The sequence below is a fragment of the Nicotiana tomentosiformis genome, chromosome 1, assembly GCF_000390325.3.
Source record: "Nicotiana tomentosiformis chromosome 1, ASM39032v3, whole genome shotgun sequence".
NCBI classification, from domain to species: domain Eukaryota; kingdom Viridiplantae; phylum Streptophyta; class Magnoliopsida; order Solanales; family Solanaceae; genus Nicotiana; species Nicotiana tomentosiformis.
This window is the reverse complement of record NC_090812.1, coordinates 124,496,564-124,568,652: the sequence shown is the minus strand read 5'-3', so window position 1 is coordinate 124,568,652 and position 72,089 is coordinate 124,496,564. Positions and strand designations below refer to the sequence as shown.

The following is a 72,089-nucleotide window of genomic DNA, read 5'->3' as shown; positions in this document are numbered from 1 at the left end:
AAACCCAAATAATAATCATATATATAGGTTAGAATTTCTTACTCCAATAATGTAGATGAAATCTCCTTCAAAAATCTGTGTCTTGTAGCTCCTAAAATAATAAAATAAAGTCCATGTACGAGCCTCTGTGGCCTAGTATTGATTTGCTTGTTTTTCTCTTCCAAAACCATCCTGAATACCTTGAAACTCAACCGAGCTCCCCGAGACCTTGTCAAATCATTCCAACTAGTCCATATACCATATACGAACTTGTCCAAGGGCTCAAAATATATAGAAACATCACAAATAAGAATCAAAGTCCACACCAAACTATGAACTCTCTTAAGTTCTTCAAGTTTCAATTTTCACAAGATACGTTTGAATCACATCACACCTGAGCTCCTTGGATTCTGAACCGGAGAGTGGTTTGGAAGTGAAAAAAATTGCATAAAATGCATTACATGTGAGTTTCTTATCCACATTCTATTGCAGGCCAGAAGGAGGAGCGGATTGGGGACGCTTCGCTTCTGAGAGGGCATCCGACAATTGAAGCTGAAATTTCAGCTTTTTTGCTACGAAATCCCATTTTGTACTTGGACTTTATTATATCATTTTACGAGCTAGGGATCTCGAATTGAGGTGATTTTCACCTAAGACAATGAGGTAAGTGATTCTCACTCAAATATATGATTATAATATAAATCTATCACTAACTTTGGCTCTAAATCAATGAATCTTAAATAAGAAAGAGGGTTTTGGCTTGAAAGATACGAGGTGTATTTTCGAATTTTGAACACCAATTTGGATTCAAATTTGAAAACTAATCATATATTTGGACCCGTGGGGTTATGGGTCGATGGGATCCAACCTTGGATTAGAGTTTTGACCATGTGGGCCCTGTTGACTTTTGTTGACTTTTTGGGATTTATTCACAAATCAAAACTTTATTTATTGGGATTATTTCCTTTAGCATTGTTTGACTTTTGTGAATGATATTTCTCTAGGGTTTTGAAACTTTACGGTCAAGAAAAAGGAAAAGGCGTGATTTGGGGTTGAAGACTACCATGAAGAAGGTAAGTATCTTGTGTAACTTCGACTTGTGGAAATATTTTCTAAAATGTACTTACGTGCCACATGCAATATGTTTGAGGGAAACATATATGCTAGGTGACGAGCGTATATATGGGCACCAAGGTTATATCATGCTCAGGGGTAGAATTTATGCTTCATTATGTCTTACTTTGGTACATGACCTACTTGTGATATGCTTCAATCATTTATGTGACTACTTGAACTTTATTATTCATGTTGGAGATCATGTATAGGATTTCGATGCTTTACTTGGACATGATGGCTATTTTTATGATGGATTACATGTTGGAGCTATAGTCATAAGTTCATATATACATACATCATGTATAGAGATCATCTCATGTACACATGCATACATCCCTGCATGGTTATGTTTTTGTCCACGTGCATCATACATACTTATCTCTTATTTATATGCATGCATCCCTGCATATGATTCTCTTATATAGACAGAGATTATAACATGTGTATTTTTCGTGCAGTTGATATGATTATGGCACATTTGGACATTATGAGCAGATTGATATTGTTATTGCACAAAGTTTATATCATTCGATTATTGTTGTGGAATGAGGTTTATGCCATGTGGTTATTGTTAAGGTACGAGGTTTTTATTGTGCAATGTGGAGATACAATCTATCCCCCTAGAATCGTCCTCCCATGTTTCCCTCTTGGTAGCGTACACGTAGAGTTTATGAGACATTGACGAGTCTCAGGTTATGATGGAAGTGGTTGATGAGTTGGGCATAAAGGTGGAAGATTTAATTACTTAAGTGAATAATTTATGTCATATCATGAATTCTATATTCTTTTTGTGCATATGTTCAAACTTTGATGCCTATGTTACATACATATGACATATGCACGTTCATGCATTTTACATATGCATGAGACTTGTTAGTGGATTGTTGAACACTTGGAGGGTGTCGGATTGATGTATATATTGAGTTTGGATAATGCATAAATATTTTAGACTCATGTAGGATCATTTGTATAAATTCTATTTGGCAATTCATGTGAAATTGGGTCTCTATCGTGCATAGACACTCTACATTCATGTAGAAATGTTCAAGTTAAAGCTACATGGTGCAAATATCCTTTGTATGTAGATTTGGTGAAATTGTACATGCTTTGAGCTGATTATTTGGAAAAGCATTCTTATTACCTTCTTTCTTCGGTATTATTGATGTATGTTGTTTCTTGGCTATCTCTTAGTTATTTCTCTGTTATTGTATATGATTATGAGTTGTACAAGTTGTATAAAGTGAGTATCTTTTGACTAAATCTTGTTACTACTTTGTTAGGGTTAGTCTAGATACTTACCGAGTACATGAAATCTGTGGTACTCGGACTATACTTCTATATCTCGTGTGTAGATTTGGGAGCTGTCACGACCTAATATGACACCAAAGGTAGTGATGGCACCTGACCTACTTGCTAGGCAAGCCAACACTCAACAACAATAATAAAAACCGATTATTAAGTCATTAATAGAGTTATGATATAAATAATAAAGTGAAACAAATCTCGAACAACAACAAACCCAGTGTAATCCCATAAATGGGGTCTGTTAAACAAGACTCAAACCAATATCATAAATACATAAATCAAAGACAGGGTCTATATACGTCCACAACTATCTTACAATCCCCCAAAATACATTTTTACATCATCAATAGAATCTAGCAAGAGTAAATTGTCTCAACTAAACAGTAGCATCTGTCTGGAAAGAAGTAAATTGACATCGATGAAAAATAAGGAAGGAGGACATCATGTGTTGCGGATCAAAGCAAGTAAATCAGCTCACCACAAAGTAACCAAATGTACTCCTACTCTGCTCGATGAGTAGCACTAGTAACTGTCTTAGGATCTACACAAATATATATATATATATATAAGTACAAAACCATGGTACTCAGTAAGTATCAAGTCTAGCCTCGAAGAAGTAGTGACGAGCGGTTGACACTGACACCTACTTATAGTCCAAATATCAAGTGTGAGCATAAATAAGATATGAAATAAGGTACGTCATCTCCAAATTGATACAAAAGATTAGGAAAGCGGTAAATATGGAATTTAGACTAGCCAGATAAAGAGATCAAATTGTAACGACCTGATAGGCCATTTTGCGTTCTTCCTTTCCGTTTCACGATCTGAGACTATGAATAGATTTTCTTGATGAAATATGACTTGTGTGCATGATTCGTTTTGATTTTCGAAAAATACTTATTGTAAGGCCCCGTGAAATTTCACAAAGGAAAAATAATGCTTCGTGGTACCGAATTGGTTTTTACATATTTAAGGATTTTAGAAATTCTTCGCTCGCCGCGGCTCGGACCTTTTGGGTTGAACAATGCACCGAAAACTAAAGGAAAAATTTTGGCAGCGAAATGCATTTATGCGGTCCATTATGCGACCGCAGAATCACTTTGCGGGCCGCATAATGGCCGCAGAAGTGAGGCAGGAGAGGGTCATTTGGATGCCATTCTGTGGTCGACTATGCGACCGCAGAACTGTTCTGCGGTTCATTATGCGACCGTAGAACAGGTCTGCGGGCCGCATAGTGACCGCAGACACAAACAGATTTTTGCCGGTTATGGACACCAATTATGCGACCGATATGCGGTCCACATATTGATTATGCGATCGCAGACCTTGTTCCGGAGCTCCATTTTGGGTTTTTAAAACCCGGCCCTACTTCGTTAAATACACATTTTGGGCCATTTTTGAGCAATAATCTGACATTTTAGAGTGAGAGAGAGTGCCCTAGAGTGAGAAAGTGTTCCTCAATAATTGTTCTTCAATTCTTGCTCAAATTTTGGATGAATAAGAAGGAAAAACTCACTAGGTCTTCATCCTAAAGATAAGATTCTACACCCTAACCCTCAATTTTGAATTTTGTCTAGAAATGGGTAATTAGCAAGATAATGTTTGGGCATGAGAGTTGTTTATTTTACATGCATGTGTTATCAAAGGATGTAGTAAGATTGTTGAGCATAAAAATTGGGTTGTGGGACGATGGAATCCTCCATAAAAGGACCTTGAAACCTTAATTCACACCTAGCATTTGATAAAATGCTCAAATAAGCTAGAACCATGAGCATCTTCCTAATTTTGGTTCGATTTGTTATATTTCTTCAATAGATTGAAGTTGCTAAGAATTCCGGAATATTTTAGAGTTTAAGGAAGCTCGATTGAGGTATGTTGGCTAAACTCTTCTCTTAGAATTGAATCCCACGATATTCATGTAAATTATGTAAGTCCCGAGTAGTTCATTATAAAATTGGCTATTCCGAGTAAGATTGAGTTGAAAGATATATGTTCAACAAGTATCCCTAATGCTTTATTTATGTTATGTTATCAATTGAGGATGTGTTAAAATATGGGTTGTGCATTAATAATGTTTCGACTTCAAGTCAAGTTCAAACGAAGGCTATTATGCCAAATCTTTTGAAGAATCTCTAGGTGCCATAGATCCTTAATTGCTCACATATGTACTACATGCCTTGATTTGAAATGTTATTGTTGTTGTTGATGATGTTGATGTTATCAAGTGAAAAGGTGAGCATTAAACACTAAATACGGCCAACGTGCCAAGAATGATAATATAATTATGGCCATTAGTGCCAATAAAATGTAAATATGTGAAAGAAGTATGAAATGCGATGATTGATATAAAAAAGTTGATGTCTCGAATAAGACAGCCTAGCCGATCGGGTCGTGATCGACACCATGCCGCACACATGGTGGTGATTGTGCTGGAAAGTGTAATTGAAATGGTAATTATGGTCGATGTCCCTAATCGATAGCCTAGCCGATCGGGTCGTGATCGGACTCCGTGTTAAAGACGGTGGTATTGACATTGAAAGTAATTGTGGTTGATGTCTCTAATGAGATAGCCTAGCCGATCGGATCGTGATCGAACTCCGTGCTGAGAGTACGGTGGTATTGGTATTATGAATAATGGTATTGTGAACAATTGGTATATCGATACTAAAAATCTCCCAATGTGAGATATGGAAATTAATTTGAACACTGTCTTGATTCTAAATTGAGGTTTGATATTGATTAAGGCTTCCATTGACATTATGATAATCTTGTTTGTATTATTTGTCATTATATTGAGAGGGTGTTTAGTTATACATACTAGTGCTATTCGACAGTACTAACGTCCCTTTTGCTGGGGGCGCTACATCTTTAAATGGATGCAGGTGGTTCCACAGAAGGAGATATTGATCAGTGATAGCAGTACACCTTCTTCGCGGCTGACTTGGTGAGCCCCACTTCATCCCGAGATCATGAATCTTTTGTAATTTGTGTATTCTATTTGAGGTATAGCCGGGGCCTTGTTGCCGGCATTATCATTGTACTCTTCTTTATCTATAGAGGCTCCGTAGACATAGTGTGGGTTTTATATTGGTGCTGGGAAAGTCAAACTCGTTATGTTGTGTTTGAATTACAATTTCCACTTCAGATTATGAAAAATGTGTGTGAAATTGAGACTTTAAATGAAGTAACTAATGGTAAGAAATTGGTATTGCAGACGTGACCAACTTATTATTTGATTAACAAAGATATATATATATTCTCTTTATTCATGAATGAGTTTGGGTAGAAAGAAATCTAATAGGCTTACTCGGCCGGGTTCACTCGGTTGAGCGCCGGTCGCACTCCTCGATTTTGGGGTGTGACACTTATCAATACCCAAAATCCCACCAAAGGCCATGATGGCACCTAACCTTCTTGCTAGGCAAACCAACACTTAACAACAATAGTAGAAACCAACTATTAAGCCTTAAACAGAGTTATGATAATAATATGAAATCAGAAATAGTCTCAAAACCCATAGAATAAAAACAAATGTCTAAGACAAGGTCTAAACACAACCACAACTGTCCAGCAATGCCGAAAACTCGATGTCACAATATCACAAGTATATAAGAAAGAGTAAATTGTATCAACCAATCTACAACATCTGTCTGGAAAGAGTAAATGGACAGAGATAGATAAACAAGGGAGGGGGACTCCATATGATGCGGATCAAACAAATAGGGTAGCTCATCACGAAGTCTCAGCTCCAAGCTCCTTGTGAATGGATGGCTATAACTAGTACCAGCTTCTAAATCTGCACAAAAATATGAAGAAGTGTAGTGTGAGTACAAAATCACGATACTCAGTAAGTATCAAGTCTATCCTCGAAGAAGTGGTAACGAGGGGTCGACACCTACTTATAGACCAATAAACAGTGAATGCATAAGTAGAACAAGAAATAAGGTATGGTATCATCAAACAAGCACAAAGGGATAAGGGCATAGTAGAACTAGAATTTAAGCATGCTTTCAGGAAAAAGAGATAAATCACAAAGTCAAATACCTCAATTCTTTTCATAGTCATGATATGAGACAACCAACGCTTATATAAAAGCTATTGCATGCTCATAATCCACTCTCAATACCTCACAGCACAAATCCATATGTCTGACACTGGCCAATTATCCAAACTAAGCACCAATCTGGGTGCCTGCGCTCATAGGGCCCAAAGTAACATGGGTAATCACCTGACTCCGAAGGAACGAATCCATATCCAAGCGTTGTTGCAGCATGCAACCCGATCCAGTCATAATCAATAATATAATCCATAATCCATATCCATATCAGCTCAAAATGTCTGTAGTGCCAAAATCCTTAACTTTCCTCAATAACCAACTCTCCAACTTATGTATGTGCATATGAGATGATGTGATAAAGATGTACCCGGACATAATAATGAAATACAAATGAATAATAACATGGATAATATATGGTTATGGTTAATCATGTAATTCAACTTTTCATAATAGTTCAATATGTTCATTTAATATTCTTAGGTCCGATCATGATATCAAACATGAGAAACAACAACCAATAATCACCAAATCGCAAGTCCGGTAAGGCTAGATCACGAATATGACCAAATCAACAAGCCAAACACTAAGCACGATTTCTATTCCTAGATAAGTTTCATCAAAAAATTATAAAATCAATGAAACATAAATAAACAATTCATAAAGAACAAATAAGGCAAATCATAAGCCTAACTCTGTCCCGCTAAAGTCATAACTCAGATACGCATATATTGTCTCGACCCAAATTTTAACTAGTTGTCACGCCCCAAAACCGAGGAGCGCGATCGGCGCTCAACCGAGTGAACCAGACCGAGCAAGCCTGTTAGATTTCCTTCTACCCAAACTCATCCACGAATGGAGATAATACATATATTCATTAATTAGACAAAAGGTGTTCACGTCTACAATACCAATTCATTTCCAATAGTTTCATCATTTTTAAAGTCTCAAATGGACAAGTAATACAACCACAACATAATATATTTTGACTTTTCTAGCACCAATACACAACCCACACTATGTCTACGGAGCCTCTATAGATAAAAAAGAGTACAATGATAATGCCGGCAATAAGGCACCGGCTATACCTCAAACAGTATACACAAAGTACAAAAGATTCATGACCCCAGAATGAAGTGGGGCTCACCAAGTTAGTTGGGAAGAAGGTGTACTGCTATCACTGATCAATATCTCCTGCAGTAGAACCACCTGAATCCATTGAAAAATGCAGCGCCCCCGGCAAAAGGGACGTTAGTACTGTCGAATAGCACTAGTATGTATAACTAAACACCCTCTCAATAGAATGACAAAAAATATAAACAAGATTATCATAATATCAATGAAATCCTTAATCAACATCAAACCTCAATTTAGGATCAAGACGGTGTTCAAATTAATTTCCATATCTCACATTGGGATATTTTTAGTATCGATATACCATTGCCCACAATACCATTATTCACAATATCAGTACCACTGTATTCTCAGTACAGAGTCCGATCACGACCCGATCGGCTAGGCTATCTCATTGGGGACATCAACCACAATTACTCTCAATATCAATACCATCGTCTTTAACACGGAGCCCGATCATGACCCGATCGGCTAGGCTATCCATTAGGGACATGGACCACGATCATAATTTCAATTATAATTTCCAGCACAATCATCACCATGTTTGCGGCATGGTGTCCGATCACCACCCGACCGGCTAGGCTGTCTTATTTGAGACATCGATCTTTTTATATCAATCATCGCATTTCATATTACTTTCACATCTTTTCATTTCATTGGCACTAGTGGCCATAATTATAAGATCATTCTTGGCACGTTGGCCATATTCAGTATTTCATGCTCACCTTATCAATTTCAAATATCATCCTCATCATTAACAACAAATACAATTCAAATCAAGGTGTGTAGTACACATGTGAGCATTTTAGAGTCTAATGCACATAGAGATATTTCACAAAATTTGGCATAATAGCCTTCATTTGAACTTGACTTAAAGTCGAAACATTATTAATGCACAACCCATATTTTAACGCATCCTCAATTGGTAACATATCATGAATAGAGAATTTGGGATGCTTGTTGAACATATATCTTTCAACCCAATCTTACTCGGAATAGCCAATTTCATAATGAAACACTCGGGACTTACATAATTTACATGAATATCGTGGGATTTAATTCTAAGAGAAGAGTTTAGCCAACATACCTCACTTGAGCTTCCTCACACTCTAAATATTCCGGAATTCTTAGCAACTTCAATCTATTTTTGAAATATAACAAATTGCACCAAAATTAGGAAGATGATCATGGTTCTAGCTCACTTGAGCATTTTATCAAACACTTGGTGTGCATAAGGTTTCAAGGTCCTTTTTATGAAGGATTCCATCATCCCACAACCCAATCTTTACCATTGTTAGCTCTACAATCTTCCTACACCCTTTGATAACACATGCATGTAAAATAAACAACCCTCATGCCCAAAAATTATCTTGCTAATTATCCATTCTTACACAAAATTTGAAATTGAGGGTTAGGGTGTAGAATCTTACCTCTAGGATGAAGACCTAGTGTGTTTCCCTCCTTAATTTTCCAAAACTTGAGCAAGAATTGAAGAACAATTATTGAAGAACACCTTCTCACTCTAGGGCACTCTCTCTCACTCTAAAGTGTCAGATTATTGATAAAAAATGGCCCAAAAATTGTATTTAACGAAATAGAGTCGGGTTTTAAAAACCCAAAAATGGAGCTCCGGAACGGTTCTGCGGTCGCATATGCGACCGCATAATGGATATGCAGACCGTATATCGGTAGCATAATTGCTAAAAAAATGATCAAAAATATGTCTATGTATGCGGTCCGCATAACTGTTATGCGGTCGCATAATGCACCGCATAACAGTTATGCGGTCGCCTAGTCGACCGCATAGCTGCTTCCAGAATGGCCCTCCTGCTCACTTCTGCGGCCATTATGCGGCCCGCAGAGTGATTATGCGGTCGCATAATGGACTGCATAAACATGATTTTCTGCCAAAAATTTTCCTTTACTTTTTGGTGCATTGTTCAACCCAAAAAGTCACGTAAGCCTAGTCCGGCACCATGAAATATTATTTTCTTTGCAAAATTTACCGGGCTTAAAACTTAAGTAATTCGAAATATTTCGAGGTGTTACATTCTCCCCCGCTTAGGATCATTCATCCTCGAATGAGGGTAAAAATCCGTTATTAGCATCTTATGTAACTAAGTTTGTTTTATACCACAAACTAGCAGCCCCAAATTTGACTAACTCCCTAAATTTTCAAAACTTTTGCCAGAGTTTCCTTTGTAATTAGGCCTATCCACCTGTCAGAGAGCCCCATAAACACATCCTAACAACATATACATATTCCAACGACGTAACATAATACAAAACAACACCAAATGTGGCCTCATAAGCAATATATTTCCAGAAAGGAACACGCTTAACGCCAATTGTTCAAATGATACAAAAATTCATAAAAAAGTAAGTCTTATAATTTTCCTAAATCACGCTTTATAAATACATGGTCATTCAAACAAATAAGGATACATTTTCTTCATTTCTTCCTCGGCCTCCCAAGTAGCCTCTTCAACCTGTTGGTTTCGCCACAACACTTTCATGGAGGAAATTTCATTATTTCTCAATTTTCGGACATGGCGATCAATAATAGAAACCAGAATCTCTTCGTAAGTCAATTTCTCATTTACCTTAATAGACTCAACCGGAATAATGAGTGTCGGGTCTCCAACTACTTTCTTCAACGTAGACACATGAAACACCGGGTGTACTAATGATATCTTCGGTAGTAGCTCAAGCTTGTATGCTACCTCACCGATCCTCTGAATGATTTTGTACGGTCCGACATACCACGGACTCAATTTCCCTTTCTTACCAAATCTTATTACACCCTTCATGGGAGAAACTTTCAAGAACACCCAATTATCTTCTTTGAACTACAAATCCCAATGACGAACATCCAAATAGGATTTCTGATGACTCTGAGTAGTCTTCAACCACTCGTTAATGATTTTAACTTTTTCCATAGCCTGATGCACGAGGTCTGGCCCTATCAACTCTGCTTCCCCAATTTCGAACCACCCAATGAGAGATCTATATCTCCTACCATATAAAGCATCAAACGGTGCCATTTGAATGCTAGCATGATAGCTATTGTTGTATGCAAATTCTATGAGTGGTAAATTATCATCCCAGCTACCTTTGAAGTCCAGAACACAAGCACGCAACATATCCTCAAGCGTCTGAATAGTCTGCTCTGCCTGCCCGTCAGTCTGTGAGTGAAAGGCTGTACTAAGATTCACCTAAATACCCAAACCTTGCTGAAATTTCTTCCAAAGGTTAGCAGTGAATTGTGCTCCCCAATCAAAAATGATGGAAACTGGGGCGCCATGCAACCTGACTATTTCTTTGATATACAACTGTGCATACTGCTCCACTGTGTCGGTAGACTTAACCGACAAAAAGTGTGCTGATTTCGTGAGTCTATCCACAATCACCCAAATTGAGTCAAACCTATGTGGGGTGTGTGGTAATCCAACCACAAAATCCATATTAATCATTTTTCACTTCCACATTGGAATTTCTATGTTCTGTGCCAACCCATCGGGCCTTTGGTGTTCTGCCTTCACTTGCTGACAATTCGGACATCTTGCCACAAAGTCCATCACATTCCACTTCATATTATTCCACTGATAGACTTCCTTAAGATCATGATACATTTTTGTAGAACCTGGGTGCACAGAATATCTAGAAGTGTGAGCTTCAGTCGAAATTCTTTCATAGAGACCATCCACATTTGGAACACATAGTCGCCCTTGGTACCTTAGTGTACCATAATCCATGCCATGAGAAAAGGCCATGGTTTTATGTTTATGAATTCCCTCTTTCAATTGCACCAACAATGGATCGTTGTATTGCTTCTCTTTGACTTCCACAACAAGCGATGATTCAGCCCTATTCTGCACAATTACCCCTCCTTCACTAGAGTCCGTAAGACGAACTCCCAAACTAGCCAATCGATGAACTTCCTTAGACAATGGCCTTTGGTATGCCTCCAAGTGTTCTAAACTACCTATAGATTTTTGGCTAAGAGCATCTGCCACAACATTAGCTTTCCCCGGATGGTATAAAATATCAATGTCATAATCCTTGAGTAATTCAAGCCATCTTCTCTGCCTCAGATTCAATTCCTTCTATTTGAAAATATATTGAAGGCTCTTATGGTCCGTGAATATATCCACATGGACCCCATATAAATAATGATGCCAAATTTTCAATGCAAATACAACTACTGCAAGTTCTAAATCATGTGTTGGATAGTTCTTTTCATGATTCTTGAGTTGCCTAGAAGCATAAGCTATCACCTTCCCAGGTTGCATTAATACACACCCAAGCCCGATTCTTGAAGCATCACAATATACCACAAATCCATCTATACCCTCTGGTAGAGTCAACACCGGTGTCGTAGTCAATCTTGCTTTCAATTCCTGGAAACTCTTTTCACAAGCATCTGACCATTGGAACTTAATTGCTTTCTGCGTCAATTTAGTCAATGGAGAGGAAACAGTAGAAAACCCCTCCACGAACTTTCTGTAATATCCAGCTAAGCCTAAGAAACTGCGAATCTCTGTTGGAGTTATAGGCCTCGGCCAATTCTTCACAGCTGCAATTTTCTGAGGATCAACCTTAATTCCTTCATTAGAGACAACATGACCCAAGAATATGACCGAATCGAGCCAAAATTCACATTTTGAAAACTTTGCATATAATTTGTGCTGATGCAGGGTTTGCAGAACTACCCTGAGATGGTCAGCATGGTCCTCCTAACTTCGTGAATATACAAGAATATCGTCAATGAACACTATCACAAAGGAGTCGAGGAATGGCTTAAAAACGCGATTCATAAGATCCATGAAGGTTGTTGGGGCATTTGTTAGCCCAAAAGACATCACCAAAAATTCAAAATGCCCATACCGGGTCCTAAAAGTTGTTTTCAAAATATCTCGCTCCCTGATCTTCAATTGGTGATACTCGGATCTTAAATCAATTTTGGAGAAGTACCTAGCACCTTGCAATTGGTCAAACAAGTCATCTATCATTGGCAGTGGGTACTTATTTTTGACTGTTACCTTATTAAGCTGCCAATAGTCAATACACATTCTCAGTGACCTATCTTTCTTTCTTACAAAAAGGACCGGTGCCCCCTAAGGTGACACACTCGGCCGGATGAAACTCTTTTCTAACAAATCTCTTAATTGTTCCTTTAGCTCCTTCAATTCTGCCGGTGCCATTCTGTAGGGTGGAATAGATATAGGATGTGTTGTCTGGCATCACATGAATCCCAAAATCAATCTCCCTGTCTGGTGGGATCCTAGGGAGTTCATCCGGAAAGACTCCCGGAAATTCATTCACAACAGGCACGAACTCAAGTGTAGGTGCCTCAGCATCGGTGTCCGTAACCCGGACCAAATGGTAAATACATCCCTTGTTGATCATCTTTGTGGCCTTAAGGTAAGAAATAAACCTACCCTTCGGCACTACATCATCACCCTTCCACTCAATAATTGGCTAATTTGGAAATTCGAACCTTATAGTTCTGGTTCGGCAATCAAGCTTGGCAAAACATGAATAAAGCCAATCCATCTCCATTATCACATCAAAATCGACCATTCTCAATTCAATAAGATCGGCCACGGTGTTCCGACCACGCAACGTGACAACACAATCCCTATAAACCCGCGTGGCCAAAATAGACTCACCAACCGGAGTAGATACAGAGAACGGATCATAAAGTTGTTCTGGTTCTATCCCAAATTCCATAGCAACATAAGGTGTGACATATGACAAAGTGGAACTAGGATCAATAAGAGCATATACATCATGAGATTGGACAGTCAATATACATGTGACAACATCTGGAGAAGCCTCTGAATTCTGGCGACCCCTCATAGCATTGAAACGGCCGGATCCTCCCGAACTCTGTGCTCCACCCCTAGCTGCACCATGCCCTATGGGTGTTGGAGTGCCTCGAGCTGGAGGAGGTGTTGCGGATGTAGTAGCTACAGAATTGGCTGGTTGTGCTATGCCCCTGCCCGCACCCTGGCGGGATGAACGATAATCCCTCTAAATGGGACCCCTCAATCCGCATCCGTAGCATATGGGTAAGTCTATGTAGCATATTCCTAGGTTCATTTTTTCACAACGAGGACATGGGGGCCTTCTCTGCTCCTGGAATCTACCACCATGACGACCCTGCTGATATGAGTCTCTGTTGCCTTGACTGGGCCTGAAATGGCTCCACTGCTGCTGCTGACTAGGCCCTGATGGCAGTGCACTAGCCGAAGATTAAGCAAAGGACTGTGATGGCCCTGACGACCCTCCTCTGAATGTTGACTTGCCACCACCCGAAGAACCACCAAAGTTGCCCATAGACTAGGCTTTATTACTACTCTCTCGCTCCATTCTGCTCCTTAATTTGCGGGTCTATGTAGCTTGAGCGAATGCCACCATCTTTCCATAGTTCATATTAGAATTCAAGGCAGTTGTAGCAGCCTTATTAATTACCAAGGGACTAAGGCCCTGTACAAATCGGTGCACTCTAGCCTCCATAGTGAGCAGCATGTAAATATCATACTTAGACAGGTACGCGAATCTCATATGGTAATCCCACACACTTAGGCTACCTTGCCTCAAGTTCTCAAACTCAGCAGGCATGGGCTGCCTTAATCTCAGCAGGCAAGAAATGATCAGTGAAGGCATCGGCAAACTCACCCCACCTCGCCGGAGGGCTCCCTTCTTCACGGGACTCCTCCCATAGTTCAAACCAAGAATATGCCACCTCTTTCAGGTGGTAGGAGGCCAATTCCACTGCCTCTGTTTCAGTAGCATGCATAACTCTAAGAGTCTTGTGCATCTCATTAATGAAATCCTGGGGATCTTCCTTTGGGTTAGTACCTGTGAACACTGGAGGATCCAACTGGAGAAACCTGTTCACCCTGGAACCAGTAAAATCCCCTGGCTGACTGGAAGAAGTGGGTGCAACATTTGACCTCTGGGTCTAGGAAGCTACTATTTGAGCCAACATCTGTATGGGTCACCTAAGATAAACATCAGAAACACCAGAATCGGAAGCTGGATCTGGAGGTGGAACTGGTATATTAGTTGGAGGAATTGTTTCACCTTCAGTAGGTGTAGGGACAGGTGCGGTCTGATCAGTTGTAGTAGAGTCAAGCAGTGTAGTGACTGGAGGAATATCCTTACTCCTTGGGTGCTCACCCGCATCATCAATTATACGATCAACTGTCACTCCTGGGGTGACATTGGCTCCTTGGCCAGTTCTTGCCTTCTTCTTAGGTGCCATGTACTGAAAATTAGAGCAACTCAGAAGTTAAAAGAGGAACAATCTTACAACCAGCTCTATCGCACGATCAAGAACATGAAAGAAGGGTATTATTCCTAAATGCCCATGTAGCATCCTAATTATAGATGTGGTCGACAACACACCGATAATAAGGACTCTACTAGACACGGCTCCGAGACATCCTAGGACACATTAAAACCTTAGGCTCTGATACCAAGTTTGTCATGCCCCAAAACCGAGGAGCGCGACCGGTGCTCAACCGAGTGAACCCGACCGATCAAGCCTGTTAGATTTCCTTCTACCCAAACTCATCCACGAATGGAGATAATACATATTTTCATTAATTAGACAAAAGGTGTTCATGTCTACAATACCAATTCATTTCCAATAGTTTCATCATTTTTAAAGTCTCAAATGGACAAGTAATACAACCACAACATAATATATTTTGACTTTTCCAGCACCAATACACAACCCACACTATGTCTATGGAGCCTCTACAGATAAAAAAGAGTACAATGATAATGCCGGCAACAAGGCCCCGTCTATACCTCAAACAGAATACACAAAGTACAAAAGATTTATGACCCCGGAATAAAGTGGGGCTCACCAAGTTTGTTGGGAAGAAGGTGTACTGCTATCACTGATCAATATCTCCTGCAGTGGAACCACCTGCATCCATTGAAAGATGCACCGCCCCCGGCAAAAGGGACGTTAGTACCGTCGAATAGCACTAGTATGTATAACTAAACACCCTCTTAATAGAATGACAAAAAATATAAACAATATTATCATAATATCAATTAAAGCCATAATCAACATCAAACCTCAATTTAGGATCAAGACAGTGTTCAAATTAATTTCCATATCTCAAATTGGGATATTTTTAGTATCGATATACCATTGCCCACAATACCATTAATCACCATACCAGTAGCACCGTATTCTCAGTACAGAGTCCGATCACGACCCGATCGGCTAGGCTATCTCATTAGAGACATCAACCACAATTACTCTAAATATCAATACCACCGTCTTTAACACGGAGTCCGATCACAACCCGATCGGCTAGGCTATCCATTAGGGACATCGACCACGATCACAATTTCAATTATAATTTTTGGCACAATCACCACCATGTGTGCGACATGGTGTCCGATCACGACCCGACTAGCTAGGCTGTCTTATTTGAGACATCAACTTTTTTATATCAATCAATGCATTTCATATTACTTTCATATCTTTACATTTCATTGGCACTAGTGGCCATAATTATAAGATCATTCTTGGCACGTTGGCCATATACAGTATTTCATGCTCACCTTATCAATTTCAAATATCATCCTCATTATCAACAACAAATACAATTCAAATCAAGGTGTGTAGTACACATGTGAGCAATTTAGAGTCTAATGCACAGAGATATTTCACAAAATTTGGCATAATAGCCTTCATTTGAACTTGACTTAAATTCAAAACATTATTAATGCACAACCCATATTTTAATACATCCTCAATTGGTAACATATCATGAATAGAGCATTTGGGATGCTTGTTGAACATATATCTTTCAACCCAATCTTACTCGGAATAGCCAATTTCATAATGAATCACTCGAGACTTACATAATTTACATGAATATCGTGGGATTTAATTCTAAGAGAAGAGTTTAGCCAATATACCTCACTTGAGCTTTCTCACACTCTAAATGTTTCGGAATTCTTAACAACTTCAATCTATTTTAGAAATATAACAAATTACACCAAAATTAGGCAGATGATCATGGTTCTATCTCACTTGAGCATTTTATCAAATACTAGATGTGCATAAGGTTTCAAGGTCCTTTTTATGAAGGATTCCATCATCCCACAACCCAATCATTACCATTGTTAGCTCAACAATATTCCTACACCCTTTGATAGCACATGCATGTAAAATAAACAACCCTCATGCCCAAAAATTATCTTGCTAATTATCCATTCTTACACAAAATTCAAAATTGTGGGTTAGATTGTAGAATCTTACTTCTAAGATGAAGACCTAGTGAGTTTCCCTCCTTAATCTTCCAAAACTTGAGCAAGAATTGAAGAACAATTATTAAAGAATACCTTCTCACTCTAGGGAACTCTCTCTCACTCTAAAGTGTCAGATTATTGCTCAAAATGGCCCAAAAAGTGTATTTAACAAAATAGGGTCGGGTTTTAAAAACCCAAAAATGGAGCTCCGGAACAGTTCTGCGGTCGCATATGTGGACCGCATATCGGTCGCATAGTTGCTGACAAAAATGATCAAAAATTTTTCTGTGTATACGATCACTATGCGGTCGCATAGTCGACCGCATAGCTGCTTCCAGAATGGCCCTCTCCTGCTCACTTCTGCGGCCATTATGCGGCTCGCAGAGTGATTATGCGGTCGCATAATGGACAGCATAAACGCGCTTTTCTGCCAAAAATTTTCCTTTACTTTGCGGTGCATTGTTCAACCCAAACATGTAAGCCTAGTCCGGCACCATGAAATATTATTTTCTTTGTAAAATTTACCGGGCTTTATACTTAAGTACTTTGAAATTTTTCGAGGTGTTACACTAGTCATGATGGCACCTGACCCAACCCGCTAGGTAAGCCAACTAACAGTCAACACAACTCAAATGAGAACAATAAAAATTAATAAATGAAATAACTGAATTTCTATACAACAACCCAAGAATTAAGCAATGAGCCACTAAGACTTAGATTTACAAAGCTGGTATAAAATAGTTACAATATCTGTTTGGAATATACATGAACATATTATAAATCTAAAACTACCAAGAACAAGTGGTAGTTAAATTCGGAAGTCATGTACATCTTCAAAGCCAGCTCCCGTCATCTACAGAATCTTAGCTCCAAGATTTGCACACAAGGTGCAGATGTTTAGTATAAGTACAACCGACCCCATGTACTTAATAAGTAACAAACCTAACCTCAGGTTGAAAGCAATGACAAACTCGGAAGAAGGTCAATGTCCGACATCGATAATCAATAACAACATGAGATATGATAATGCCGGCAACAGTAAATAACTCAAAAAATATCATGATCAGCTTGTTCACAAGTATGGAAAATTAGACATGTTTTTCAAGTATAACAAATAAAGTCCAAATCTCACACCGAAATCATTAAAATATGAGTTTATCAGAGAATTGTGATTTTTCCCAACTTTCAACTACAGATAAGATTTTTTATTTACCAGTTAGCATGAGGAAAATACATCTTTATGCCTACATGTCAAGTATACATGTCAATTCAATAACACCATACTGCCATCTAGTATGAGGAAATTACATCATTATGACTACATGTCAAGTATACAAATAAATTCAATAACACCATACGACCATCTAGCATGAGGAAAATAATTAAATAATTTCACAGTGATATCATCAAGTACACTCACTCTCAGCACACTCAGGGTGCCTGGCTCAAATGCCTACTTCATCACACACACAACCACTCAGCATTGTACGGGAGCCTGGCATCCATGCCCCTCGCCAAAGCACGTTTATATATATATATCACCATGCTTACGCTCACTGTAAATATCAAACTCCGAAGGGGCGGATCCTGGCCTAAGCACTAATCAATATGACATAGCCCAATTGTGGGGCTTGGTGCACGTGTAGCATAACCTCAAAATTAGTACTGCTTAGCCTAATATGGGGTCTGGCGTACACGTTACCTCAATACCAATATAATTATTGTGATGTTTAACCCGATCCAACATAACTCACAACACGGCTCTACGGCCCACATTAGTCATCAATCCGCTCAGGTCCCCATATGTCAGCATCTCACAAAAACATAATCCAATTATATAACACTGAATATCACAATGTGCCTCAAATACAACTCAAACTCGTGCCACATACACGGACACTAACAACATGTGAGACAACATATCGAAAGTGAAGAGACAGGGATATAACATGCGGATGTAACTATCATGACTATACAATATGATGATGGATAAGGCAAATAGATCAACATGGCAAAAATAGCCCTATCATATCTCAAACAATTAAGCAAGTGGGCTAGACATGATTTCTAGCATGAATAATATCTCATGTAGTCATATTAACGGAGAAAACATGATATTAAAGAAGCATGATAGCAAAACAAGGCACATAATAGCCTAAGAACTACCTGGTTCATGAATACCTCGGTGAACGCATACACGCCAGTCACCAAGCACGTGCGTCACCCCCAAACCATCTCAAATATCATAGTTCTCAAGGATATTTACCCTCAAATCCAAGTTTAGATATGTTACTTACCTTGAACAAGCCAAACCAATGCCGAGCAAGCCAAAATAATATTTTAGAAATTCCATCCTACGCGAATCGACCTTCGAACGGCTCGAAACTAGCCAAAAGCAACTCAAAAACATCAAATAATGCCATAGGAAATAAACCCAAACGATAAAGGTCAAATCTTTCATCAAATACTCAAAGTCAACCAAAAATTCAACTTGTGCCTGCACCTCAGAACCTGATAAAACTCACAAATTCCGACAACACATTCGAATACGAGTCCAACCATATTAATTTCACTCAAATCCGACTCCAAATAGATGTTCAAATCTCAAATATTCACCAATCAATTGCCAAAATTCACCAATCAATTGCCAAAAACGAAGATGGAATTACATAATATAATAAAATCCTAGTCAAAAATACTTACCCCAATCCACGTGGTAAAATTTTTCTCCAAAATCGCCCAAGACCGAACTCCAAATCTCCAAATGTGATCAAATGAACAAACCCTCAAACTAAATAGAATCTGCTAGTGAATCGGCTTTTGTGGTCACTCAGTAGCATCTGCGACAACTTCTTCAGCGGTCCCATTCTCACATTTGCGAACCAGTTGAAATTGAGCACTTCTCGCATTTGCGGCTATGCAAGTGTGCCCAAACCACGCGGAAGCTCGCCCGCATCAGCGCCAAAATCTCCGCAAAAGCAGAACTCCCCTGGGCACCTCCCCTTCACAGAAGTGAGTCTCCCCTAGCATAAGTAGGAACGCACCTGCGCAGGTGCAAAAAACCAGAACCAGAACTGCCATCAAGACAAAAATAATTTGAAACTCATTCGAACTCATCCGAGCCCCTCGAGACCCCGTCTGAATATACCGATAAGTCCCAAAAGATAATACGGACCTACTCGAGGCTTCAAATAACACATAACAACATCAAAATCATGCATTGTACCTCAAATCAAGCTTAAAGAACAGTTTCAAATTTCCAAATTCCAAACTTACGCCGAACGCGTGTAAACAACTTGAATCACCTCAAATTTTACACACAAGTTCCATATGACATAAAAAACATATTCCAACTCCCGGAATAATAATCTGAACCCAATAATATCGAAGTCAACTTCCGGTCAAACCTATGAACTTTCCAAACATTCAAATTTCCAACTTTCGCCAATTAGAGCCAAAAGCTTCTAGAAATATCCAAATGCAAATCCGGGCATACGCCCAAGTCCAAAATCACAAGCCGAACCTAACGAAAGCATCAAAACTCAGATCTGAGGTCAAATATACAAAAGTCAAACTTGGTCAACTCTTCCAGTTTAAAACTTCCAAATTGAGAATTATTCTTCCAAATCGATCCCGAACCACTCAAAAATAAAAAACCGATGATACACACAAGTCATAATATATCATATGAAGCTACTCGTGACCTCAAACCACCGAACTGAGTACAAATGCACAAAATAACTGGTCGGGTCGTTACATTCTCCCTATTTAAACATATGTTCATCCTCGAACGTGACAAGAGTCATTCCTAAGCCATCAGATAATTTTATATACTCATCATGCACATACCCATGGGTAATACCATGACGAGCGTAAAACACACTTAAGTGATGCTCGCTAATCAAATATAGTATAGTATAATATCGTATCCACAGGGATTTGATTTAAAAAGTATTCTCGTAGTTTATAGCTTGGTTGTTATCCAAGATGATCAACAATTGAGATTTATAAGATGTCTAACTAAAATTAACTAACAATCTAAAGTTATTGACTAATGACAATCAAAACAAGGAATAAGCAAAGAAGGTTATCAATGGGAGAAGAAAGGGTTTTGATAGGATAGGTGCAAGATAATTTTTCGGGATCTAACTCTTGATAATTCACTTCTAATGTTCAAATGAGTCTCTCGAATTCACTCAATTATTAGTTCAAACGTTCCGCAGAAACTCCTCTCTCGATTAAGTCTTAACCTCACAAGATGAACCAATTTAAGCACGTGAAGATATGCAAGAATGCATAATGGATTGGTCTTTAGGAAAACCTTATTCGATTATTCTCCTAACTAGGTTTAATCAATGATTCAATGAGCCTCTTTACATTAATTAGAAGAATCTATAAATTCAAGCAACAATACAATGCAAAGATATCACATGTTATGCCTATCTCGATTACCTGAACTAGTGAATATAGATGTAACAATTAAATCATCCAAAAATGCTTCAATACATAAAACTAGAGTTATAATTCACAAACAACCATCAATACGCCAAAATCCATCAAACCCTAAGGAGAACTACTCCATAGATATGGACCAATTCATCACAAATATAATTAAAGTATAGGAAAACATAAATTCAATCCAAACTCGGGTCTTGAGTGAGGAAAGAATGATGAAATCCTTGTGCTTGTGTTCTTCCAACTCCTCCTTAGCCTCCTTAGGTCCAAAGTATGTCAAAAGTCCAGAAAAATAACGTTTTTCCATGTATTTATACCAAGTAGGGTCGAGCACATACGAAACCACCTTCTCCTAGCCGAAATAGGACATTGGATCTATAAAAATTACACAGGCGCACCGCATGAGGCGACGCGCCATGCGGGGCATTAGTGGGGAAATCCAGAGAGCTCAACAATTGACAGGCAACAGGATTTGATCAGCTGCAGTTCACCACGCGTCGCCCCACGCACCGTGGTTGTGGAGTTTTTTCAGAGTATGAATTTTTGCTTGATTTTTGACGTCCAGACTTGGTCCTCGACCTCCTAACATGATCCCGGCTTAATACCTTGGGCCATTACTCGGACTTCAAAGCTCCAAATAGCTCGAATTAGCTCCACAATATCTACATAGCTCGGAATCACTCCTACAAGGCATAAAATACACAATAAGTGCAAAACACTACCAATTAAAGCTCAAACACAAATAAAGTGCAGTGAATTAGAGTACAATAAGCAAATAAAACACGAGATTATAGCCTACCATCAACAACCCACACTTAAACCATTGCTCGTCCTCGAGTAATCAAACTACACTTCATATAAACACAACTTTTTTTAACAACTCTCATAACTCATCACACCAAGAATATTTGTAACAGATTAAGTACAATATCGTAACATCCTCACCTCAAGATTTGACTCAAAATCACCACGCATTTTTTACAACTCGCTCACTTACTCTAACATAGAGGTCAACGACATTACGTTACCTTCATGAATCAAGTGCCCTCACACAACAATAGAGATTAGTTCCACACACAATAAAATTTAAGAACAATTAGGAACTCACAATAAAAAGAATTCACTCACTCTCAGAAGTAACCTTCATATGCCACAAAAGACATACCATAGGCTTTCCCGTAGTGTACTACTCTACTAATTGAGCTCATTCAGTCAAGGATCAAGTAGGACTTTAATTGGTTGTAATGTAGGCTGCAGGATGGGTAGTATACATTTAGATATAAGAGTGACTACACCTCACTAAGCACTTTAATACATACAATTAACCATTCAAAACCCCACACTTATGTCAAACCATAACTCCACCTTCACATCAATATACATTAACTCCCTACTTCTTTAAGCACAAATACATCAAGAGTCACCACTATCAAGGAATATATTTTTCACAATCATATACTTATTTTCTTTTTCCTTTCGTTTTCAATTCAAGTGGCTCTTACTTTTTCAAAACAGTGCACCTTTCTCCTTAGTTCAATAGTTCCACTCAAAAGCCAAACCAACCACCCCACACTTCAACTTTTACAAAGTTCATAACAAATTCAAGTGCTCATGAGAGGAACAAGGTTCAAATAGATGGTCCATTCAAACAAATGGGTAGGGCTTGTAATATGGTTGCCAAATAAATAGGATTACAGGCTCAAAGGGGTTAATAAGATACATAACAATTATGTGGGTAAAAGCATATATCTGGCTCAACAAAGAAATTCCTATATCACTTCCAAGACTGAATAAAACTACTATTTTGCTTTGCAAACACACGGGGAAAGTTGTAGACATCAAATGTAATGCACAGAATAACACAAGACCTCACACACACATGGCACATAACTTACTCAGGATCGGACTATCAAGACACTCTAGTCAAAGCAGCTAAGCAAAGTTAAGATCATACACTTTAAGGTACTTATACAAGAGTCAAACACTGAGCTGAAGCATCACAACTAAAGCACTCACTATTCTCAAGGTATAATAAATTCAAGAGATATTGCTTTCAATTCAAATCATAGGAAAGGTTTTCTGCTCCTAAAAAAAGCTAACTACACCCCGGTTTAAACAAAATCCTTGGAAAAGAACCGCGGCACAAAGAAAAACCAAGGGGGAATTATTACACTACCTAACAAAAGAAAATCTTTTTGTCTTTTTCCTTTAGACTTTAATCCCTCAAGAAACATGTCGATGATATCCATCGTCAGGAAAAATCGAAAATTTTAAAAAATTTATCATTTTGTTTTCAACAAAAGTTTTTCTATCTCTACTAACTACAACTAACAAAAAGAAAACTACTATACATACAAACAAATATCCCCCACCCCACACTTTAAATTGTGGCATGTCCCCATGAGACACAATTAAAAGCATAAGGTAAAGGAAACTTTCCTGAACATCTAGTCAGGGTCTGAGTCAAAGTTGGGCTCCATTCCTCGCGCCCGAACTAATGCACATATCCATACAGACAGCTTCTTCTCAACCTTTTTTGGGTACACCCTACACTTATCTTTCTCGCTCACTGCAGCCTTCTCATTCGAGCCCTTCACTTTCCACTCAAGACTTGCAGCTGATTTTCCTTTTTGCACCTCCTTTTCTACATCTATCTTGAAAGTCACAGTCTCCTCACCCACTCTAAGCATGAGTTTTCTCTCGTGTATATCTAGTATATCTCTTCCCGTTGCTAAGAATAGTCTTCCTAGGATGAGGGGGACCTCCTTATTTTCTTCCATATTCACCACTATAAAATCCATAGGAAATACGAACTTATCCACCCGAACTAACACATCTTCCACTATCCCCTCGGGTATTAAAGTCGTTTGGTCTGCCAACTGCAATGATAATAGTGTAGACCTTATCTCTCCAATCTCTTTCTCCAATTTCCTGTAAATAGATAGAGGCATTAAATTAATTGAGGCACCAGAATCACTAAAGACTTATAAAAATTAATAGTTCCTAAAGAGCAAGGTATAGTAAAACTCCCTAGATCTTCACACTTTTGTGGGAGTTTATTTTGCAATATCGCGTTGCAATGCTCTATGAGCTTGACCACTGAGGTCTCTTCTATTTTCCTCTACTTAGTAAGGATCTCTTTCAAGAATTTAGCATAAGCAAGTATTTGTGAGAGCACTTCTATAAATGGTAAGTTTACATGAACATGTTTCAGCATATCCAGAAATCTCTCAAACTGCTTGTCCAGCTTTTCTCTATATAGCTTTTGAGGGAAAGGTAGCGCAGGCATATGCTTGCTCTCATCATGTTCCTCCCTTCTCAAAGTTTCTCCCTTCTTCTTTTTCTCAGCTTTTATTGGGCCTTTCTTTTTCTTGTCCTCATCACTCTTTAGCTGCTTCTCACTTTCTTTTTCAAGTATCACATCTTTTTGGATCGAGGTAGGTTCTTTCAACACTTGCCCACTTCTCAAGGTTACAACATTCACTGTTTCTTTGGGATTTCTTTCAGTATCCGCAGGGAGAGTGCATGAACCCTCTCCGATAATATTGTTGCAATTTGTCCCACTTGCTTCTCTAAATTTTGAATTGCTGCCCCTTGTACTTCAAATCTTTCATTAGTTTTCACAATGAAGGCCTTCATGAGATCTTCTAGACCGGGCTGATTGGGCTGTTAAGACTAAAATTGTTGCCTCAGCTGATTCATAAAACCAGGAGCTCCTTCTCCTTAAAATCTGGGGTTGTTTTGTTGCCATGCATTAGCGGTACCATCAGGTGAACTCCATGAAAAAACGGGGTGTTTCTGACCCATTGCATTAAAATTATAATTTCCCATGGCATTCACTTCCTTAGTTGAGGCTTGACACTCATGAGTAGGGTGTTATCTTCCACATATATCACAAGCTGCATGAAACTCACTTTGTATTGTAGCCAAGGTCAGATTCCTTATTTCTTTAGCCATAGCATCAAGTTGTACCTACACAGATGTATTAGCATCAACTTGGTAAACATCAACTGATCTTCTTCTTTCAGCACTCTTAGAGGGCCACTGATTAGCATATTCAGATAACTCATCAAGAATTGTAACTATCTCCTCTAGAGTCTTCTTCATCAAGGGCCACCAACTATATTGCTCAATGTTCTACGCGAGGCCAGTGTCAATCCATCCCAAAAGTCCTGGAGTTGCATTCAGAGTTCAATTCCACTTTGTTGACACTTTCTAACTATCTCCTTAAACCTCTCACATGCTTTTAAAACAGTCTCGGTCTCTTTCTCGCAGAAGTTATGGATTTCTCTTCTAAACTTACCTGTCTTAGCTGATGAGAAATATTTATCAAGAAATTTCCCGATCACCTTATCCCATGTTCTAATCGATCTTGTGGGCAAGCCTCGAAGCCAATGCTTTGCGTCATCTTTTAGTGTGAAGGGGTATGCCCTTAAGTACACTGCATCTAGTGACACACCATTTTATTGTAAGGTGTTCATAATCTCCTCCAAATCCATTAGATATGTGTTTGGATCTTCATTCATCTTGCCTCTGAAGATATAGTAATTATGAAGGGTTTGAAGCAACCCTTGATTCAATTCGTAATTGTTAGCTACAATCGGAAGTGATCTCACACTTGATAATCCTTGGTTGTAGACTGATATAGAATAATCGCCCAGTGATCTCCCAGGCATGGGAGCTATATTTCTGAACTGGTCTGCACCCAATGGTTGATTTTGAGCAATTCTACGACCCCTCTCTTCATCGTAGATAATCTGTGCATCTCTAATAGCTGCTTCCTCAGCATCCCATGCAGCTTATTCTCTTTGTTGGGCTGCTTCTCTCGCAGCCAAATCTACATTATCCTCACCGTTTCCAGCCATAGTTTCTTTGGTTGAGGATTGCCCAACCTTTTCTAATGTCTCAGTGAGATTTCTTTCCTTCCTCAGATGTCGCAGTTGTTTTTCTATCTCGGGCTCGTATGGTAGCACTTCTTTTGCAGAAGCTCGAGTCATGCACCAACCTCAACCTGTAACCTGCGCACAGTCAAAGAACACCAAACGTAAAAAGAAAAAAATAAAATTAAATAAAAAGAAAATATCCTGAATTAACATTACAAACTATTTCAAACACTATTGATTGCCAATCCTTGGCAATGGCGCTAAAATTTGACTAGCTCGAAACACACACTTAAATTATGCTCGCTAATCAAATATAGTATAATATAATATCGTATCCACATGGATTGGATTTAAACAGTATTCTCATAGTTTCTAGCTTGATCTCTATTCAAGAGAATCAACAATTGAGGTTTATATGATTTTTAACTAAAATTAACTAAGAATCTAAAGCTATTGACTAATGACTATTGAAACAAGAAATAAGCAAGGAAGTTATCAGTGGGAGAAAATAGGGGTTGATAGGATATGTGCAAGATAATCATTTGGGATCTAACTCTAGATAATTCACTTCTAATGTTCAAGTGAGTCTCTCGAATTCACTCAATTATTAGTTCAAACATTCAGCAAAAACTCCTCTATCGATTAAGTCTTAACCTCACAAGATGAACCAATTTAAGTACGTGAAGATATGCAAGAATGCGTAATGGATTGGTCTTTAGGAAAACCTCTTTCAATTATTCTCCTAACTAGGTTTAGTCAATGATTCAACTAGCCTCTTTTGATTACTTAGAAGAATCTATAAACTCAAGCAATAACATAATGCAAAGATATCACAAGTTATGCCTCTCTCGATTACATGAACTAGTGAATATTGATGCAATAATTAAATCATCCAAAAATGCTTCAATACATAAAACTAGAGTTATAATCCACAAACAATCATCAATACATCAGATCGATCAAACCCTTAAGAGAACTACTCCATAGATATGGAGCAATTCATCACAAATATAATTAAAGTATAGGAAAACATAAATTCAATCCAAACTCAGGTCAGAGTGAGGAAAGAATGATGAAATCCGTGTTCTTGTGTTCTTCCAACTCCTCCTCATAGCGCCTCCTTAGGGCCAAAGTATGTCAAAAGTCCCGAAAAATAACATGTTTCCATGTATTTATACCAAGTAGGGTCGGGCCCAGACGAAACCACCTTCTCCTAGCCGAAATAGGACATTGGCTCTGTAAAAATTACACATGCGCATCGCATGGGGCGACGCGCTATGCGAGGCATTAGTGGGGAAATCCATAGAGCTCAACAATTGATAGGCAACAGGATTTGGGCAGCCTCGGCGCCACACGCACCGCGGTTCTGGAGTTTTCTCATAGTACGGATTTTTGCTTGATTTTTGACGTCCAGACTTGGTCCTCGACCCCCGAACACGATCCCGGCATAATCCCTTGGGCCTTTACTCATACTTCTAATCTCCAAATAGCTCGAATTAGCTCCATAACATCTACATAGCTCGGAATCACTCCTACAAGACATAAAACACACAATAAGTGCAAAACACTACCAATTAAAGCTCAAACACAAATAAAGTGCAGTGAATTAGAGTGCAATAAGCGACTGAAATGCGAGATTATAGCCTATCATCATACCACGTCACCCCAATCTATATAAGCATAACAACACAGCCTAACTGAAGATCCTATCTTCGACCTTAGTCCATAAACCTTAGAACCCAATCCCCAACATCCAGAATTCATCATAAGACCTGAATCTGAATCTCACACCTATACATTGTATTAGTCTGAACAAGTTGTATCAAGCCATAACCATAACCCAATATATAATCACATAATATACCGCATAACTCAGATACCCATAACAATAACTTCTGACCACAATATCTGCCCAATAACACACTCGGTACAGGTAACAAACCTCATATCAAATATAACCTTATTCTAAACCTTTGTGCACTTCCAATGATGAAAGAAACACGCAAAAACTTATAACCACCCATCAGATCAACAAGTCGTGGGCTCTCACGCCCGACAAGAACCATAACCAAATTCTGAGATGACTAATAACGTTATTCATCCAAACATACCTTAATCAATTCTGATAGCACTCATTTCAGGTCCAATAATCTCATCTTATCCAGTACAAGTTGCTCGACCAGCATGCCACACTAGCACCACCTCGAGCCACATCTCGTGTAATTCGTGCACCAAACGTGCAACAACTCGAATGTAACCCATGATGAAAGAAGAACCAAATGGGAAAACTTTTCCGCAAGCTCAACGATACCATCACAAAGCATAAAGCTATGAACCCATCTCACGGAGGAGAAACAAAACACACGAAATAAGCACGAAGGATCATATCCCAATATAACTCTAATGCAATGTGTGACCCAATCCAATCACTGGCCCAGATAGAATACCTCGAGCCATGATGCTCATAATCATCAACCCTATACATATAAACAACAAACACGTGAAGTGCTTGACCATAACGATGGAGAAACGAATATCACCTGCAAAGCCTCACCACACTAAGAGAACCAAAAGAACCGATCATATCCATTACTATGTTGATCCAACCTACTACCAAGCTGTCCTATTTCTTGAATTCTCCTAGACCGTACACTACGATCCTTAACTCAAAGCTCACCACAAGAGATCTTAACATGAAACCACGTCATCTTAAGGCCCATAAGCCAATGTATTCCCTCCTAAGCATCCAATAGTACCATAACCAAAATGCCCACTCAGAAGAGACATTCTATGAATCTGAAGTTGTTTTCCTAACCTCTCTGATACTAAAATGTAGAATCCATAATGATACCGAAATATCGCGAGTCTTAATATCTTCCAATGCAAATTTCAGATCTTAGCCACATACAAATCCAGAAAATCCTCAATACCACATATGAAGCTTGAACTCATTAGAACCTTCTCGAAAGTCATCCACTCTGTTCTAATCTCCAATACACCACCCAAATGAGCCGAACGACATGTGCTCCATCAGCACACCAACACCTAAGAAGTAACCCCCACCTTAACGCAACCGAATGAATCCCTTCCCTTAGCACCCTACATCCACAATGAATAACAGGCCTTAATCATTCCAAGATTTTCATATATCCATAAGGTGTAATACATTATGCATCCAGAAATTTTCTTACCCGAGTGACACTGCAAATCAACCACTTCAAGTCACAATCGATCCACAAGTATGCCTCAGACCCAAACTAACATAACACATGACCATGCAATCTCATCGTCGACAGCAAACTCCCCCCCCACTTGGCTCAAAGCCACAAAACCTAACATCCGATAACCCTCAATACCCTTACTCCATAACTGACATGATCTCGTACTGTAATTTAGCTGATTCCTTTACAACTCATGTAGCACAAATCATAAAATACCTCAAATCATCTGCTAAGCACATATCCATCCCTATGATACTCATACGAACTTCCTCAAATGACCCGAACTCAAATTGTGGCACATACACATCCCACTAGTAGAAAAACCCTCTTCACAAAAACATCATAGGGATTACACAATCCAAGAACATCCCGCAGGAGATAACCCACATGTTAGCCTCAATATGGCATCTCACTACGCCCTATCATGTACAACCACCATGCAATCTCTAAATCATCCTGAGTCTAAAATCATCAACAAGACATAAGAATCTACTCTATTCCACAAATGGAAAACATGAAAGACCCCTCAATATGCTCATAACTCAAGGCTGCATAACACATCAAGACCGAAATCCAACATCCATAGTTCCTTTACGCCCCAAGCAGACCCTTCTCATCACATCCAAACCATCTAAGCACATCTCGTAGTCACATCATACACATCATATAACTATCCAACCACTCATTGAGCCATTAATCCACTCCTAGGGACACTAGCGGACATATAAGTCCAAAAACACATACTCACACAACTGAAACCATCGAGCCCAAGTTGTGGTCTGAACCTGGCCTCATGTCCTCCAGACTGGCCTAACTCCATAACACAGAGAACATATCTCGCACCCATCCATGACATCATAAGTCATGGATACATAGTTGAAACTGAATGCTCAACATCAGGTATGAATGAGTGGAAGGAATTCAAAGAGATACGTTTCAAGTTGAATAAATGTCGCACGATAAGGAAAGAAACATGGGAAGTTTATTCTAGATGCCATGTAGCCTCTCGAAGATAGATATAGATGTCATCATATCAATCTGCAAGACTCTACTAGGCACTTGCTCATGACTCGTAAAACCTATGAACTTAGAACTCTGATACCAACTTGTCACGGACCCAAAATCTGACTAGTCATGATGGTAACCTAACCCAACCTGCTAGGTAAGACAACTAACAATCAACACAACTCAAATGAGAACAATAAGAATTAATAAATAAAATAACTGAATTTCTATACAACAACCCAAGGATTTGGTAGTACAAGTCATGAGCCACTAAGATTTAGATTTACAAAGCCGGTATAAAATAGTTACAACATCTGTTTGGAATATACATGCATAGACTAAAAATCTAAAACTACCAAGAACAAGTGGTAGCTAAATATGAAAGGCAAGTACATCTTCAGAGCTAGCTCCCGCCATCCACAACATCTCAACTCCAAGATATGCTCACAAGGTGCAGAAGTGTAGTATGAGTACAACCGACCCCATCTACTCAATAAGTAACAAACCTAACCTCAGGTTGAAAGCAGTGACGAGCTCGGAAGAAGGTCAGTGTCCAACATCAATAATAAATAACAACATGAGATACGATAATGCCGGCAACAGTAAATAACTCAAAAAATATCATGATCACCTCAATCACAAGTACGGAAAATTAGACATGATATTCAAGTATAACAGATAAAGTGCAAATCTCACACCGAAATCATTAAAATATAAATTTATCAGAGAACTGTGATTTTTCCCAACTTTCAACAACAGGTAAGATTTTTCATTTACCAATTAGCATGAGGAAAATACATCATGCTTACATGTCAAGTATACATATCAATCCAATAACACCATATTTCCATCTAGCATGACATAAGTATATTTCTATGCCTACATGTCAAGTATATATGTCAAGTCAATAACACCATATGGCCATCTAGCATGAGAAAAATACATATCTATACATACATGTCAAATGTACATGTCAAGTAAATAATTTCACAGTGATATCATCAAGTACACTCACTCTCAGTACACTCAAGGTGCCTGGCCCAAATGCCCACTTCATCACACACATAATCACTCACCACTGTACGAGTTCCTGACATCAATTTCCCTCACCAAAGTACGCGTATATATATATATATATATATATATATCAGACTCCGGAGGGGCGAATCCCTTAGCCCAAACAATAATCAATATCACATAGTCCAATCGTGAGGCCTTGTGCACGCGTAGCCTCAAAATAAGTACTACTTAGACCAATGTGAGGCCTGGCATACGCGTCACCTCAATACCAATATAATTATTGCGGTGTGCAACCCCATCCAACATAACTCACTATACGGCTCTACGGCCCACATCTGTTATCAGTCTGGTCAATTATCCATATGCCAACATCTCACAGAAACATAATCCAATTATATAACATGGAATATCACAATGTGCTTTAATACAGCTCAAACTCGTGCCACGTACAAGGACACTAATAACATGCGAGAGAACATATTGAAAGTGCACGGAGATAGGGATATAACATGCGTATGTAAATATCATGACTGTACAATATGACTACGGCTAAGGCAAATAGCTCAACATGGCAAAAATAGCCCTATCATATCTCAAACAATTAATCAAGTGGTCTAGACATGATTTCTAGTATGAATAATATCTCACATGGTCATATAAATGGAGAAAACATGATATCAAAGAAGCATGATAGCAAATCAAGGCATATAATAGCCTAAGAACTACTCGGGTCATGAATACCTCGGTGCATGCACACACGCCCGTCATCTAGCATATGCGTCACCCCCAACATATCTCAAATATCATAGTTCTCAGGGATATTTACCCTCAAATCCAAGTTTAGATATGTTACTTACTTTGAACAAGCCAAACTAATACCGAGAAAGCAAAAATAATACTCTAGAAATGTCATCTCGCGTGAATCAACCTCCGAACGGCTCGAAACTAGCTAAAAGCAACTCAAAAATATCAAATAATGCCATATGAAACAAACCCAAATAATAAAGGTCGAATCTTTAATTAAATACTCCAAGTCAACCAAAAGGTCAACTTGGGCTCGCACCTCGGAACTTGGCAAAATTCACAAATGCTGACAACTCATTCGAATACGAGTCCAATGATACTAATTTCACTTAAGTCTGACTCTAAATCGATGTTCAAATCCTAAATATTCACATAAGAAACGTTTAGATAAAAACCCTCAGTTTCTCTTCTAATTCACCAATCAATTGCCGAAAACGAAGATGGAATTACATAATATAATCAAATCCGAGTCAAAAATATTTACCCCAATCCATATGGTGAAAAAATCCCCTCCAAAATCGCCTAAAATCGAGCTCCAAATCTCCAAATGTGATCAAATGAACAAACCCTCGAGCTAGATACAATCTATCGATGAATCCGCTTTTGTGGTCACTTGGTCGCATCTGCGACAGCCGCTTCTGTGGTCTCATTCTCGCATTTGCAAACTAGCTGAAACTGAGCACTTCTTGCATCAGCAGATCCAAAATCGTATTTGCGGCTACGCAGGTGCGCTCCAAACCATGCAGAAGCGCACCCGCATCTGCGCCAAAATCTGCACAAAAGAGGAACTCCCATGAGCACCTCCTCTTCGTAGAAGCGATATCTCCCCTCGCATAAGAGGACTCGCACATGCGACCACACCTACACAGGTGCGATAAACCACAACCAGAACTGCCATCAAGACCAAAATAAACTGAAACTCATTTGAAACTCACTTGAGCCCTTCGACACCCCGTCGGAACATACCAACGAGTCCCAAAACATAACATGAACCTACTCGAGGCTTCAAATCACACAAAACAACATCAATACTATGAATCGTACCTCAAATCAAGCTTAAAGAACTATTTCAAAATTCCAAATTCAAAACTTATGTCGAACGCGTCTAAACAACTCGGAATCACCTAAATATTTGCTCACAAGTTCCATATTACATAACGAGCCTATTAAAACTCCCGGAACAACAATACGAACCCGATAACATCGAAGTCAATTCCCAGTCAAACCTATAAACTTTCAAAACCTTCAAATTGCCAACATTTTTCAAATAGAGCCAAAAGCTTATACCGAAGGATGTCTGTGGAGAGGAAAACAAAATTTGTACATCGCCATCACGTGGCTTATTGGTCGCGATCGGGATGAAGAAAATGATGCTAGAACATTTGTTAACAGCGAACGCGTGGCTAGTGACTACGATCACGAAGAAGGAGGCACGGCAGGGTAATTAAACATCCAATTTTGGGATTTTGAATTTATTTCCTCACTTTTATGTTCTTGAAGCGCAAATAAAGCGATTTGACATGTTTCTTGAAGAGCAGTTTCTCCATTTATCATAAGGTAAGTTATTCCAACTTGTTGTGAGACAAATACATGGATTCTATATGGAATTTAACATGAAAATCGGTAGAATTGTGAAATTTGGAAAAAACCCTAGAAATAGTATTTTTAAGTTTTGACCACGAAATTGGACATGGAATTATTAATAAATTATATATTTGAGTTCGTGGTGCTATGGGTAGTATTTATCTTCAAGAATTTTCGAAATCCGGGTGCGCGGGCCTGGGTTAAGTTTGTTGAATTTTTGTTTGGAGTTGAGAATTATTTATGACAGTTAAATTACGCATTTTTAAGTATGTGTTTGATTGGTTTGTAAGATCTTTGACTAGTTTCGAATCGTTTGGCATTGATTTGAGGTATTAGAGAGGCGTGGAGCCGATTATCGGATTTTGTAGTAAGGTAAGTCTCCTGTCTAATCTTGTAAGAGGAAATTTACCCTGTAGGTGCTATGTTGCTACGTGCTACATATTATGCGGGCTACGTATGTATGAGGTGACGAGCGTCCGTGCATATGCTAAATTCTTGATTTTTTCGGGTAGACTTAGACTCACACCATGTTGTAATTATACTAGTTGAGTTATTCTTGCCTGTTTAAATGCTTTATATTATGTTTTAGCCTGAGACTAGACTTGCGTAGAGTATCGAACTTTGCTATTCTAGAAACTTGACGCGCTACTTGATTAGCTGCAGAATTTATACTTTCTCGTACCATTATTGGATCGGGTCGTTCGCCTCGGCATTATTATGAAATGTATCTATACATCGAGTCGTATGACCTCAGCAAAATAATGTAACATACTCTCATAGGAGCGGGTCGTTCGCCTCTGTAGGAGTATGAGATACATTTATGGAATTGAGTCGTTCGCCTCGGCGGTTTTATGAAACACAATTCTTATAAGATCGGGTCGTTCGCCTTGGCAGACTTGTCTGTAGCATTCGATAGGGAGTCAGAGTACATATGAGTTTTCCTGACTTGAGATTTGACATTGTATTTGATATTGGTTATCTTTGTTTCCTTCGAGGCAGCTTATGGTATTTGATGATTACGTAATTACTATTATCTTAAGAATCATGATATGCATATTTACCTATTTCGTTGCTTTTATTTTCTATGCTCCATACATGTCTACTATTATAATACCTTGATTATTGGACCACTAGTAAGTGTCGATGTCAAACCATCGCCACTACTTCTTCGAGGTTAGACTAGATACGTATTGGGTACGTGTTGCTTTACGTACTCATAGTAGACTTTTGCACTAATTGTGCAGGTACTGAGACAGGTATATTTGGCGGTCACACATGCATGTATGCGCAACTACTGAGGAGACTTTGTGGTGAGCTGCTCTCTATGTTATGATCTACAGCACACGGAGTCTCATTCCTATTTATTTACTATATTCTGTCTATTTTTATTCCACACATTTTTTGTAGTACCAATGTATATTCTAGTGGATGCTTATGCACTTGTGATACCGGGTTTTGGGAATTTTGATTTTGTTCATAGTTGCATTTGGTATGATATTCGGATCTATATTTTGACCAAGTTTGAACATTTAAGATAATATCAATACTTTTCTATAAAAACGGAGAAATTATGCTTATTTATTTCATTACTTGTACTAAAATATGTGATGGACTATCGATCGGCGTGTTGATTAATTGTTGGCTTACCTAACAGTTGCGTTGGGCGCCATCACGACCTATGATAGAAATTGGGCCGTGACAACTTTATATCAGAGAACTAGGTTCACTTAGGTCTCATGAGTTAGGAGAAAGTCTAGTAGATTCTTATGGATCAGTACGGAGACGTTTGTACTTGTCTTCGAGAGGCTGCAAGACTGTTAGGAAAACCTCCCTTTTATTGATTCCCTGTCATGCGACTAGATTTCAGTTGAAGCTTATGTCTTTAGTTCTTTCCTACTCATTCGTACCCGGTGTTGAGCACTAGATATTAGTCGAGCACCGACGAGTCGTGGTGATGCTACAGATATGGTGTAGGATGTTTTTCCCTATGTTATTATGGCGGACTACTATCAACGCCTTGTGGAGGGGTGTTCAGTCATTTCAGCCCAATGTGGTGTTGCCCATAGGTTCAGGGTTATACACATTGTATTGTGATATTTCACGCGTTGTTATCACACAGTATTGGTGTAAATGGTAGGGTATTTTTTATATGTCACGGTATTGAATGCTTCGGGAGAGGATTATTCGGTTCATGATTGGGAGTTTGGTATTTTTTCTAGTTCAAGAGAGGCATTTGGGCTATGGATGTCCGAACTGTGGGCGACGAAGTTGCGAGATTTGGGATATTTCCTAACTAGGTAGAGTTTTTGCTTGTGTTGTTGTGAAGCCGTCCTTGTTTGAGTGTACTAAATCTTGTCGGCATGATGGTCTTCATTTGCTTGTATTTGGGGGCACGATGTTGCAAAGGGGCACTTAAGAAGCGGTTATCAGAGACGACAACGTGTTGCAACTTCAGGGTTGAACTTGTGTTCCAGTGTTGATGGTTCCGAGAGATTATTCTCGAGAAGGCTCAGAGGTTGTGGCATATTATTCGCCCGGGTGCTATGGAGATGGATCATGATTTGAGGCGGTATACTGGAGTAGAAGTGGGAGCGTATCATTATGGATTTTGTGGAAGGGTAGCCACAGGTTTGAAGAAGCTTGGTGTGGTTTGGGTTATTGTGGGAAAATGACCAAGTAGGAGTATTTCATTTGAGATGGTGGTTTCTATACTTAGAAAGTTCGAATGTGATGAAGTTGTTTGGAATGCAGAGGGAATGTGAATGTGTGATTATCATTTTGGGATGCAATATAGCTTCGAGTTTTGAACGTGTGGTTAGACCTTCACTTGATGCCGATGGAATGAACAGATTCTTACAACTGGTGGACGGGTGTGGACTCGGGAGGATTAACATATTTCTTGATGGATATACCTATGGCGAGGTCGTTAGAGGATGTCGATATGAGGTTACACAGGCGGTCTATCTCCTATGTGAAGGTTAGGGGTTATGTGATTTCTTATGAGGTTCCTATGAAGAGTTTGACCTTCTATCCAATAGAAGGCATGTACTACGAAGTGGGTCTGGATCGCTTGAAGAAGATGGCGTGATTGTCATAAGATTGAGTGTGCATTTGGGGCTAATAATTCGGGATGTGTTATGATTAGTGCAACAAGAACATATGAGAAATTTAGATGAGTAACAGTGCAAGATCATGGTAACAAAGGAGGAGAAGTCTTTGTGGGTTTTTGGGCTATGTGATTGTGGCTTAAAGCCAAGTAAGGGAGCCCGTCGTCGATGATTGGGTCACATGGTCATGTGTTTTTATAGTTTCTGGATTTCGATACGTTGGCAAATTAGTTATGACTTAAGTAGAAAGACATCTGGGATAACTCAAGCAAGGAATTTAATGGATGTGTGTTACATTTCACCATATCGATTTATGGAGGTTGTAGGATGACTCAGATATAATATTCCTTTGTGGATGTGATGTTCAAGGTAAAGGATTCATTTGATTACTTGTTTTGGAGTATTCATGTGCTAACAGAGCACTAGTCATTTTGGCTTGTTTGGCTATGTATTTGGGACTAGTTCAGAGTGGGCGAATCTCAAGGATGGTTTTGGTGGGTTCAAGATTTAAGGTGTGATGCATAAGGATTTTCATCTTTGTTGTGTGGCTAAGGATTGAGTTTTGTAGCGGATTATTAAAAAGAATTGGATTATTTCTATATCATTATCGGGTCTGCATGTAGTGTTAGAGAGATGGAAGAAACAACTTCGGATTCATAGAAGGTCTCTTCAGAATGTGTGTATCAGTTGGAGGTACTATTGAGTGCATAAGAGGGTATAAAATGGCTTATGGGTATTGAGACGACGTGGTCTTGTGATTTGGGATCACTCGGGAAGAGTGTTGATTAAGATCCATTGTTTGCTGGTAAAGAGAGGTGCTATTTTGAAGGCAAGTCAAGAGGAAATCTGAAGAAGTAGGGTCAGTTTAGCAGTGGCTTGGATCAACATAGTATGGGAAATGATCGGTTCCTTTGGTATGACAAGACCATACAGGTGTTTCATCGCAATACGTGCGGGCTTGGCAGTTTGTGTAATTTGGTTAATGTAGAGGAGTCAGTTTTGATGGCTCGATTATGTGCAAACGGGTCTCGAAGAGTTTATGACAGTTTCGACCATGGCTTGAGATTTGTGTATTCTTCGGTTATGGGAAGTTGGTTGCGTGTTGAGATTTTTCTTCTGGGATGAGTTAAGTGAAAGGTTTCTAACCGATAGAGTGCTTATATTACTGTGATTAAAAGTATATGATGAAATTCTTGTACTCTCATGTAACAGCATGATAGATGCAGTGAGATATGTGGGATTGGGATTGAAGGGTCAAGGTTTTGGTTTAGTTTGGACAGGAATGTCATGAGTTCGAGGTAGCGAGGGAGATTTCAGATGTTCATAGTATGTTGGCACTATTTTAGTGTTGCTTGGAATGGTGTGTTTTGTGAAGAGGCATTGTGTATTGATTTGCGGATGCTTGACTAGCACTATAGAAATAGCATGGTTTGTAGCTATCGATGTTCAAATTTTGTTACTTGGTACGGAAGGTTATGGGAGTATCTCCCATGAGATAATTGCGTAGGTGAAATGTGTCAGTCATTTAAGTGGGAGAGATTGAGATCAGATATGGATGGAGATTCTGGTACTGTCGCAAATTAGAGAGTTTATTTCTGAGAGGCGGACTATTTCTCTAGTTGCGGACTATGGAAGTTTGTTTAGAATTTGACAGTTGATTGTATGTGTAATGGACAGGGTCACTATGGACTTTTGGGAGGTTATTGGCCTATTTTTGTATGTTCAGAATCGGTTTGGAGGCCCATTAGTAGGCCTAAGGTGATGGTGTATTCTACTATAGCTCGAATCTATTCAGTCAACGTCATTTTTCAATGGAGGAGTCATCAGGTATAATGGATGTTATTCATTCCATCATCTATTTCATGTGTTAATATTTTATGCTATGTGGGTTGTGAGGCGACTTGATTATTCTCATGCGTGTTGTGGTCCTATGTAGGCTTTGTGGTGTTATATGAGCGAGGTGGCTCTCAAGATGCTGATTTGCTTATTGCACCTTAGTCATGCTTGGCCTTTTTCCATAACACTTTATGCAAACTGTCTCCCTAGGTCTATGTGTATTTACTTGACATACTTGTTGTTGATGTACGTGTATCTAGTGAGTATGAGAATTTTTTGCTCAGTGGGTACGATGTTCGAATCAAGTTACACGCCGTAACGGTACTATGTGTGGATCAGATTGCACGCCGAAATGGTAAGATTTTGGGTATGATTCCTTATACTTATTTTTGTGTTTTGCTCCTCTGTGGGATAGGTTCATAGCATTTGTTTGGTTGTTTTCTTCGTTACATGGGCCGGATAGTTCTGTACTTGGGCTCCATTTCCTTATTGGTCATATTAGAGTTGTTGCTTGTTTGGCATACGGATCACGTCGTATGAGAATTTAGATGATGTTTGATGTGGCTTGTTGTCTGAACAACCTGTATTGGGTGGGACGAGGTTGTTGGACCTGGAATTAGCACAATCGGATTGGTATAATGTATGTTTGGAGGAGAAATGTCACTAATCAGTTTAGAACACGACAATGGTTCTTGTTGAGCAGAAGAACTCCATGATTTATTGATTTGACGAGTGGTTATGGGTTTCTACACATCTCTTTCGTCGTTGTAGTATTGCGAGGTTTGGAACTGGATTTTTATATATCATGAGGTATATTGCCAATAATGGGTTTGATAATGAACATTTATTGCGATCGAAAGATATTACCATGGCATATGAGTTATATGGTATATCGTGCGGTTACAACTCGAGTGTATAATTACGCTTTGGCACAACTTGTTGAGATTGATACAGTGTACATATATAAGAATCGGATCTTTGGGGGGCTCCAGAAGTTAGAATTTGGTTCTAAAGATTTCAAGCTAAGGTTGAAGGAAGAATTCTCAATCAGGATTGTGTCGATGGGATCATATAGATGGAGGTAACGTGCGATCACCCATGGATATGTGTGTGTTAAGTTATTCAGTGTTTTTGGCAACTTTGGAAGGATTTCTGGCACGTACGAGGACGAACGTATGTTTAAATAGGCGAGAATGTAATGACCCGACCAGTTATTTTGAGCTTTAGCATGTTGTCCGGCGGTTTGAGACCTTGAGTAGCCTCACTTTAGGCCTTATGACTTGCATCTGTAGTTGGTTTAGGTTTTCGTGAAGTTCGGAGTTGATTTGCAAGAATAATTCTCAATTGAGAAGCTTTAAGTTGGAAGAGTTGACCAAGGTTTGACTTTTGAGTAAACGACCTCGGAATCGAGATTTGAAGGTTCCTATAGGTTCGTAGGGTGATTCCGAACTTGGAGGTATGTTCGGGTTGAATATCGGGTGGTCCGGGAGCGATTCCGTGCTTATTGTGGGAAGTTTGCATTTTGAAGGTTTTTGGATTTGCTAAGTTTAACTTGGAGTGGAGTTTGGTATTATCGTACTCCGGGTGGTGTTCGGGGACCTTGGATAGGTTCATTTAGTTGATCGGAACTTGTATGTGAAGTTTGTCGTATTAAAAAATTGAGTTTGCATTTAATTCTTGGTTTCGATGTTGTAATTCGTGTTCTGAGCCTTTGGAAAAGCTTACACAGGGTATACAAACTTGTTAGATTGATTTGACGGGGTTTCTCGGACCTCAGTTGAGTTTTGGGGTGGTTTTGGACCACTTTTAGGCCGTTTGAGTTACTGATAACTTATCATAAGAGTGTAAATCGAGATCGTGGAGGTTTGGGCCGTGATCGCGAAGAGAAAAATGCATTTCAGGTCTTGTGAATCGCAATCATGGAAAGTAAGGTCGCGATAGTGTAGAAGGAAATTTCTGATGTTAGTGGTCTGACTTCAAGAGCTTATATCTTGCAATCTATAAGGATTTTGAGGATGATCCAAAAATAAAAGTTGTACCTCTTTGAATATAGTTTTGAAATAATCAAACCGTTTGTTATTTGGATTTTTTTACAAAACATTATGGCCTAACACCAAAGCATGTCTGTGTAGAGGAAAACAAAATTTGTACAACGCGATCGCGTGGCTTCTTGATCGCGATTGCGATGAAGAAAATGATGCTGGAACATTTGTTACCGCGATTGCGTGGTTAGTGACCACGATCATGAAGAAGGAGGCCTGGTAGGGTAATTAAACATCCAATTTCGATATTTTGAGTTCATTTCTTCATCTTTATGTTCTTGGAGCACAAGTAGGGCGATTTGGGGTAACTTATTACAATTTGTTGTGATCTAAATACATGGATTATATATGGAATTTAACATAGAAATTGGTAGAAATTGTGGAATTTAGGAAGAAAACCTAGAAATGATATTTTTGAGTTTTGACCATGAAATTGGACATAAAATTGGAAATAAATTATATATTTGAGCTCGTGGTGCTGCGGGTAATATTTATCTTCGAGAATTTTCAGAATCCGGGCATGCGAGCCCAAGGGTTGACTTTGTTGACTTTTTTGTTTGGAGTTGAGAATTGTTTCTAATTCTTAAGTTACGTGTTTTTTAGTATGTTTTTTATTGGTTTGTATGTTATTTGATTAGTTTCGGATCGTTTCGCATTGATTTGGGGTGTTAGAGAGGAGTGGAGCCGATTATGGGATTTCGGAGCAAGGTAATTCTCATGTCTAGCCGGAATTTACCCTATAGGTATTATGTTTTCTACGTGTTATGTGTTATTGGAGCTACGCACGTATGAGGTGATGACATGTGTATGCTAGATTCTTGATTTGTCTAGTAGACTTAGACTCACAACATGTTGTAATTGCACTACTTGAGTTATTTTTGCCTGTTTAAATGCTTTAATTTATATTTTAGACTAAAACTAGACTTGTGCAGAGTATCAAACTTTGCTATTCTAGAAACTTGATGCGCTACTTGATTATCCGCGAAATTTATACTTTCTCGTACGAATTTCTCTCGCGGTGTACATATTTGTCCGAAAGTTTCTTGATTTCACAACTCGCACATATATTCACGAGTTGGGTTGATGACCTATCCAAAGTTTCACTATTCTTATGGGATTAGGTTGAACGTCTCAGCAGTACCATTATGGGACCGGGTCGTTCGCCTCGGCAGTATTATGAGATGTATCTATACATCGGGCAATATGACCTCAGCATTATAATATAACACACTCTCATGGGAACGGGCCGTTCACCGTGGCAAGATTATGAGATACATTTATGGAATTGGGTTGTTCGCCTCAGCAGCTCTATGAAACATTATTCTTATGGGATCGGGCCATTTGCCTCGGCAGACTCGTGCGTAATATTCGATAGGGAGACATCATACAAATGAGTTTTCCTAACTTAAGATTTGGCATTTTATTTGATGTTGGTTATCTTTGTTTTCTTCGAGGCAGCTTATGGTATTTGGTGATTTCGTAATTACTATTATGTTGAGAATCACGTTATGCATATTTATTTGTTTCGTTGCTTTTATTTGCTATGATCCATACCTGTCTACTATTATTGTACTTTCATTATTGGACCACTAGTAAGTGTCGATGTCGATCCCTCGCTATAACCTTTTTGAGGTTAGACTACATACTTATTGGGTACGTGTTACTTTACGTACTCATAGTACACTTTTGCACTAATTGTGCAGGTACTGAGACAGGTATATTTGGTGGTCACACAGGCACGTATGCGCAACTACTGAGGAGACATTGTGGTGAGTTGCTCTCTATGTTACGATCTGCAGCACACAGAGTCCTATTCCTATTCATTTATTGTATTCTGTCTATTTTTATTCCACATAGTTGTTGTAGTACCGTTGTATATTCTAGTGGATACATATGCACTTGTGACACTGGGTTATGGGGATTTAGATTTTGTTCTTAGTTGCATTTGTTATGATATTCGGATTTATATTTCCACCACGTTCGAAGATAATATCAATACTTTTCTATAAAAATAGAGAAATTCTGCTTATTTATTTCATTACTTGTACTAAAATATGTTATGGACTATCGATCGGTGTGTTGATTAATTGTTGGCTTGCCTAACGGCTCCATTGGGCGCCATTATGGCCTATGTTGGGAATTGGGTCGTGACAGCCTCGTTTCGAGATAATAGACACATGTACACTACGCAGGCGAACAATCTCTCTAAATTAGAGCCAACTGCTTTGAAGTGTAGGAAGTCTTGACCGAAATGAAATGTGCAGACTTGGTGAGTCTGTCCACAATGACCCAAACAACGTTAAATTTCCTCAATGTCCTTGGCGGCCCAACTACAAAATCCATATTGACATGCTCCCACTTCCACTCCAGTATATCTAACCTCTTAAGCAAGCCACCCGGTTTCTGATGCTCATACTTAACCGACTGACAGTTCAAACACAGTGCACATGCTCAACAATGTCCTTCATCATCCTTCTCCATCACTAGTGTTGCTTCAAATCAAGGTACATCATTGTATCACCTGGATGAATGGAATATTGTTAACTATGAGTCTCCTCAAGAATCAAATCCCTCAAGCCATCCATATTAGGAACACAGATCCGACCCTTAAACCTCAATACCCTATCATCACCAATAGCCACCTCCTTAGCATCACCGTGCTGCACCATGTCCCTAAGGGCAAGCAATTGGGAATCATCATACTGACGGTCCTTGATACGCTCAAACAAAGACGACTGAGATACAACACAAGCAAGAACCATGTTAGGCTCTGAAACATCCAACCCCACGAGCCTGTTGGCCAAAGCCTGAACATCCACCTTCCCACTCAAGGCGTCGGCCACCATATCGGCTTTCCGTGGATGATAAAGAATGGTGATATCATAGTCCTTCAATAGCTCCAACCACCTTCGTTGCCTCGAGTTCAAAAAAATTTTCTTGAATAAATGTTGAAGACTCTGGTGATCAGCATACACTTCACAAGATACACCATATAAGTAGTGCCTCTAAATCTTGAGCACGTGTACAATAGCTGCTAACTCCAAATTATGCATTGGATAGTTCTTCTCATGGGGCTTCAACTGATGTGAAGCATAGGCAATCACCCTACCATACTGTATCAACATACACCCAATGCTAACCCGTGAAGCATCACAGTAGACTGTATATGAACCCGATCTTGAAGGCAAAACCAGAATTGGAGTTGTAGTCAAGGCAGTCTTGAGATTCTGATAGCTCTCCTCACACTCGTTAGACCACCTAAATGGGGCTACCTTCTAAGTCAACTTAGTCAATGGGGATACTATAGATGAAAACCCCTCCACAAAGCGGCGATAATACCCGGACAACCCTAGGAAACTCCGAATCTCTGTAGCGCTAGAAGGTCTGGGCCAACTTTGAACAGTCTCAATCGTCTTTGGATCCACCTTATTCCCCTCACTGTACACCATGTGCCCAAGAATGTCACTGAATCTAACCAAAACTCGCACTTGGAAAACTTAGCATATAGCTTATTCTCCCTCAAATTCTAAAGCACAATCCTCAAATGCTGCTCATGATCCTCCCTACCACAGGAATACACCAATATATCATCAATGAACACAATGATGAAGGAATCCAGATAAGGCTAAAACACATTGTTTATCAAGTGCATGAAAGCTGGTGGGACACTGGTTAGCCTAAAAGACATCACCAAGAACTCATAATGCCCATAACGAATCTTGAAGGCCGTCTTAGGAATGTCTAAAGCCCTGATCTTCAACTAATGGTACCCCGATCTCAAGTCAATCTTCAAAAATAAACTAGCACCCTGAAGCTGATCAGATAAATCATCAATACGCGAAAGTGGATACTTGTTCTTGATACTAACCTTGTTCAACTGCCGATAGTCAATACATATTCTCATGGAACTGTCTTTCTTCTTCACAAACAACATCGACGCACCCCAAGGTGAGACACTAGGCCTGATGAAACCTTTATCTAGTAATTCTTGCAACTGTTCCTACAATTCCTTCAACTCTCTTAGAGCCATGCGATACGGTGGGATAAATATGGGCTGAGTGCCCGGTGCCAAGTCAATACTAAAATCAATATGCCTATCGGGTAGCTTGCCGGTAGGTCTGCAAGGAAAACATCTGAAAGCTCCTGCACCACGGGGACTAAATCAACTGTGGGAATATCAGCACTCACATCTCTAACAAAAGGCTAAGTACGCCAGGCACCCCTTATCAACCATCATTGAGCCTTCAGAAAAAACACCACCCTACTAGGAACTTGACCCAAGAAACCTCTCCATTCCAACCTCGGTAACCCCGGCATAGCCAATGTCACGGTCTGAGCATGACAATCAAGAATACTGTGATATGAAGATAACCAATCCATGCCTAAAATCACATTAAAATCCACTATATTAAACAACAGAAGGTCAAACCTAGTCTCGTAGCCTCCAATAGTGACCAAACAAGAACGATAGACACGGTCCACCATAATATAATCCCCAACTGGTGTAGACACATAGATAGGAGTATCCAAAGAACCATGAGACATATCAAAATATGAAGCAAAGTAGGATAACATATACAAATAAGTAGAACCCAAATCAAATAAAACCGATGCATCCCAATGATAGACCGGAACAATACTTGTAATGACTGCATCTGATAAAACTACCTTAGACCTACCAGGGAAAGCATAAGAATGAGCCTGGCCTCCCAATCTAGGATGACTTCTACCCACCTATCCTCCACCTCTAGCTGGCTATACAGGTGGAGTAGCAACTGGAGCGGAAACCATAGCTTGAGTACCCTACTGAGGTCCACCCATCCGAAGTCAGGGACAATATCTCACAATATGCCTAGTATCACAACACTGAAAGCAACCTCTCTGGAGGCGTGGCTGCTGGTACTGAGTCTGCCTCAGACAACTAGAATAACCATTGTAAGAACCCTGTGCAGATGGTGCAGTGAAAGATGGTTGTCTGCTACGAGTGCTCGGAGATCTATGGCTAACTGGAGCACTACGGGAAACCTAAAGTGTGGACTAAACTGGTAGACTGACAAAGCCTTTTCCATGACGGACCTTGCCCCCAGAGTAGGATCCATCAAATCCTCCAAAACCATGAGGCTTCTTAGCCTCCCAATCCTCCCTCTCCTGCCCGCAGATACGCTCTAACCTCCTAGAAATCTCTACAACATTATGAAATGTAGTGTCAGTCTCCAACTCCCATGGCATCCCAAATTTAAGGCTAAAGGCGAGTCCCTCAATAAATCTACGGACTCTCTCTATTTATGGAAACCAAGGAAGGTGCATGATGAGATAACTCTGTAAACCTCATAGCATACTTAGACACAGTCATACTCCCCTAGTGTAACTGCTCAAACTCACTGCGCAACTCGTCCATGCAGGTCTGTGGAATAAACTCCCTCAAGAAAAGATCGGAGAAATAGGACCATGTAAGTGGTGCAGCGCCATCTGGTCTATTCGCCTCATAAGTCTACCACCATCTTTATGCCGGTTTCGTTAACCGAAAAGTAGTAAGGTTGACCCCGCTCGACTCCACTAAACCCATAGTACGTAGAATACGATGACACTGATCCAAGAAACCCTATGCATCCTCAGAAGCCCCTCCACTAAACTAGGGAGGATGAAACTTCTAAAACTTCTCGAAACTCTTGTCCCTCAGCTGACACAACTAGACCTACCTCAGGCTGAACTTCAACCTCTGGTAAGCATAAGCCGGTTGCACTGGTGTACTGGCGGCGGGAGTTTGAGCTCCTCCCCCAGCCCTGTGAAGTAGGTGGTGCAACCGCAATCAACTCTGCTTGGGCCAAACTCCCAAACATACTCATGAAGTGCACCAAGGTCTCCTGGAGCCCCGGTGTAACAATAGGCTGCTCAGGTGCATGCTCAACATGCTCGGACTCCTTATCCTCAACTGGAGCTACTGGAGGCTCCAAAACTACTGCTCTAGCATGTGATCTAGTTGTAGCACGTATCCCCTCCTCAGCCTCTACCTCAGTACCGGCCTCTCGCGGCTCTGACATGGGGCATGATAAGTGTGGATTTTAACCACTTATTAGTACCTTCTTGCTCTAGTTTTTAGTCCAAAAGTAGTGATTTTTGTTTCTGAATCTAATGAAAATGTATGAATTGTAGGTGTGCTGGAAAATGAGCTCAACGAAGAAATCTAACTCAAAGGAGAGATGTTCCAGCTCAAAAAGTCAAGATGAGAAGTGCAGAGAATAGAGCGGTCCACAGAATTTATACTGCAGCCGCAAAAGCAAATGCGACCCGCAAAATCCCTCCAACTGACAAGCACCTACAAGAGCAAAATCCCAAAGTTCATACCGCAGACGTAATTGTGCGGTCGTAGAACCCTCCGAAGGGCATTTTTGTCAGTAGATTTCAGAGCACTATAATAGACGAGAAATACTCTTTTAGGGCAACTTTTGTACTGTAGCAGTTGCTAGCGGTTATATTTATCCACTTTTGGCAATTTGGAGAAACAGTTAGAGAAGACTCATTAATTTTACTCTTTAATTCTAGCTTTATGTCTCAATTACTTTTTCTTTTCATTTTTCTATGTCAATAATTATGAGTAGCTAGATTTTATCTAAGGTTGTGATCCAACCCTAGCGTGTAAACTTATGGGTATTTAATATTAATACTTATTATTGATTGGGTGTATGTTATTTAGCCTTTTTTATGCTTTATATCTAGAATTAATGGTTGCAAATATTGATTCATGCCTATTTGACTTAGTTCTTACTTGAGAAAGAGGAACTTAGTCTAGAAAAACTTGGCTAACAGGAAATTAAACTAGTTGAAGTTTTGATTGGTTTGATTAAAGGACTTGAACTAGATATAGGGATAATCCAACTTGGACTCAATTTCAATTGTTTAGATTGCCACCCATTTTGTCTTGAGAAAGCCAATTTGGGCATAATCACTCTTTAATCGAGAGGTATTGAGTGGGTACTTGAGCATTGAGAGTTATAGCAAATCCCAATCTAACAAGCAAGCATAGATTTTACTATACCCATTAGGTTTACACCTAGATGAAGGTTACAACCCTAGGCTTTTCCCTATTTGACAAAAATATCAAAAACAATTCAATCATTATTTGCTTACTAGTTAGTTAAATCTCTTTGTAGTTAATTTAGATAACAGTTACCCATCTTTGCTTGAAAGATAAAATTGGTTATTTCAAGTTCTTTTTCTTGAGTGTTTAACTTAACACCACTTTAAACTCCCTATGGACTCGAGCATGACTCATGTTGAGATTTATAATTGCAACGACCGTTTCATACTCTTTAATTGGGTGTGAATTGGACGTGATCAGGGCGTTGGTGCATGCTCAACAGATCCGACAGAATGTGTCCTCACCATCTGTGAGAGAATAGAAGAGTAAACATTCAAACTTCAGAATAACAAATCGGCACGACAAAGAATGAAAGAAGGTAATGTTTCCTAATAGCTCGGTAGCCTCTCTAAGATAAGTACAGGTGTCTTTGTACCAATCCGCAAGACCCTACTAAACTTGCTCATGACTCGTAGAACCTATAAACCTAGAGCTCTTATTCCAACTTATTATGACCTAAAATCCTACCCAAGGGGTCGTGATGGAACCTAATCTCTAAGACTAGGTATCTTATCATTTAACAATATTAACTCAATGAAACATGATATACTAATGTAGAGTTTAATATAAAATTCGAAATAGAGTTAACACAAGCCGAAATAGCTATACTCAATACATTTCCCCAGAACTAGGTAGTACAGAGTCATGAGCTATAACTGAATACATACGGAATATTCAAAATACAATACTGTTCGAATGAAGAAATAACATTATCAGCATAAAGGATGAGACTCCAAGGGACTGCGACAACATGCAACTCTACCTTGACTTCTCACGAATGATGTAAGCTCTCACTCTCAAGATCCGCAGCCTCCAACACCTGGATCTGCATAAAAATATGTAAAAGTGTAGTATGAGTACACTACAGTCGGTACCCGGTAAGTATCAAGACTAACCTCGGTGATGTAGTGATGAGGTTTAAGTCATATGAAACTGAGTAGTCAATAACCTGTGTAATATATCAATAACTGGCAACAGAATATGTAAGGGAAATAATATCAACCATCTCGGAGAACATGTGATAACAACTCATGTAGAAAAATCTATCTTTGTCAACAATCATCAAATAGAAGTGAAGTCATATGATAGCATGTCAAATTCCACTAATAACTCATTAAAAATACAAGACGGAATTTTAAGAAACATACATATGATCAGAATATCAACCCCATTGCAATACATAAACAACATAAAGAAAGACACCCCCACTCATCACATAACATCATCAACAATGCCACCCTTATTTCGCTGCATGTGCACATAACAATAAAATGCCCTCCTTATTTTGCCACATGCGTATATCACCACACTTATTTCACCACGTGGGCAACCAAGGAAAATTCCACCCTTATTTTGCCCCACGCTCGCAACAAGAATCATAATCGTACGGCAAAGATCTCGTGATGACACTCCCAATCAATCCACTCAACATGTCCACATGTGCCACAATTATCACAAAATAATAACACCAAAGTTTCATCAAAGATATAAGCTCACAACTTATCAACAAATTGCACAACGACATGACAATAACATAAAATGCAGGTGTTCAACACATAAAGCATGACAATGGCTAAATCAATGGTAGATATCATGATCATGTAGTCACAAGGTGATTTAAGCATGTTTATTATAAAGTACATAATCGAATTAAGGCATATTAATAGCCTGAGGTCTAATTAGGTCATAAGCCACACCTAGCACCCGTGTATACACTTGTCACCTCGTGTACACGTCACTTTTCATATAACACGAATAAGCAATTAAGGCCAAATCCTAAGAGGTATTTCCCCACACAAGGTTAGACAAGATACTTATCTCAAAAAAGCCAAATCAATATTCTAAAAAGTTTTTGCCTCTCGAATCGGCCTCCAAACGGGTCAAATCTAGCCAAAAATAACTCAATAACATCAAACATGGCTATAAAAATCGATTCCAATTAATAAAGATGCGATCTTTATCAAATATAAAAAGTTAACCAAAAAGTAAACTTGGGCTCGCTTTCTGGAACCCGACAAAAGTCATAAATCCCGATCACCCATTCGAAAATGAGTCCCAATATATAATTTTCATCCAAATCCAACTCCGAGTCGTGGTTCAAAACCCTATTTTTTATTTTAGAAAAGTTTTGTCAAAAAACTCAATTTCTCTCTTGGATTCACCAATCAAATGCTAAAATCAAGGATGGAATCATGAATAATAATCAAATCCGAGTCAAGAACACTTACCCCAATCCAAGTAGTGAAAATCGCCTAAAACATCGTCTCAATCCGAGCTCCCAATCTCAAAATATGATAAAATGAGCTCAAAGTCCGAAAATAAGAACATAAAATATCTGCCCAGCGATACCCTTTGTGATCACGGGAACTACTTCGCGATCGCGAAGAACAAAACCTCAACTGCCACCAGATGACCCTATGCTAACACGACCCTTGCCTGCGATCACACTTCACCAGCACCCAGGTCTACGCGAACGCGAAGGCTAAACCACCTGCCTTTCCCCGGCTTGACACAAAGCTACGCAAACGTGCCCTACAGTCACGAACGCGAAGCTTCAGCTCCCCAACAGTCCGTGATCGCGACCTCTACTATGCAAACACGAAGAAGAAAAACCACCAGCTACCAAAACATACTCTGCGATCGTGTGACTCCTTCCGCGATCGCGATGAAGGCACCAACACTAGAAAATCAGCAAATTCCAACATGAGAGAAATGGTCTGAAACCCATCTGAAACACAACTGAGACCCCCGGGACCCCATCCAAATACACCAAGAAGTCCTAAAATACAATAGGCCCTACCCGAGGCCCCAAATCACACAAAATAATATCAAAATCACGAATCGACGATCAAGATCAAGCTCTTAGATTCATAAACTTCAAACTTCAACCAAGCATCCGATTCAAGTCCTAGATGATATAACGAGCCTATTTCAACTCCTGGAATAATAATCTGAACCCTATAATATGAAAGTCAACTCTCGATCAAGCCTATGAACCTTTCAAACTTTTAATTTTCCAACCTTCGCCAATAGAGCCAAATCAACCTAGGAACCTCCAAATCCAAATCCGGACATACGTCTAAGTCCAAAATAACCATATAAACTATTTGGAATCATCAAAATACCATTTTGGGGTCGTTTATACAAAAGTTAAACGCTAGTCAACTCTTATAACTTAAGCTTCCAACCTTGAAACTAAGTGTTCCAATTCAATCCAAAACCTTTCTGAAACTAAACCAACCATCCCCGCTAGTTACATATCAACAAATTAACATATGTGGAGCATCAAATAGGAGAATGGGGCTCAAATACACAAAATAATTTCTCGGGTCATTACATATAATCCTGGTATATGCATCTACACTCGCCACATCGCATATGTGTCACCTTTCCCAAGCATGTAACACATAGCACATAAATTTATTTTAGGAAAAATTCCCTTAAGTTGAGATTAGGTAAGATACTTACCTTATCCGTCTAGCCATCAACCTCAAATCACGTGTAAACCTTGTTATTAACCTTCATTTGCGCAAATCTAAGCCAAATATCATCCAAGGAAGTTATTACAATGCTATAGGAAGCGATCTCAATCAATAAAGGTTCGATCTTTGAAGAATTTCTAAAAAGTTAACAAAAGTCTACCCGGTCTGCATGCCCGAAAGCCAAAACCAATAACAAATCCCGATGACTCATAACCTACCAAGTTCAAATATGTAATTTGATTATAAATCTGAGTTTAAATTAATGTTCAAAACCTCAAAATATACTATCATGAGTTGTAGACAAAAACTCCAATTTTTTTTCTTTAATTTCATGTTTCAGATGTAAAAATCCACGTAAAAACAAGATATATGGTCAAAATTAAGTAGAAATTACTTACCCTTAAGATATGGGTGAATTCTATCTCCAAAATCACCTCTTTACGTTCTCTAAAACTCAAAACAATGAAAAACATGAGCAAAATCCGAAATTGGACAAATTAAATCCCTGACAGCGATTCCTTAATCAAGATCGCGACCTCCCAATTACGCGATCGCGATGCATAGATCAACACCGCCTACAGTCCCTTCTACGCAAACGCAAAAGACACCTCGCGATCGCGATAGCCAACTGACCATTTCTCTCTACGAACGCGGACAAGCTCACACGACCGCGATGCTGTAGCCAACACTTTGTGATCGCGGTCTCCTCATCGCGACCGCGAAGAATAAAACTTCGCCTTCCAAGTTCCTTCTATGCCATCGCGGCACATGCCTCGCGTTTGCGATTCACTTCACTGACACTAGAAATCAGGAATTCCAAAATGGCACAAAATGATCCGAAATACACACGAGTCCCCAAAGATCCCATTCAACCATACTAACTAGTCGTGAACCTTCCACGACATATCCAAAGCCTCAAAAAAAATAACAACATCAAAAGTAAGAACCAAAGATCAATTCAAATGATGAAACTCTCTTAAGTTCATGAATTCAAACTTCATTAGAAGTGCCGAGTCAACCCGAGCCGCCCAAGGTCTGAACCAAACACACTTACAAGTCTAAAATCATCATACGAACCTACAGGAATCTTCAAATCACCAATCCAGAGTCGTCTATACAAAAGTCAAACTTTGGTAAATTCTTCCCCTTAAAGTTTTCAAATTAAGAATTACTCTTCCAAATCACTCATGAACCTCTCGAAAATCAAAAACAATCATGCTTGCAAGTCATAATACATTTTATAAAGTTACCCAAGGTCTCAAATCAAAGAAAAGAATGCTAGAACTCAAAACGGCCGGTCGGGTCGTGAGTTGTGGACCAAAAGTGTTAATTTTTTTGTATATATTGAAAATTATTTCTTTTAAGTAATACGAACGAAGGACCAATAAAATGTATTTGCACTCTATACATTAAGGGCCACTTTGATTTTTCCCCCCCTAGTTGTTTCAAGTATTTTTGAATATTCAGATTTAAAATATATCTTTCAAACGATAAGTAACTCTAAAATGGTCAAATTGAAAATATTTCACGACTGCTGAAGCTCTTCGCTTGAGCCACCATATACCAGAAGCATTACAAGACGAAGGCAGCTGTTCTGGTTCTTCCGACTCCTCTAGTCTTCAGCTTCAGCCCCTTCACCACAAATGGCGATTCGAGAGCCCTCATCACTGCTTCTCTTTCTATTAACAATTTCAGCACTTTCTCTCTCATCCGAATCTCGCAGTGATACCAATCACGTCTACCCCCCCTGCGCCGATGCGAAGGTGCAGAGATCCGACGGGTTCAGCTTTGGCATCGCATTTGCTCCAAGAAATTCATTCTTCATCAACAGCAGCAGCTCAGTCCAATTATCTCCTTGCGATCGTAGGCTCTCTCTTTCTTCAGCCAACTCTCAGCTCGCTCTCTTCCGCCCTAAAGTCGATGAAATCTCCCTCCTCACCATCAACACTTCCAATTTCTTCCCGGTATCCCTCTCTTTATTTACCTTTCTCAAATTTTGTATATTTAGGGAAAATTGAGGGGGAGCTTTGGCAGATATGAGGGTAGATCTGAAATGGGTTTGTTTTGATTTTGAACGGACTAAAAACTTACCCGCATTGGGTGTTTAAACTAACCCAATGAATATATGGCACATGTTTTCAGACACACTATTATCACTAAATCATTGTTAATTAATATACATTCTTACTTTAATTTATCATTTAAGCTGTGTATAAGTTTGACTGGTTATTAATATTTGAATATCGGGTTCCTATAAGCTTTCGAATAGGAAATGTGCTATAACCATTTAGGTTACTTAGATCATAACATGCTAATTTTAACTATACCTTGGTGTCTTTTTCTTCTAATACCAGAAATACATTGGGGAGTTATTAATGGTGCTACTAGCTGGAAACATTAAATGTTGAAAAATCATCATGTTTATCACGTTACAATAACAGATTTGTGGTGTTATAAATAGACTGTAAAACTATATTTCAATTTTTCTATAATTGGTGATATCCTAAAAGTAATGTTAAAATGTTATTGATAGTATTGCCTTCTGTGGTGTATCTATTTTGGCTGATGCAGAAGTTGGTGTTCCAAAATGTTCTAAATTATAGATCAGTGAAGAATATGTTTTTTCGCTCATAAACCATATATGCCTCTGTCAACCAATGTACATAATTATAGATACAGATATTAAATGACTATATTCTGATTTCGATTTATAAGCAACTACAGCTGGGAATTTATATAAATTCTCAAGAAAACATGATGAGAAATGGATAGGAAAATACTTTGAACCAAAAAGAAGAAACGATAAAATAGACACACAAACTAAACAAGAATTTCTTAAGTTAAGAGGGAAAATGATGAAATGTAGAAGACTAGAAGTACTTTACCTTACTCAAAGACAAACATGATACCAGAACGTTAATGCTACCTATTGATAGCATGAGTTAATTGAAGATATTAAACAGAAAGATTAGAGTTAGGCTTTGCCAAAGTGCAACATGTCAATTTTCTTGAAGCATTCAACACATTCATGTTCTAGTGTCACCATTGGGTTTGTTTAAGAGTGAACAAGTTTCTTATCTTTCATAAGAATTAGCATTTATGGCCCATCTAGTTGTGAAAGTACTAGGAGAATTCTTTGGTGAAGTCTTGTAGGCACATTTATGGCCCCTCTTTTTATTTTTTTGGGGTGCAAAGTGCGCGTCCTGGCAAGCCTTCCAACGCGTAGCGCCATCGACGACCCTGTGGTCTTGGCCGCGCCAAGTGACAAGCGCGCATGTGCCTATGTCGCCTCATCAATAGCCCTCGCTAGCGCCCCAGCCACAGGCAGATGCCAACAGAGCCCCTCGGCAGGCTGCGCCTCTCGGCAGGCTGCGCCCCAGTGCGCGCCCGTTGTCAGCGCAATCAACCCAAGCCCTGCGGCCAGCGCCGCGCGCGCAGACCCTAATGCTAAAGACAAGGTTGCCGCCAACGGACCTGCTTTTACCTTGTAGGAATCTAAGTCCTTTTTTGTTGTAAATATAGAGTAGTTTTACTTCCTGTATTTCCATTATGATTCTCTAGATTATTTATGTCAAATCCTATATCTTTGGTTTATTTTTTTAAGCATTATTTGGGGGGATCAAGTAATCAAACTTTCAAGCAAGCAAACAATTCTCTGTATTGGTGTCTCTCCCCCTCGACATCGTGTTGCCTTTCTGTAATAGCTTTCATTAATGCAATCAAGCTTTCTTTCATTCTCATTCTCTTTTATGTTCTCTCAATTGCTCTTGACATCGGTTTTCTCGTACGACACTGACAGTCTCGTCTAGCGTACGGAGGGGACCCTAATTGGCGGATAATAACTGCATGGACATCGGTTGCTTAGCCTTACGTCGCCTTTCCAAGACATTTCAGGAAGGCGCCGCGTAACAGTTTGTATGCAACACTTAAATTTCGTGCTTTTCTGCAAAAATGTACTTCCATTAGAAATGAAGACACTGCCATCATCCCCGTATGGTTCTATTCTTTGACTTAATATCATTTGGTGTCTGAATGCATTTGTTAGAAACACATTGCAGAGATTGGTAAAAATGGGACTTATGTCCATGAGCAATACTCGACTTTACAAAATACACTTTTAGTTGTGAAAATAACTAGGAGAATCATTTGGTGGTCTGTAAGCACCATTATGTTTTTTTTGGATGCAAAATTTTGTTTACATTACATTTGAAGTTTGAGCTTTTGTTTCAAAGTCTACGCGTATTTAGTTGCAAAAATTACTAGGATAATTGGTTGGAGCTTGGTGAAGTCTTATTCAAACCTTTTTGTTCTTTTGTTTTGGTGCTAAGGTATGTTAACATAAAGTTTGAATTTCCAGCTTCTGTTTGAAAAATTACATCTTTTAGAAGTGTGGACAATGCCAATACACCCTTAGTAGGGTTTATCTTTGACCTTAACCTCATTTGATGTCTTAATACATTTGTTTGAAGCACGTTGTAGAAATTGACACTCATCATGTCAAGACCAAATTGAGAAGAACATTGGGGGCCATTGTTATGATATATTCAAACTTTCATGCATGATAAAACAATACTTCCTGCATCCCAATTTATGTGAAGGTGTTTGACTGGGCATAGAGCTTAAGAAATAAATGATGACTTTTGAAACTTGTGGTCTAAAACAAACTTAGAGATTTGTGTGGCTAGAAGTAAAAAGGAAAATTTAAAGTTCAATTGTTACTACGTATAGAAAGGTGTTATTCTTTTTGGGACTGACTAAAAAGGAAAAAGTGTCACATAAATTGGGACGGAGGGAGCAGTAGTTTTTTCCCATGTAAAAGGCAATATATGAAACATTTGGATGGGTGAACCTTAAATATATCCATAATGAGGAACTTTTGAAGGGCTTAATTCTGCAAGTTGAGACAAAAAGACACACCTTGGGCATTCACCACAATATAAAAGATGTATATTGGGCCAGAGATCACCATGGAGCACAAATGACCAAACTCTCTGAAAAGAATTCATTGTATCACAAAAGCAAAAGCCCGAGATCACCGTATATGAAAGTTCACTTCTCCTTCACTTGGTGCTTCTTGTTCATCCACAATTTTACTGTATTCTACTTCTTGTTAATTCTGTTTGAGGTGGAATTGGTTGATTCTTCTGAAAAGTCAATTTTTAAACAATGTAGCTCAGAATCTATTACTCTTTAATTGCAACTACCCCAAGACGCTTTCCTGGACATATCTAGTTCTTATGCCTGAATAATAGCCAAACTGCTAGTGATGTTAGATTATCCTACTCTTGCCTGCCAGTCTGGCCTACTTATACTCCTTGGTTGCCTTATGACTCCAGTCCTTGTGTAGGTCTGAATAAAGTGTTGTTTTAGGGTTCAGTAAGATGTGAAAGTTGAAAACTGGATGTAGTTTAGAATTTAAACTAATTTGTCTATGAGATGAAGGATTGAATTTAGTAGTGAAGGCATCCTTTATTTGGATAATAATTGATTTATGAAGCTAGTGTGACATGTTTAACAAACTGTCTTTCTTGAAAGTCTTCTATTCTAATTTGATGACCTGAGGCATCCAGTGGTGTGGTCTACTTGTCAATGAAGTGGGTTGAGAAAATAAAGTCTCAGGTTCAAATCCATCGGAGGCAAAAACACTAGGTGATTTGTTCCCAACTGTCCAAGCTTTAGTGAACAGAGTTACCTCGTACCTATTACTGGTGGGAGGTTGCAGGTATCTCATGAAATTAGTCGAGGTGCACACAAGATGATCCGGACACCACGGTTATCGAAAAAAAAAGATGACCTGACAACTGTGGACGCTTAGGAAAGAGAGTCTGAATAGAATGGAGTAAGTTGATGTGTCTGTAAGAGGGAATATGTGGCGAGAGGGAAGTCATATGAGAATCAAACTACTGTAAAAATGAATTTGTATTACTCTTGAATTCAAAGAGATGGAAGAGTTTTTATGAAAAGGAGTGAAGTAAATCAGGATGATGAAAAAAATAAAAGAGAAAATACAAAAGGCGTAAATTGGAGGAGTAGGGGAAAGTGGAGGAGTAGCTTTCAGTAGTCATTTCCTTTGATTTTGTTTTCCTTTTTTCTTTTTAATAAGCTATAATTTCGTCAACAGAGAGTATATTGGGGGCATGCATACGATCCACCAGTATTAGCTTCCTCCTTTGTTCTGAAAAGAAGGCTATAGTATGAGAGGGATGAGATAATGTTTTGCCATGTTACTCTCCTTTGAAGGTATTCTTTTGGTTTCCGTGGTAAGGTGGTTGGGATGTTGGGAATGTGAATATTTTCCATTAATAATAGTGTCTGGGCTAGTTTGCTTGTATTTCGACTATTCACTAGCTACCAGTTACCTCCCACCACTATAGGTACTTAGTAACTCTGCCCCACTGGCTCCAAGGTTTAAGCATATGGGAAGAAATCAGTGTTATCAAAGGCGAAAAACACAAAAAAGTTCTAAGGTCTGTTGGGGCTTTAAGCGCAAAACGCAAATAAAGCGTGTGCTTTAATGAAGAAAGGCACAAATGGAGAAAAACGACAAATATGTATGTGTAGTCCAAGTCTAATATCTATAAGCATGAATACCAAAAGAATGGCAAAATACATAAAGACCCCATTAAACTTGTCCAGAAAATATGTTTGAACACTTAAACTAAACGGGTGATTTTTTACCCCCCTAAACACATTGTGAGTGGATTTTATTCCACCCTAATAGCTGATGTGGCAAAAAAATAATAAGAAAAGAATAATTAAGCGCGTACATAATGGAAATATAAAAAGGTGGGCCCCTTTCTTTTCTCTTCTTCAGATCGCTTCAACCACGCCTTCTTTCTCCTCCTCCCCCTTTCTTAAGATATTATTTCATTCTCTTTCTTCTTTTTTCTTTTTTTTTCCTACTTGCTACAGTTAGTCACCGGCGCCCCAAAATTCGAAAGACTATCATGAATCCACCAACCAACTGCCCAAACAAAGAATCTTAGGCTTAAATTCAAGTCCACTGGTTCAAATTAGAAACCTTCGATCACAGCAATAATGGTGTGAATGAATGAAATTGTTGGTTCCGTTGAAAATTTTGGCCGAAGGTGTCATCGTGAATTAGTCAGGTAGCAAATATTGGTTGTTTTGAGTGGTTTGGGGTGTTGGTTTGGGTTTTGTTTTGGTCGAATCTGAAGCTATCAGTGACCACTGGGTCTCCAACGATCTTATTTTTTCTTGTTTTCCTAATACATGTCTTTTTTTTTGTGCAATTTTTCTATGTGGTATTGGGTTTCCCTTTTGCTTAGTATTATTATTGAAGCATTTTAATGGTTAATTAGGATTATTAGTGTAAAACTATGAGTAAGAAAAAAGAAAAAGAGGAAAGTTAAAATATTTCTGAAGTGGCGCTGACATGGTTTTGACGTGGCGCGCGTGTGTAAAACATATCATATTGTGAGACTGGTATTAGTATTTCAGGGGGGAAAATAATTCACTCCACATACGTTTAGGGGGGTAAAAAATCACCCGCTTAGTTTAAGTGTTCAAACATGTTTTCTGGACAAATTTAATGGGGTCTTTGTGTATTTTGCCTAAAATTGAAGAACATTTATGATAAAGTGAAATATCAATTGTTTAGTGTCGCCTCTTCAGGATTACGCTCATTTCCGGGGAAAAGTATGCCTTAGAACCTTGATGACAATATTGAAGTGCCCGCTAAGCGAGGCAAAGCGCTCAACATATTTTGAGCCTTGCTTCGGGGCTTAAGCGTGCTTTAAGCGCGTCTTTGATAACACTGGAAGAAATCACCTGACATTTGGTTGCCTGCTAGGTTTGAGCTATAATGGCCCATGATTTTCATCCCACTTCATTGACCGTTAGGCTATACCCTGGGTTTTGTTGGGAGTATGATTCATTTCAAATCTCCCACCCCTGCTCCTCTCCAAAAAGAAACGTCAGTAATTTGCAACTGTTAGTGCAGCTCAAGTTCCCCATAGCTTCTATAATGCTTGCGTAAATATTTAAATTCAAGCTATTTCTTGCAGAATATGTTAGACTATTTTTTGAACCTTTCCTATGTACATGAAATGTTGTTTACTGTGATAGACTCCTCGAAGTTCTTTTTGGTTTAGTATTTCTCCTTCCTTTTTATACTTTTACATTTAACAAATTATAATCTTAACATGATTATGAAAGCTGCTTTATTTATTTGGTTCAGCTTTGGCTCTCAATTGCCCTTTCTTCCTGCACCTTCTTTTTGCAGCCTTAACATTCTTTTCATTTTTCCGTTGTTTTCCCTCTTATGGAGGTTATAAGGGAGAGGGGTGGGCTAGAGTGGGTTGTGGAGGTAGGCACTGGTGCTTTAATTGGCTATTCTTCTCTGAGTTGAGGTTTTCTGTCACAACTGCTGCATCACTTTTTCTCTTACCTCTGTGGCAAAGCAAATTGCATTTATTAACTTGTCATGAGCTTTTAATTGTATTCAATTCACTGTCTTTGTAGATTCAGTGATATTCGTAGATTATTACTCGTATGTTTCATTTAGCATGTTTGGTATATAGAGGGTTTATAGTTCAATACATTTATGCATCCTCTGATCTGTATTGCTTCTACTGCACAACAGGATTCTTATGGAGGATACATGGTAGCGTTTGCTGGTCGGAAGTATGCTGCAAGGTCTTTGCCAGCTTTTGTTGCTAATAGCACATTCACCATAACAAGTTTTACCCTGGTGAGCAAACAAGCTTTCTGCAAGTTCTTGGCAGCACTCTGATCAAATTTTGTGTTAAAGAAATTTACCATGAATCCTGATATTTTTTATACAGGTACTCGAATTCAAAAAGGGTAGGCTGGAGAACTTATACTGGAAAAGAGATGGCTGTGCATCATGCTCAGGCAACTCCAACTTTGTGTGCCTCAACAATCAGGATTGTGCCATCAGGACTAATAACTGTAAGAATAGAGGTGGTAGTGTTGACTGTAGCCTTGGGATACAACTTACCTTTTCCGGCACAGATAAGCATGAAATGGTCTTCAATTCATGGTATGAGGTGAAGAATCTCCGTCAATACTCCCTCTACGGCCTTTATTCCAATCTGAGAAATTCTCTCACAAGTCAATACAACAAATTTTTCTGATTGTAGTTGATGCTTGTTTGTAAAGTACATATTTTTACTTCTTGAGAATGCCTTTTTCTTTCTGACTTGATCATTCGCGGTGTTTTCTGTATCTTGATGGCTTTGTAATTTTTATTTACCTGAATCCATCTGGACATCTTTTGTCAACAGAATTTCTCTTCCCTATTTTGCTAATTTTGGCGGTGGTGGAGCGTAATTGAGATTTTACCTTCAAATACACGATTAAGAAGTCAGATGGTGAATTGTCCCCCTAGTTGGTGGATTTTCTTTTTCTTGTTTCTTCCACAGTTTTGACCAACGGTTGGATTACATGCTTTTTTGTGGGTGCTTGATCTACCTCTCTTTTTTTCCTTGTAATTTCTTTTCGTTTTTTGGGTATCACCAAAAGCAGTAGTACTGGTTTAGCTGAAGGAAGTATCACCATTCCTTTTTCGTAAGATGCCACCCGTAAATGAAGCATAACCGTGGACGTATGGTCTTTGAAAATGCCGATACACTGCATTTCTTTGGAAGAGCAACTGTGATGTGCTTGACGGATATACTTCCTTCTTGAATGGTATACTTACCAACATCATGAACATGGGTAGAGCTAGAATATGAGTTACGAGTTCGATATAACTTATTAGCTTTGACCCAAACTTTATATTTATCTTCATGAATTGCTTCTAAAATTAAGCATATTAAAATAATGCTGCCTTTTTCAAAAAACTTATTAGCTTTGACCCAAACCTTATCCTCAAAATTGAAGAATAATACTACTACTAGACGAAAGTTTTTCCCCCACCTGTGGAAGCATAAGCTATTTGAGCACTTAAATAATTCATCAGTTTCGAAACTACTTAGAGGCCCAAGTAGACAATGGCCGCCGGACCTCTTAGGGGCATAGTTTTTAAAAAAAAATATTTAATTCATTAGATTAAAAATGACATATACAAAAGTATAATAGAAAATATTTTTTTGATTTTACAATAGATAAAGTTTAATATATTTTGTTACATGTCGTTTCATAATGTATCGATGTATTGTACTGTATTATATTGTATTATATTGTTTGATAGATACAACATTTGAATAGATTGTATCGTTTGCCGTCGTTTGATGATTTCAGGCACCAATAACATGAATAATAAACTTGCAACATTAGTAAGAAAAATTAGGATATATAGTAGAATTATTAAATAAAAAATGTAAGGTAAAGGATAAAATATGATTATTTAATAATATGGAAGGGCAAGATGAGAGAAAAAAGGTAACAATGCCACCACACCAAATCCGTCGTTACATAAAGTGACACTTTTCGTCGTTATGTAACGACGTTTTAACAATATGATATAATAAAATTAAAGTAACAATCAAAACAAATATTGTATGTAAAGTAAAAATACGATATAATACAATACATAACAACATCCAAACAAGCTGTTAAGGAGAAGGGATATGGAGAAGGGCCTTTATATCATTTGCTTGATTTATCCCGGGATAGGAAAAATACCAAAATTGTAGTATAACTAATCTTAGAATTGTTTATATTAGAAATAAAAATCCAACCAAATATGAAATTAAATAATTCTAGATTCAATCCTGGAATTATTTTTTCATTATCCCATGAACTACACGTCCCCTTAGAATGCTCTGAAATACAAAAAAAAACTCGAGTAAATACTGAAGTACTAGTTATAAGTTGGTTTAAAATCAACAATATAGGGATAAAAAAATATAATAACAACGTATGATTTAGAAATCTAAATTGCTATTTTCCCTAAAACAATTCTTCTAAAACGAATTCCGAAACCAAATTCCAACGTGCACCAAGGTGCAATTCGAAAACAGAACCTTAATTCAAAATGGAATTATTTTGCAGTTAGTTTCTTTGAACCAAAAAGAGAAGTTTGGAACTTCTTCATCTTGCGTTTCCAGTTTTCCTTGTAGAAAATGCATGTTTCCCCGTGCAATGAGAAAGCTGTGTCGGATAAGCTGCAAGTTTAACTCATCTTGTCCAAAACCCCTCAATGAAAATAGTGCTCAATGTCTTTTCAGACACTTCACAGTCTCATCATCATCTCCACTTGAAGAACACTATCCTAGTATTCCCCGTACCAGAAGAACCCAACGGCACTATTTAAGCAAACTATTATTCTCGCTAGCTAACTCCGCATTACACTACAAAGAAGTCCATAGTCAAGTGATTGTTTCAGGATTTCAAAGCAATATTTTCCTTAACAACATCCTTATCCAGTCGTATTCACAAGCCGGATGCTTGGTATATGCCCGTACCTTGTTCGACAAAATGTCTAAAAGGGATATAATAACTTGGTCTTCAGTGATTACTATGTATACCCAAAGTGGGTATTATGAGGAGGCCTTATTGGTCTTCTCTGACTTTATAAGTAGTTATGAGGAGGACCCAAATGAGTTTCTCTTGGCTAGTGTTGTAAGCTGTTGTGGACGGTTAGGTAGTGCCGTGAAAGGTGCTCAATTGCATTGTTTTGTGCTTAAAGCTGGTTTTGATCAGTTTGTGTATGTTGGTACGTCTTTAATCGATTTTTACTCCAAGGGTGGAGATATAGGTGCGGCAAGACTAATTTTTGATGATTTGTCCGTGAAGAGTACGGCCACTTGGACCGCAATAATTGCAGCGTGTGCAAATGCGGGGAAGAGTGGACTTTCCTTGCAGCTATTGAGAAATATGTTGGAGACTGATGTTGTTCCTGATAATTATATGGTTTCAAGTATCTTGGGTGCTTGTTCGTCGCTTGAGTATCTTGAAGGAGGAAAGGAAATGCATGCATACGTGCTTAGACGAGGCGCAAAGATGGACGTTACAATGACTAATGTTCTTATTGATTTCTATATGAAGTGTGGTAAGGTTAAGACTGCAAGGAAAGTGTTTGATCAAATGGAAGTTATTGACACTATTTCTTGGACAACAATGATCTCTGGGTACATGCAGAATTCTTCTGACTGGGAAGCCATAAGCATGTTTAGAGATATGAACAGTTTAGGTTGGAGTCTAGACAGATTTGCTTGCAGTAGTGTACTTATCTCTTGTGGCTCGCTTGAAACTTTAGATCTGGGAAGACAAGTGCATGCTTATACCGTGAAAGCTAATGTTGATTCTGATGGCTTTGTGAAGAATAGCTTGATCGATATGTACTCAAAATGTGATTCATTTGGTGATGCAAGGAAGGTTTTTGACTGTATGGTTAATCATGATGTAATCTCTTATAATGCCCTTATTGAGGCTTGTTTAACGCAGGATAGGCTGTATGAAGCTTTTGAACTATTTGCTGAAATGAGAGATAATCTGATTCTTCCAAGCCTTTTGACTTTTGTTAGCCTGCTTGGTGCTTCAGCTTCACTCTTTTCCTTGGAGTTGAGTAAGCAACTTCATGCTCTCACCATAAAATTTGGTTTTTCGGCTGGCATGTTTGTTTGTAGCATCCTAATAGATGTTTACTCAAAATTTTCATCTGTTAAAGATGCAAGGCAAGTATTTAATGAGATGAATGAGAAGGATATTGTTGTATGGAATTCTATGTTGTTTGGGTATATACAACAGTGCGAAAATGAAGAGGCTCTAAAGCTCTTCCTAAAATTGCAGCATTGTTTGCAAAAGCCAAATACGTTGACTTTTGTTGCCCTCATTGCTTCTTCTAGTAACCTAGTAAGTCTCCTCCACGGTCTCCAGTTTCATAACCAGATTGTAAAAGTCGGCCTAGATTTTGATCCGCATGTTACAAATGCACTGGTTGATATGTACTCCAAGTGTGGAAGCTTGGAAGAAGCACAGAGGATGTTTGATTCTGCTCTCCAGAGAGATATCACATGTTGGAATTCTATGATATCCACTTATGCACAGCATGGAGAAGCAAAGGAAGCTATTAATATGTTTGAGAAAATGATAAGTGATGGACGTAAACCTAACAATGTCACTTTTGTGGGAGTGCTTTCAGCATGTAGCCATGTAGGGCTTGTCGAAGAAGGATTGCATCACTTCTATTCCATGTCCAGGTATGGTATTGAACCAGAAACAGAGCATTATGTTTGCATTGTTTCTCTCTTGGGTCGGGCTGGTAAACTGGTTGAAGCAATGCAATTCATTGAACAAATGCCCATTCCACCAGCCGCCATTGTGTGGAGGAGTTTGCTTAGTGCATGTAGAGAAGCTGGTCATATAGACCTAGGAAAATATGCAGCATCGATGGCGATATCTATTGATCCAAAAGACAGTGGATCATATATCCTACTTTCAAATATTTTTGCGTCTAAAGGCATGTGGATCAATGTTAAAAAGTTAAGAGAGAAAATGGATAGCAACGGCGTGGTGAAAGAAACAGGGTGTAGTTGGATAGAAATAAATAATGAGGTGCATTTGTTTATTGCAAGGGACCAAAGTCATCACCAAACTGATTCAATATATTCATTTATGGAACTTCTGATTCGGCATATGAAAGGGATGGGGTATCATCCTGAGGAATGAGGATACTACCTTCTCAAATGAGTAACCTCTGTTTGTCAGCTTTGCTGTGGTACGTGAAGAGTCGTTGGTTGAATCTTATTGAGTTATTTTCTAATGGAAGTTTTCCCTATTTTCTTTTTGGTTTTAGTTTTCCCACTGCGTTTTCTTCTGTTGCAATGATCTATCATCCATCATTACGAAATGCCTCTTCTTTGTTTGTACTTTTCTCTAAGAATAATGACATATAGCATCATCATCTCTTCATCATTCTTCCAGAAGTTTGGATTTCGGATTTAGAGATTCTTTCTGTTCTCACACATTTTCTTATTCATGTGTCAGATATGCTATTTTCAAGAACATAAGTGAGCAAGGTGGTCGTAGATGCCCAAAATGACAATTAGAAGCAAGACATTATGTTAGGGTTCTATTGCTGTCGAAGGGTGAGGCACTTAAGTGTTCCAGTGTAATCATTGAATTTAATACATCTCAGCTTCCGATAAATCGAAATCATGGATGTTAGGAATTATAATTGTTAAGCTTTCTTAAATTCCTTATTCTGGAAATAAATAATTTTTTTTAACTTTATCAAAAAGTTTATTATCACTAAACTTTTTGGTTTCACTAAATCTCATATTGCTTCTAGAAACTATACAGTCAAGTTTTGCACCGAACCTTCTTTGCTCAGAGGGTTTCGAATCAAGCAGGCAGAAAGTATGTGTGGTCACCAGCCCCTGCTTTACATGAGTTTACTACGTGTCACATATTCTTATTTTCTGTCAGACACTAACGGGAGTATAAACGTTGTTAACCTTTAAAAGAGACGACCTACTTAGAGTCTGCCCTTAAAAGTAGCTGCCTTTTCTTTTAAGCCATACTTGGACTTTCAAGTAGGTATACATTCTTAATTCTTTCCTTAGTCTTTAAAATTGGTCAGTCCAAAACTTCGGAAGATAAAAAACTGCTTTTGTTTTTTGATCATGCCTTATATCATTTTCTAGTTTTTAATCTCACTCTCTCTCCCCCTCCCTCTCTCTCTAATTTTTTAGTATTGAAGTTAATGGAAGTACGTTAATGGCTAGCCAGTTCTGCAAACAGCAACCAGTGTCATACTAAGATTAGATTCCTGATATAACTGTTGTGAACCATTTCCCAGTCAGTCTCATTTCGGTTTTACTGGATTCTACAGTTTTGGCATGCTAATTTTTTTTTAAGTTCCTTGGCCTATATCTCAGAATTTAATAAAAAAGAAGTGCCAATATACCTATTGATTATGATATTGCAGTGCTTTCCAGTCTGTATGTCTCTGGGCATGCATATATATATATGACTGGTCATACTTGGAGTAATCATATTTTCTTTTATTTGGCAGTTTTCTTTGTTTGGCAGTGCAACTTTTGCTAGTCAGTTCAGCAACAAAACTGAAACTGTGGACCAAAATGAACAGTTGCAACAATGCATCAGCTCTGAATGGAAGATATTGAAGAATCAGGTGTGACTGTTTCCTCATTATTCTTTCTATGTGGAGCTTATCATATTCCCAGATATTTGGCGAAACTATCTGGCTTTTGAGTAAGTTTCCATCTTCATGTGATGATATACTGCACTTGTTTGGAAGTGGACTAGGAAGCAAATATAATCAGAATACTTTTTTGTTTATTTATTTGGAGAAATAACTGGATTTCATTTGATATGCACTAAGGTGTAAAAAGTATGTAATATATGGGTGTATATAATTTTCTTATTCTTCTCTATCCCTACCCAACTGTCTTTATGAAAAGGTCTTTCTTCCTTATATCAAAAGAATATTTAAACTAAAGGTATCTCGTCACTCCCCACATCCCATTCTATATTATAGATCATCTTCTATTCCTCTCACTCCAGATTGTCTAAAAGAGGCCTCCTAATGATGCTATTCTGAATGTTGCTTCTTTCTCTTCCAACCCGCCTGTCTCCACTACTCTTCTCGGAGTATCCCACTAATATTACATATCGAGAAAAGTAAACTCCACATTAGGATAGCAATGATAAAAATGGTTTCTCTTCACCGCACTCCCTACACATACAATAAAAACTGACAATAATCCTCCTCCCCCGTTGATTATCAACCACTAGAATTGCATTTCATGCTACCCACCAAGTGATTCAAGTTACTATGGCGCCTTTGTACTCCATATTCTATTCTATACCTCTTTCTTACCACATCTTCGTGATATAAGCAAGGAAACACGAAAAAAAGATTAGCAATAGAAAAGAGAAAAAGAAGATTGAAGTTAGGCATAAACTTGATTATAATAGCCAATAAATGGTAAAGAGAACCAAATACCTTCTATTATAGAGTCAAAGTAGCAGCTAATTTTATGAAACCCTAAAGAGGAATGATCCGTCAAAAGGAATGATTCCTCAAACAAGCTCCATTGTAGTTTTCAAGCAACAAAGGCATAGCCAATTCTTACAAGAGCGTTCTAATATCATCGAAGTCTAAAAGGCTAAAGACCCTAACAACAACTATATATACTAAGGGTTACATAAGACATAAATAATTACCTAAAATGACCCTTAGACTACAACTTCAATAAAATAAATTAAATGGGCTGGTGTGGCAATAGCCCTATGCTGTCCAGTGATGGTGTGTGATCGCCACTCGCTTGGGGCAGCCCACTTTGCTCTTTGATGCTTGTTCCTTGGAGCTTCGGTCTTGGTCTTCCTTCTTGAATTCCACCTTTGTGCTGTGAAAACTGCAAAAGCAAATTACCTACTGATGTTGGGCATATTTATTTATGTTCTAAAAACTGCAAAAGCATCCTATTTTTACTGTCCTTTGAGTGTTTTTTCTGTTAAATATGCCCAACTATGCTTAATTGTTTGCTTTTGTGGACTTATGAAGTTATTAACGGCAATCCAGGAACAATTTGAACCAAAATGGATAAAAATGAGGTTCCGGGGAAGTTGCGCTCTACGCAATTATCGCCCACAAAGGACCTGGAGCACAAACAGCTTACACTACGGCATGAGTATAGCGAGGAGCACGAATTTTGAAGCCTGGCCAGCATAGTCTCGGTCCATCATGTGAATATCGGGTAAAGGGAGGCCCCCTGCCAAATTCAAGTCACACTATAGCATGATGGCGCGAGCAGCAGCATCTTTGGATGACCTCGAGAAAAAGCGATTACAGGATAATTGAGTTTAAAGCGCAAGTACCTTGTGAAGGTCATTTACATCCTCGCCGTAGTCGAGCAATAATGCAAGTATGGCGTGAAGAAAGAATTATGGGGAAAAAGCTTTGAGTGTGTTATGGTAAAAATGGGATTTTTACCCAATTTAAAAGCTCCTGAGAAGAATGCAGAGGAAGCAAGAGGCGATTTGGAGCTCAACTTGGTTGTAGAGTTCTTTCTTTTTCCTTCCATCTAATGATTTCTGTATTATTTTGGGAACTATTTGAGATTGTTATTATGGCTACGTGTGCTTAGACTCCTAATTTCTAGGGTTATGGGATCTTGACATGAATGTTGAAGTTTGATGTTTTCTTGATGAATTAATTTCAGTTTGGGTTATTTATTCGGTCTTGAGGCTAATTGTTTGATTACTTAATCACCAATACGACACTATATATGCATTTTGATTTTAACTTGAAAAAAGGATCTTTTAATTGCAATAAGATTGAATAGGACAAGTTCATGAACCTAGGCATTAAGACATGATTCACAAATATGATAGAAATATACTAGAAATATACTATCTGTGTGTGTTGCTTAATCATTAATTACATGAATTTATTATGTCGTTCTTATTACGTCTAATCTCATAGAAACATAGGGTTTTAAATTACTAAAATAGGCGAATAGAGATTGAAAGATTTCTCTGAGTATAACTAAACATGTAAATTGAGAATCTTACGAAAATGTCCAAAATAGGTTCAAATTTACCAACATCTAACCATTAGTCACAAATTTACCGAAATTAGTCAAGCGCTTATAAAAATTGAAAAATCAGATAAAAATAAGGATTTATTTCCTCCGAGAATCATGCACAAACATCTCCTTCCATATTTTTAAGCGTGATCAGTAACATTAGATGCAAGACGGAAAGGAAATTTCATGAATGAGGTAGCAAACAAGGTGATGAAATATAAAGAAAAAGAATATACAACATTCCAATAACCTAAGCAAAAAGGGACCTTTTTAATGGGCAAAATTGAATTTCATTGAAAACAAATAGATGGGTCAATATACAAAATTTGAGAATGATTGGAGGTGATTTTGACTAGTTTCGAGTCACATATCATCTTCTTCCATGTTCATCTTGTTTACTTCGAATTTGGCTCAATTTTCAATTCAAACCACCTAAAATCTCCACTAGATCATCCCAAAATTGGGATTCACACTCCTTAAGATGTACTCAATCTATTCCAACAATACCCACTCGAAATAAATTTCAATTTTGAAAACCCAAATTTTTGAATTCAAACTTAAGCAATCTTCAATGGCTGTCCATGGCGTTTTCAGTTGAATTCTTCGACCTAATCCAACAAACTAAGGTTTAATAGTGATTTAACAATTGTGTTTGAAATCATGTTAACTATATTGTTCAAAGGTATACATAGTAAAAATAATGGATCCTTTAAAAACTGACATCAAGTGAAAATTATTTGGATTAAAATGACATTTGAGCCTTTTAAGGTAGATATTTGTTTTGGGCTAGTTTTGGCTGAAATTGTTTATGGACTGACAATTTGGGTAGTTTTTCCTTACACAAGAATCTTATGGAAACGAAATAAGTTCAAATTTACCAACCTCTAGTCATTAGTTACAAACTTACCAAAACTAGCCAAGCGGTTATAAAAATTAAAAACTCAGATAAATAAGAATTCTTTCCCTCCGAGAATCATGCGCAAAGATCTTCTTTCATATTTTAAAGCGTGATCAGTAACATTAGATGCAAGATAAAAAGAAATTTTCATGGATGAGGTAGCAAACAAGGTGATGAAACATAAAGTAAAAGAATATACAACATTCCAAAAACCTAAGCAAAAAAGGACCTTTTTTACTAGGTATAATTGAATTTTATTGAAAATAAATAGATGAGTGAATATACAAAATTTGAGAAAGATTGGAAGTATTTGGACTAGTTTTAAGTCAAAATTCATAGTTGAAATCGAGTTTATGAATCAAACATGTATCTCACATACTACATGGATATACACAAGAGATACATATTTGATATACAAGTGATACACAAATAATACACTAGCGATACACAGTGAGATACACATATCATCATCTTCCATGTTCATCTTGTGCACTTTGAATTTGGCTCAATTTTCAATTCAAACCGCATAAAATCTCCATTAAATCCTCCCAAAATTGGGATTCACATTCCTTATTAAGATGTACCCAATCTATTCCAATAACACCTACTCGAAATTGTCATAACCCGAAATTTCCACCTTCGGACCTTGATTGCGCCTAACATTTCACTTGCTAGGCAAGCCAACGTTAGAATAATATTAACTAATTTTTAAATAATCTTTACATTATTAATAATCAAGGAAACAAAAGCGGAAGCAAAATTTGAAATATAGTGAAATAATCCATAAATGCAACGGTGTCTAAATACCATCCCAGAATTGGTGTCACAAATGCACGAGCTTCTAGAATAAATAAAAATAAAGGTCTGAATAAAATAAAGCTGTCTGGAAATAAACACACAACTAAAGTAAAATAGACGGGGACTTCAGAACTGCGGACGCCATGCAGTTATACCTCAAGTCTCCTCTGGTAGCTGAAATCCGAGCAAGTCTATGGTACGCCGCTGGGACCAACTCCGAAATTTGCACAAGAAGTGCAGAGTATAGTATCAGTACAACCGACCCTATGTACTGGTAAGTGTTAAGCCTAACCTCGACGAAGTAGTGACGAGGCTAAGGCGGTTCATTTACATTAATCTGTACGCAATATTAATAACAACAACAAATAAATAGAAATAAATCAGGTAACCCATTTATAATAATTGAAGCCAACCCAACAGTCATAATTCATTATCATTTCAACCAATTCTGTTGCAGCGTGCAACCCGCTCTCACAATATATTCACATTCAATTCTGTTGCAGCGTGCAACCCACTCTCCCAATATATATTTCTTTTTATCAAGTCTGTCATATATTTATTTCAATCAAGTATGTATATAGACTTTTAAATAAGTCTGTTGCGGCATGCAATCCGATCCCGCAATATTGACTTTTAAATAAGTCTATTGCGGCGTGCAATCCGATCCCCCAATATTAACTTTTAATAAGTCTATTGTGGCGTGCAACCCGATCCTCCAATATGGACTTTTTAATAAGTCTGTTGCGGCGTGCAACCCGATCCTCCAATATTTCCATTTACCAATCCTTATAGAAGAAATTTCCCCAATAAATGCAATAATTAATATAAAATTATAAGACAACAAGCATACAATAATTATGAAACAAACAATGAAAAATAGCAGATTATTATGGAAATCAGGGAAAAAATAGGCAGTTTAATATTTAATATGCTAAATGTCAAATAACAATTAAAACACATAATTCAAATAGCATGTAACAATTAATACAGGAATTCAAGAATTAATATTTGACAAAGAATAGGAGAGAAACAATAATAATAATGATAATAATTTATGATTTAAAATAATTTATGATTTTTCAAGTAAGCAGCCAAACAATTAATTTGACGACGTATCGACACTCGTCACCTTGCCTATACGTCGTTCACATGCAATTCACATAATAAATAAATTTAGGGTTCTATTCCCTTAAGTCAAGGTTAACCACGACACTTACCTCGCTTTGCAACTTCCGATCAATTATTCAACCACATCTTTTCCCTTTTAAATTTGTATCCGAAAGCTTCAAATCTATTCACAAACAGTTCGATATATTCAATATTAATCATAGGAATTAATTCCATATGAATTTATAAATTTTTCGGATAAAAATATGAAATTCATTAAAATATTTGGCAGTGGAACCCACGTCTCAAATCTCGGAAAAACTCACAAAATCCGAACACCCGTTCCG

General features: G+C 38.4%; 3 protein-coding genes across 8 annotated transcripts; 2 read left to right on the top strand and 1 right to left on the bottom strand.

Annotated features, from left to right (window-relative positions):
* Positions 1 to 23,778: 23,778 nt before the first annotated feature.
* Positions 23,779 to 25,438, bottom strand: LOC138909143 (uncharacterized). Its single transcript, XM_070200325.1, has 2 exons — positions 25,308 to 25,438; positions 23,779 to 24,262 (listed from the first exon to the last, which is right to left on the bottom strand). The coding sequence occupies exons 1-2, from the start codon at positions 25,436 to 25,438 to the stop codon at positions 23,779 to 23,781; spliced, it is 615 nt and encodes a 204-aa protein (XP_070056426.1).
* Positions 25,439 to 52,944: 27,506 nt separating this feature from the next.
* LOC104102525 (uncharacterized) lies at positions 52,945 to 60,746 on the top strand. The gene is made up of 3 exons (XM_009610252.4): positions 52,945 to 53,417; positions 60,059 to 60,166; positions 60,261 to 60,746. Exons 1-3 carry the CDS (start codon positions 53,097 to 53,099, stop codon positions 60,570 to 60,572), a joined length of 741 nt encoding a protein of 246 aa, XP_009608547.1. The 5' UTR covers positions 52,945 to 53,096; the 3' UTR covers positions 60,573 to 60,746.
* A 1,545-nt stretch (positions 60,747 to 62,291) lies between these two features.
* Positions 62,292 to 68,597, top strand: LOC104102524 (pentatricopeptide repeat-containing protein At4g39530). 6 transcript variants are annotated; one of them, XM_070191077.1, is made up of 4 exons: positions 62,292 to 65,073; positions 65,371 to 65,471; positions 66,401 to 66,600; positions 67,934 to 68,597. In XM_070191077.1, the coding sequence occupies exon 1, from the start codon at positions 62,509 to 62,511 to the stop codon at positions 65,050 to 65,052; it is 2,544 nt and encodes an 847-aa protein (XP_070047178.1). In that variant the 5' UTR covers positions 62,292 to 62,508; the 3' UTR covers positions 65,053 to 65,073; positions 65,371 to 65,471; positions 66,401 to 66,600; positions 67,934 to 68,597. The 6 variants fall into 6 exon arrangements, with proteins under 6 accessions (XP_070047178.1, XP_009608543.1, XP_009608545.1 ...); XM_009610248.4 differs by having other exon boundaries at positions 62,292 to 65,101; positions 66,401 to 66,520; XM_009610250.4 differs by having other exon boundaries at positions 62,292 to 65,101; positions 66,401 to 66,520; positions 67,916 to 68,597.
* The last annotated feature ends 3,492 nt before the right edge of the window (positions 68,598 to 72,089 follow it).

Bases quoted from the DNA above. Each gene is read 5' to 3' on its own strand.
- LOC104102525 (XM_009610252.4), top strand. From the start codon at position 53,097: ATGGCGATTCGAGAGCCCTCATCACTGCTTCTCTTTCTATTAACAATT. The intron at 53,418-60,058 runs GTATCCCTCTCT...ACTGCACAACAG, and splicing joins ACACTTCCAATTTCTTCCCG to GATTCTTATGGAGGATACAT. The intron at 60,167-60,260 runs GTGAGCAAACAA...TTTTTTATACAG, and splicing joins CCATAACAAGTTTTACCCTG to GTACTCGAATTCAAAAAGGG.
- LOC138909143 (XM_070200325.1), bottom strand. From the start codon at position 25,438: ATGAAGAAGACTCTAGAGGAGATAGTTACAATTCTTGATGAGTTATCT. The intron at 24,263-25,307 runs GTAGGTACAACT...ATCTATTTACAG, and splicing joins GTTGATGCTAATACATCTGT to GAAATTGGAGAAAGAGATTG.
- LOC104102524 (XM_070191077.1), top strand. From the start codon at position 62,509: ATGTTTCCCCGTGCAATGAGAAAGCTGTGTCGGATAAGCTGCAAGTTT.